The 68,222-nt window shown below is 47.6% G+C and overlaps 3 protein-coding genes across 3 annotated transcripts in view; 1 reads left to right on the top strand and 2 right to left on the bottom strand.

The window, feature by feature from the left end:
- Positions 1-16,939: 16,939 nt before the first annotated feature.
- Positions 16,940-39,649, top strand: LOC127035449 (keratin, type II cytoskeletal cochleal-like). Its single transcript, XM_050925344.1, has 9 exons — positions 16,940-17,448; positions 18,249-18,457; positions 24,753-24,813; positions 25,022-25,117; positions 29,087-29,251; positions 29,385-29,510; positions 31,985-32,205; positions 33,516-33,550; positions 36,812-39,649. Exons 1-9 carry the CDS (start codon positions 17,035-17,037, stop codon positions 36,997-36,999), a joined length of 1,515 nt encoding a protein of 504 aa, XP_050781301.1. The 5' UTR covers positions 16,940-17,034; the 3' UTR covers positions 37,000-39,649.
- Positions 39,650-44,434: 4,785 nt separating this feature from the next.
- On the bottom strand, positions 44,435-56,630 carry LOC127035451 (keratin, type II cytoskeletal cochleal-like). The gene is made up of 9 exons (XM_050925346.1): positions 56,169-56,630; positions 55,128-55,336; positions 53,192-53,252; positions 52,115-52,210; positions 49,388-49,552; positions 48,214-48,339; positions 45,851-46,071; positions 44,806-44,840; positions 44,435-44,703 (listed from the first exon to the last, which is right to left on the bottom strand). Exons 1-9 carry the CDS (start codon positions 56,628-56,630, stop codon positions 44,435-44,437), a joined length of 1,644 nt encoding a protein of 547 aa, XP_050781303.1.
- A 2,817-nt stretch (positions 56,631-59,447) lies between these two features.
- The window catches only part of LOC127035446 (keratin, type II cytoskeletal 5-like), a 13,322-nt gene continuing 4,547 nt past the window's right edge, over positions 59,448-68,222 (bottom strand). The window contains exons 4-9 of the mRNA XM_050925339.1: positions 66,059-66,154; positions 65,445-65,609; positions 64,264-64,389; positions 63,449-63,669; positions 62,351-62,385; positions 59,448-60,712 (exon numbers count right to left, since the gene is read on the bottom strand). Coding sequence (XP_050781296.1) covers positions 60,486-60,712; positions 62,351-62,385; positions 63,449-63,669; positions 64,264-64,389; positions 65,445-65,609; positions 66,059-66,154 — 870 coding nt within the window. The 3' untranslated portion in view covers positions 59,448-60,485. The remainder of the gene's footprint in view (positions 60,713-62,350; positions 62,386-63,448; positions 63,670-64,263; positions 64,390-65,444; positions 65,610-66,058; positions 66,155-68,222) is intronic.

Below are 68,222 nucleotides of genomic sequence, written 5' to 3'. Positions count from 1 at the left end.
GCCTCATTCCTGATTTTCAGCCACGTAAATACCAGGGGAGCCAGTTCCTTTCCCTTTCCTCTAATTGGGTCTCTGTCCATTCCTGCTCTTTCGATGCTTTTACACTGTTACTTAGCTGGCGTCTCTGGGCACCTCACAATCTTTAAGCCTCACAAGTGCTATTACCCTCCTTTTACAGGTGAGGAACTGAGGCAGAAAGAGACTAAGGCCCAGATCCTCAGGGATAGTTAGGCTGCTAGCTCCCAGTGAAATTAATTGGATGCTAGAAGGCTAAATACCTCCCAGGATCAAGGCCTAAGTGACTAGCCCAAGGTCACATTGAAAATCTGTGGCAGAGCAGGGAATAGATGCTGGGTTTCCCAGCTCCCAGGCTCATTAATCTTTCCTCTGCTGGGCTGTCTAAGTTCTCGCTCTCCTTTCCCTTCTGTCATTCTGTTCAGCTTATCTCTCTAGTACAGCGTTTCTCAAACCGGGGTCCACTGGTCAACTCCCCCTCCCTCCCAGTGCTTCCTGCATGCTGGGGAACAGCTGTTCAGCGGTGTGCAGGAGGTGCTGGGAGGGAGAGTGAGGGACGGGGATGGGGCGTGCTTGGGAGAGGGGGTGGAAAGAGGTGGGGGAAAGACGGGGCAGGATTGGAGCATGGATGGGAAGAGGTGGGGCCTTGGGGAAGGGGTGATGTGGGTGCGGTGCCTGGGGCTGAGCGGGGGGTGGAGTTTGGGGGTCACAATGGGGGTCCTCGGCAGGACCGGCTCCAGGGGTTTTGCCGCCCCAGGCAGCCAAAAAAAAAGAAACAAAAAACCGCGATCGCAATCTGCAGCAATTCAGCTGGAGGTCCTTAGTTCCGAGCGAGAGTGAAGGACCCTCCGCCGAATTGCCACCGGATACCTGGACCTGCCACCCCTCTCCAGAGCGGCTGCCCCAAGCACCTGCTTGCTAAGCTGGTGCCTGGAGCCAGCCCTGGTCCTCGGGTTGCTAAAGTTTGAGAACCGCTGCGTCTAGTCCAAGGATTCTCAACCTGGAAGCTCACCAATGAGTTGCATGTTGCTTTCCATATTGTTAAATGGGAGGGGGTCTGACCTCAGAAGCTGGGGCTGGGGAGCATCAGAATAGGCATTTCTCTGTATGAAAAAAAGGGGCCCAGTCCGGGAAAGTTGGGAACCACTGCTCCAATTTTTTTCCCTGGCTCCTTCCCCATCCTAGGTCTCCTCCATCACTATTCTCCTCTGATGTTTATTCTTCTTTTCCCTCTTTTTTCCCATTTATTCCTGGTCCTTCCCCCTTTTTTCCTCACTTAATTCTTCCTTTCTCTCATCCCTTTGTTATCTGCTGCTCCAAATCCATCCCCACCCCACCACTCCTCCTACCACCCCACTGCCCCCTTCCTTCCTTCCCCCTCTCACCTAGATTTCTGGCAGTGGCCGTGAGCTGCCAAAGCTAACAGCGACGTTAAAAAAATAAAAACAAAGACATCACCCAAAGAGAATTTTACAAAGAGGCTTAAAAGGCAGGATGGGACAGGCCGGCATGATACTTCCCATTTCACACTCAAGGATGATTTCAACCCATTCATTGCCCACGTAAGCTCCTGGGAATTTCAGGCATTAAAAAATAAGCAACAATAACACCAATTAAGTGGTGACAGAATCATTTGTCTCTTCCTCTTCTCCTGCCCTCCTTCCTTGGCAGACACCAGGTCTCTTTCCCTTCTGTCCTGGAGGGGAAGACCGAGAGAAACTCCCACGCTCCCCAGCATTTCTGGAACGACCAGCTGGCTCTGGTTGCAAATTTTCCTACTAAACCATTTTTCATCTGAAAATGCCAGTTAATTGAAACCAAAACTTCTCATGGGAACATACCAGCTTCAGCCTACGTTAGCCAGGAGCCGTTTATTGGGTTCAGGATGGAATTTGTGCTCAAATCCAGAAAGCCCCACACCCCAGCGGTTAGGTCACTCCCCTGCAATCAGCACTCTAACAGACTGAAGCGCCTGGTCTGAATTAGGGAGAGCAAGGTGTAGAACTGGTCACCAATCTACAAGGTGAGCACCCTGGCTACCAGCCCATTGACTATCAGGGCTGTGGGGCGCTCTCTTATTTTTTCATGAAGAGCTTTGAGCGGTGTGAGTTACATCCCAATGCAAAACAGGATGGAAAAAACAACAACAAAAAACCATTCCCCACCCAGCTCTACTCCCTACATTGTTGCTCTGGTCTACACTAAAATAATTTCAAAGGAGTCGTTTGACTTTCAATGGGATTTGAGTGCCTAACTACCTTGGTCTCTTTCAAAAATTCCATGTAAAGGCTCAGAATGTGATGGAACACTTTGCATTCATACGCACACACAGATGCTCCAATAGTCGGCTAGGTAGCATAGCAGTAAACTGGTTCAAAGTTAAACTGGCTCGGTCCAAACTTGTTTAGTACCAGTGTGGATGCTGATAAGCGAAAACAGATCAACTTGTCATATTCGCGGCTGCACTGGTGGTCTTGCAAAAATCTCCCAAAATGCAGTGCTTCTGAGAGCCGCGCTGAGAATTGTGGGAAGGGTATCTATTTAGTGGTGCTTTCAACCTGGGCTATCTGGTATGTTCATGTTCTTATCTAACTTCTGTTTGCATGCCATGAACACAGCAATAACAAAAACCACGTAGCCAAATTAGAACATAACATAAGAACATAGGAATGGCCATACTGGGTCAGACCAAAGGTCCATTTAGCCCAATATCCTGTCTTCCAACAATGGCCAATGTCAGGTGCCCCAGAGGGAATGAACAGAACAGGGAATCGTCAAGTGATCCATCCCCTGGCACCCATTCCCAGCTTCTGGTAAACAGAGGCTAGGGACACCATCCCTGCCCATCCTGACTAATAGCCATTGATGGATCTATCCTCCATGAATGTATCCAGTTCTTTTCTGAACCCTGTTACAATATTGGCCTTCACAATATCCTCCAGCAAAGAGTTCCATAGGTTGACTGTGCATTTTATGAACAAATACTTCCTTCTTTTTGTTTTAAATCTGCTGCCTATCGTGATCTTTCAGTTACCTTTATGCACAGGAAGGCCATGTGGTTCTGTAGTTAACATGCTACCATGGGACCCCCAAAATCTTGGTTTTGTTTTCAGCCCTGTGGGTTGTATACAGCTCCTCAGTTCCCTAGCTGTACATTTTGGATAATACTTCTCTCCCTGGTAGGGGTGTTGTGAGGCTAAAAATATTAAAGATAGTTAAGCGGTTTGAGCTCTCCTGATGCAAAGTGCTATATAAGAGCTAGGTATTACTCTTATTCCCTGTTCAGTGCCTCAGTTTCCCCATTGGACATAAGTGATACATACTTGCCTTTGCAAAGTGCTCCAACATTTGCTGCTAAATATAATCCAATCCACAGTAAGGCAATTCAGTGCATTTACAGTACACCGCATTACACCGCTGTAAATGAGATTAGGATCTGTCTTGCTTTATTGCATCATCTTCTTTAACGATGCCCTGTGGTTTTATATCATGTCTCATTAACTCATTGTTTATGGCATCCGTCATGGCATATTCTGTTACAGTGGGAGCTGCAAACATTTCAAAGCTTGTGGTTTATGAGGCAACGTGAGTATTTATAAGATTGTGTACCTGCTTGCAAGAGATGGATCGTGAGGTTAGAATACACTGCAACCTTTGTTTGAAAAAAACCAAAACAACCACCTCCTCATTTGCTGGTAAGGCACAGTTTTGTTCCAGGCTGGTACCAGGACACAATTGTGGTGATATGCTGAGCCCGAGCGGGGCTAAGAAGGGAGCCTTATGAGTCATCAGAGAAAGGTGAAGGAGTCATGAGGAGGGAGGAAGACACCAGACAGAATGGCTAGCTAGAACCATTACCTGAAAATGATGAAAAATAAAGGTTTGTTGAGTGTGAAATTTCTTACCGGAAAAGTTTTCCAATTAAAATTTTCAGTGGGATGCTTTGAAACTGAATGTTCAGTTTAGTTTTGCTTCAAATTGAAATTGTTTCCCCCCCTTTTTTGCCACAGAAGGTAACCAAACGAATGACACCCCATTTTGTTTCGTTTCCATCCCCGCACCTTTTCCTTTTTCCATGCATGAGGAAAAATGAAATTCTGTCACTCTCCACTCGGTAACGTTTTCCAAATTGATGAAGTTTACAAAAGGTACGGAGTGGGAAAAGAGGAAAAGTGCATGAGGAAAAAGGACCCCAGAAATTATTCATTTCCTGGCACTCAGTGGCGAAAAGGAAGAGAAAAACGTGTGTGTGTGGGGGGGGGAATAAAAACTGAAATTTTTGAACATTACTAAAGTCACAAATGAGAAAATACAAAATTTTCAAATATCTGAAATTTCAAACATTTAAAAATTTGATTTTTAAGAAGCTATTTTATAAGGCAAAGGGTCTGATTTCCTGCCACTTACGCTGAGGTATTTTCATTGGACCTGATTCTCTGCCACGGTGTTCCATTGTTAGCAGCTGCTCATAATCAGGGTGACCAGCTGTCCTGTTTTTAAAGGGACAATCCCTTTTGGGGGACTTTTTCTTATATAGGCACGTATTACCCCCCACCCCCTGTACCGTTTTTTTCACAGTTGCTATCTGGTCACCCTACTCATAATGAGTGCAAAGCAGGGCTTATATGCTACCCATTGCTTCCCAAAGCTCCCCCTCAGGGGTGTATGGCTGTGCCCTGTGAACCACCTTGTAAATGATGCATCCCGGCCAGCTGCCTAGCAGGTTGGGTTATGCAATTCGTGCACTACCTGTTGGTCAGTGTTTAATGGGTACTTGTCAGTGGTTGGGCAACTAACTCCTAGCATCGCCCGTTTTGGAACAGTGCCACCCGCTGTCCTAGCTTGGCTGTATGGGAAACTGGTAGCAAATCGCATGCCCTGTAGTGCATTGCACAACAAGTTACCCCATGCAGGATCTTTTGTTCTGAGTCAGTGCACTGCCTCTTGAGCGAGAGCGCGGAATTATCTTCTTGCTTGCCTAGTCTGTGTGTGTGAGAGAGAGAGAAAGAGAGAAAATTCCAAAAAAAAAGCTCTCAGGAGAGTATTTAATCCACTTTGAGTGTGATACATAATCGGATACATCCTCGTTTTAATTCCCGGGATCAAATTCCATGCTGATGTTTCACACCCTAGGCAGCGCCGGTGAATCTGGTTCTTCCAGTGTGGTTTAGATGGTGTTAACACCTCCATGCAGACACACGTCTCGTGCCATCGCTTACCCCTGTGGAAAGCACAAGCACTTTCCCAGGTCTGAATGACTAACACCAGGTGCAGTGGACAATTGGGCCCGCAGCCTTAAGGCCCTGATTGTGATCTTACACTGTTTTCACTCTCACGTGACTCCCATAGACATGGTTGGAGTAACTGAATTCCTCATTACACTAGTGTAAGAGAAAGATTGTCATTATTAACCCTGTCAGAGATCAAATCCACCCTATGCTGCTACCAGCATCAGCAATCACATTTGGTGCAGGCTGGCAATGGAGCAGCGTGAGGGAATTTTGCCTCTTTTCTTCCTGTTTTGAAATAATCTCCTTTCTTAGATAATATCCTAGAATCATAGAAACGCAGGGCTGGAAGGGCCCTCGAGAGGTCATCTAGTCCAGTCCCCTGCACTGAGGCAGGACCAAGTCTACCTCAATCACCCCTGACAGGGGTTTGCCCAGCCTGTTCTTAAAAACCTCCAAAGACTGGGATTCTATAACCTCCCTTGGAAACCGATTCTAGCACTTAACTACTGGTTTAGTTAGGAAGTTTTCCCTAATATCTAACTTACATTTCCCTCGCTGCAGATTAAGCCTATTACTTCTTTATTGTAGTTGTAGCTCCACCTCCACTCTGAGGCCCCGCCCCCAGTCCGCCCCTCCCCCAAGGCCTCACCTTTGCTCTGCCTCTTCCCACCCCAGCTCCACTTCCTCCATCAAGCACCTCCAGCCCACCATCAAACAGCTGATGGGCAGTTGGCTGATAGGTGTTGAGCACTCACTATTTTTTTCCCTCCATGGGTGCTTCTGCCCTGGGGCACCCATGGAATCGGCGCCTATGGATCAATTGATCACTGTCCTCTGTTTAACAACCCTTGAAATATTTGAAGGCTGTTATCAGGTCCATCTCAGAGTTCTCTTCTCAAGACTAAACTTGCCCAGTTTCTTAAACTTTCCTCACAGGTCAGGTTTTCTAAACCTTTCATCCTTTTTGCGGCGTCGTTCCTAAAGAGCAGTGCCCAGAATTGGACTCAGGACTCTAGCCGAGGCATCCTCAGTGCTGAATTACCAGGGCAAGCACAACAAATTGTCTCTCCCTTCCCCTTGCTACTTGCCCATGAACATCCCTTCAGACTTTTAAGCAACAACTTTGCTTTGACAGTTTTGAGCTGCAAAAGATCTCAGCGCTCACAGTTGGGCCGAGATTTTCAGGAGAGCTCAGCTCCCATTTAGGCAGCAGAATTATTAGGGTTATTTTTCCTATTGCTGTAGGGCTTCCTAAGGGGCCAAATCCTGGACCAGGATGCTGATGTGCTAGGCACTGTACAAACACAACCAAACACTGGTGTAAATGATGGATTCTCTGTAACTTGAAGTCTTTAAATCATGATTTGAGGACTTGAGTAACTCAGCCAGAGGTGAGGGGGCTATTCCAGGAGTGAGTGGGTGAGGTTCTGGGGCCTGCAATGCCCAGGAAGTCAGACTAGATCAGGGTCTCAAAGACGCGGCCCGTGGCGTTATTTGCTTTAAACATGCTGGGTCAATTTGTGTAAACTGGTACAGTGTCACTGAGTTCAGTGGAGCTACGTCTGTTTACACCAGATGAAGAGAAGGCAGATTGGCTCTGGTTACCTATCGTGTCAGCTTCATTTTTATCCTGGTGTAGCTCCATTCATTTCAACTGGGCCTGGAGTAACACTAGAGTAACACAGTGTATCATGCCATTAAAGTACCATAGAAATGCAGTTAGCCTCAGCTTGTGTAAAGCAATGTTGCTTTCTTGACTTCAGTGGCCAATTTAGACCAGCTTTGGATCTGGCACATTATGCAATTTGATTAATTAATTAAAACATATATGCATTGGGCCAGACTCTCAGCCAGTATAAATCAACATGGATCCACTGAAGTCAGTGGGTGAGATCCCCAACTGGTATAATTTGCCATAAAGATCTTTAATTATTGATGTCAGTGGATCTATTTTCAGAAAGACTAGTAATTTTGGGGTGCCTCGACTGTACAGCTCTCAACTCGAGACTCCTGATTTTCAGTAAGCTCCGAACCAAATGTGCCCAGCTTTCAAGACCGTATCACAAGTCTTGAGCTTTCGAGCATTTTTCTTAAAGCCTCAGCTGCTGGAATCATGATAGCGTGTGAAAAATCTCACCTTTCGTTTGAAAAATAAAACCTCGTGATTTTTAAGCCCATCTCATGTTTTCTGGGGACTGGTCTCATGATTTTTGAATGCTTGGGGTTGGCAACGCCAGTGGCCCCTATCCTCCAAAATAGGAAGGCAGCTCGTGTTGGGCATCCAAAAACAGAGGAACCTCAAATCGCTAGGGAAACATATGGCAAAGTTTTCCAGGAGACTGTCTGCACTGAAATGAACTCAAAATGGTTGCCTGTCTCTGCACTGGTCATAGAGATTTAAAGGTGTAGGACACATGGTGGCCAGTCAGCAAATGTAAAAAATCGGGACGGAGGTGGTGGTAATCGGAGCCTATATAAGAAAAAGACCCCAAAATAAGGACTGTCCTTATAAAATTGTGACATCTGGTCACCCTAAGGACACAGAAGAAACTATATACTGCGTTACACCCAAGGAAGTCACGGCACAAAGAGGAAGGAAAACCCAGGAAAGATTGGCCACAGCTTGAAAATAAATACATCAGTTACAAACAGAGATGTTTAACCATCTGGCGACATGCAGCACCTTGCTGTATCCCAAGGTGGACTCCCTAATGAGTCACTTCAGCGAGCACCATTCATCTGCGCCATTTACTGGACAAACAAACAGAGTTACCAAGGCAACAGCCACAACACAAGGTATAAACTCTGCCTGTGCGATACTAGGGCTAGAGCTTCCATGGGGAGTCAATGGAGTTGTGTTGAATCACACCAGATGAGGATCTGGCCCAGAGACTATATTCACGGGTAGCAATTTAGGGTGAAAGTTTCAAAGGCACAAGGAGCATTTAGGTGCCTAACTCCCACTGGCGTTGAGTCTGTGAGAATCTCCTTGTTTATTTGGAGGCTTAGCTGTGGCATTGTTCAGTGTAATATCCAGGATCCCCGGAAACATTAATGAACGAAACTTCCTCAGTGTCCCAGTTTCATGATGCCCATTCTACAGAAGGGGAACACTGAGGCACGAAGGTGCTTGCCTGAGGTCACACAGTATCGAAATCTGCTGGCTCGTCATGTGCCCTAATTAGATGATTCTCCTGCCTCACTCGTGCGCCACTGTATACATGCAATCATACTACACTGTTTATATAAACATTTTATGCTCTACGCGCCCTGGCATCCACCCACCTGTGCAGGTGTATTCTACAGGACGTATCTGGACTTGCACAGTTGCACATTACTTCAGATCCAGGCTGGAGGCCTTTCTGGAAGAGATGCTTGAGCCAAACACAAGTTACTGGGCTTAACACAGGGGTGAAATTTAGTGACTTGTGATTCGCAAGAGGTCGAACTAAATCAGTGGTCACCAATCGGTCGATCACGATTGACTGTTCGATCATAGGGGGTCTCTGGCTGATCGCGATCTCCAGTGGTGCAGTGAGGCTGCTACTAAGGCAGGCTGCCTGCCTGCCATAGCCCCAAGCCGCTCCCGGAAGTGGCCCTGGGGCGGGGGTCAGGGATTTTCCTCCATGCACTGCTCCTGCCTGCAAGCACCGCCCCTGTAGCTCCCATTGGCCGGGAATGGGGCATTGTGGACAATGGGAGTTGCAGAGGTGATGCTTGCAGAGAGGGGCAGTGCGCAGAGCCACATAGCCCCTGCTTCCCCCAGAGGCTGCAGGGGCGCGTTGGCCCCGTCCGGGAGTGGCATGGGGCCAGGGTAGACAGGGAGCCTGCCTTAGTGGCAGCCACGCTGCAAGACTGACTGTGAGCCGCCAGAGGTAAGTGCTGCCTGGTGGGAGGCCGCACCCCAACCCCCCACCGCACCCCAACCCCCCACCTGCACCCCTTGCACTCCAAGCACGAGCCCTGAGCCCCCTCCCAAACCAGCACCCTGTAACCCGTCCTGCACCCCAACCCCTGCCCCACCCCTGACCCACCCTCCCAGAGCCAGCACCCTGTATCTCCTCCTCTAACCCAACACTCTGCCCCAGCCCGGAGCCCCCTCCTGCACCCAAACGCCCTTCCAGAGCTTGCATCCCTCACCTCCTCTTGCACCCCAACCCCCCGCCCCAGCCCTGACCCCTGTCCTGGATCCAGCACCCCATACCCCCACCTGCACCCCAAACCTCCCCCCTGCACTCCAAGCACCAGCCCTGAGCCCCTCTCCCAGAGCCAGCACCCTGTACCCCCTCCTGTACCCCAACACTCTGCCCCAGCCCTGACCCCCATCCCAGAGCCATCACCTGATACCCCCTCCTGCACCCCAAATGCCCTCCTGCACCCCAGCCCCCTACCCCAGCCCTGAGCCCCCCCTCCCAGAGCCAGCACCCTGTATCCCCTCCTGTACCCCAACACTCTGCCCCAGCCCGGAGCCCCCTCCTGCACCCAACACCCTTCCAGAGCTTGCACCCCTCACCCCCTCCTGCACCCCAGCCCCCTGCCCCAGGCTCAGCCCAGAGCTCCCTCCCACACTGCGAACTCCTCGGCCCCAAACCAGAGCCTGCATCCCTTCCTAAACCTCAATGCCCTACCCCAGCCCGGTGAAAGTGAGTGAGGGTTGGGGAGAGCAAGCGATGGAGAAGGGGGGAGTTGGAGTGAGTGGGGCGGGACTTTGGGGAAGTGGGGGGCTCGGGGAAGGGGCACAGTAGATCCTGGGTTGCCCTGAAATTCAAAAGGTGATCTTGGGCATAAAAAGGTTGGAGACCACTGGACTAAATGATCCAGTGGTCACTTCTGGCTTTCAAATCTATGTCCAGCATGCTGTGGGCATACACCTCTCAGAGAGTCTGCACCCACTTGCTTGGATCCGTCCCCATCACTGCATGCCCCTGTTCAAACTGTAGTGCAACCTATTGCAGATATGGAAAATCCTCGACTGTTCCCCAGAACCCATCTGTAGCATCCTCCTAGGGTGAGAAGGCCATCGGCCCCTGAAGGTATGTCTACACTTCAGTGCAAGCCCTGGATTAGTAGAACTCAGGTTAGCAGGCCCTGAGTTTGTTACCCTAGGATTTGAGCATCTACATTCATATGTAAACCCGAAGGTAGGAATTCATAGAATCATAGAATATCAGGGTTAGAAGGGACCTCAGAAGGTCATCTAGTCCAACCTCCTGCTCAAAGCAGGACCAACCCCAACTAAATCATCCCAGCCAGGGCTTTGTCAAGCCAGGCCTTAAAAACCTCTAAGGAATTGTTGCACTCTGAGTCCCAACCTAGGGCTGCAGCATCTACACTGCATTACGTGGGGCTAAATCCAACCACCCCAATCCCAGCCTTCCTGTCACACTCCCAAAACGTGGCCACTCTAGCCTTTTGTTCATGATGCAGCTTGACTCAGGCTCAGACTCTGGACCCCAGATCCGAGCCCTGGATTAGCATGATTTGTGTGTAGATGGTAGGGGAGATTAGGCTTGAGTTCAAATCCTGGGTTTGCACTGCAGTGCAGACATACCCTGAGTCATTTGCTGTTGGGTTGTTTATTGTACACAGGGGTTGTGGGTACTGCTGGGAGGGGAGTTGCTTGTGTTAGCCATGTCATTATTAGCACCTATTCTCAGACGCCTTTGGAAAGGGTGTGATTAATTATGTGTTTTGTCTTTCGTTAAGGAACCCAGAAGCCTTTAGGGCCTGGGTGTTGGTATATTAAAACTCTTCCTGTATTATCACTGCCCCCCTTCTCGTCCCACACACACCGCCTGATTTTCCATTGTAGGGTGGTATCGTTGGCACCTGTGATCAGGTGGCACATCACCTTTTCCTTTACACAGCTGTAAATAGCATCACCAAGTGCAGAGCGGTGGATAATCAGACCCATGCGGCCAAATCCTTGCTTAAGAAAGGAATTCACCTAACCTGAATTAAAGCCATTTTAATTCAGAGTAAGACTGTCCACAAAGGAGTTTAATGTGCTCTACATATTCCACTTTAAATTCACACCATTAGTTAATTTGGATTAACTTTCCTGAACTTCCCCATGTAGACAAGCCCTAAGAGTCTGCTGGAGACAGGTGTCATTTTGTGCACAGCTCTGCTGCAGCCTGTTGCAGAGGCAAACACACTGCGCTCTCTCCCACAGACTATACTTTAATCTCTTCTCTATTGTTTTTCTTGCTCTAGAATAGACGCCATCTGTATTGAAAGTGTAAGGTTTGCTCAAAACATAAGAATCCTGGCCATATGGCTGGGATCTAAAAGATGGCAAATGAGAAAGAACAAACAACGTTTCCAGGAGAGAGCATGGTGTGTGTGTGTCTCGTGTATCAGTCTGCATCAGAACTGAATGCAGCTGCAAACCCAGAGGCAATCTGCCAACCAAACACAAGAGAAGAAAGCTGCCTTTAAAGTGTTCTTTGAATGAATGGAGCCAGAAGAACTCAATGGTGTGCTCTCTTGGTGTTTGTAGTAGCTGAAGTCATGGTGCAATGAGGTTGTTACATGTGCACACGCTGCAGAGTCTGGATTTGCTCAAACTGTAGCAAGCCAATTTTTTTTTCAAATCTCTGGTGGTCCCTGGTTCAACCCCCTGTGTGTTCTGATCTGATCCAACTCCCACTGAATTCAGAGGGACTCAGTCCTTTGCCTGGATCAGGCCGTAAATGGCAAGGTGGTTATGCAATGCTGTTCTCTCCTTTAAATTATGCTGTCTTGATGTATACAACTGCGAAGCTGTTAGATGCAAGAGGCAGAGGAGGGAGAGGTGCCTATTTAAAGGTTAATGAAGAGAGGATAGAACTGACCCAAACAAGTTTCTCAGTTGTTGAGGGGAGAATTTGTTGATCAAAACAGCCTCCAGCCTCCACCCCAGGCAGGCTTAACCTGCACAACCAGCGCTTCTGCAGGAGATTCTCAGTCATGCGAATGTTGGCAGGGGTCAAGCTACTGCAGAACTTGCTGCTTTACAATCAGATCTGCAGTGCAGATCTTCTCTTTGCTTCTGGCTCCCTCATCAGACACAGTTACGACTGCTCCTCCTCAGCTCCGTATTCACCAACACAGCCTATTAACGGGTGCACTGGGGAACCTCCATAGGTGGGCAAACCCTGACCCACGCCTGTGTTTAATCACTTGCTGGGTGCAGATCAGATGCACCAATTGGGGAAGGGATCATCATCCTACCTGGGCCATTCTGGGTATGTCTACACTGCAAGGGGCTGCAGGTAAATGTTGATTTCACCGCAACACACCGAAACTGATCAAAAGACATTTCCACTGGTAATCATTAAAACTCACAGACAGGCAAAATAAGAGAATTCTGCTTGAGAACATATTAAAGTATGATTGAAGGCTATTTACTTTGTATATTTTGACACGGGACCTCAGCACTCGGCGTTTCAATAGCGATAAAGCTTTCGCTTTTCGAATCTCAGTGTCGACGGTTATGAAATAATTATCGACTGACCCCTCCTACTGTCCGAGCAGCCCATCATTTCCCCAAATGGTGAAAATTTAAATCCATTAAAAAAATGCTTAAACCCCAAAATCATGTGCAACTGTGAAAAATGCTTAAAAATAAGAATCGATATTATCCACTGAAATGATGAAAAAATAGAAATTTATTTCAGCCAAGCCTAAATGTAAATTATTGAGCTCGATGGAGGGGTAGCTGGCTAAACTTCTATGGCCTATGCTATACAAGAGGCCAGTCTAGATGACCTAACGGTCCCGTCTGGCTGTCAAATGGGCTTACATTGCAGCAAGGGCGGTTTAGGTTGGACATTAGGAAAAACTTCCTAACTGTCAGAGTGGTGAAGCACTGGAATAAATTGCCTAGGGAGGTGGTGGAACCTCTATCACTGTGGATTTTTAAGAGCAGGTTAGACAAACACCTGTCAGGGATAGTCTAGATAGGGACTGAGTGGCTAGACAGCAGTTCTGCAGAGAAGGACCGAGGGGTTACAGTGGATGAGAAGCTGGATAGGAGTCAACAATGTGCCCTTGTTGCCAAGAAGACTAATGGCATTTTGGGTTGTATAAGTAGGGGCATTGCCAGCAGATTGAAGGACATGATCATTCCCCTCTATTTGACATCGGTGAGGCCGCATCTGGAGCACTGTGTCCAGTTTTGGGCCCCACACTACAAGAAGGATGTGGAAAAATTGGAAAGAATCCAGCGGAGGGCAACAAAAATGATTAGGGGGCTGGAGCACATGACTTATGAGGAGAGGCTGAGGGAATGGGGATTGTTTAGTCTGCAGAAGAGAAGAATGAGGGGGAATTTGATAGCTGCTTTCAATTATCTGAAAAGTGGTTCCAAAGAGGGTGGATCTAGACTGTTCTCCATGGGGGCAGATGACAGAACAAGGAGTAAGGGTCTCAAGTTGCAGTGAGAGAGCTTTACGTTGGATATTAGGAGACAGTATTTCACTAGGAGGGTGGTGAAGCACTGGAATGGGTTCCCTAGGGAGGTGGTGGAATCTCCTTCCTTAGAGGTTTTTTAAGGTCAAGCTTGACAAAGCCCTGGCTGGGGTGATTTAGTTGGGGATTGGTCCTGCTTTGAGCAGGGGGTTGGGCTAGATACCTCCTGAGGTCCCTTCCAACCCTGATATTCTATGATTCTATGAATACTTAGTCCTGCCATGAGTGCAGGGGACAGGACTAGATGACCTGTCGAGGTCCCTTCCAGTTCTATGATTCCTTGAAAATCTATGAATCTGTGGTATATAAGCCTCTTGTTTTCATTATGAGAAACATCCTTAGCTCCACGTCCGTTTCCTGCCAACACGGCCTCTCTTTCCTACCCACCACGCTTGACATTAACAGCTCAGGTTCACACGGGGCTAGACGCACTGTTGCTTAATGCAGAGGGCTGTATTTAGACACCAGTGTGTAACGACCAGCTCTTGCTTGGAAAGGACCTGCAGAAATGAGGCCTTGTGCATGCCCATGTGTTTATATAAGGACTTCGTATTGACTTTGTATTTTCTCTGTTATGACTCATTCCATTTTCTTCCTCTGTGTGCACACAGAAAAGGGACTGTTCCCAGGTGTGCATCGGATGGGGGGTGTGACTCCATGAAGTGAAAATTACACTTGGAAGCAAGCAACCTGAACCGGGGCTGTTCAAATAACCGATTTTTTTGATTCAGTGGCTGAACCATAAAATCAGGAAAAATAGTTTTGGGTAGACCCAAAACAAACATTTTAAAAAATTTTCAGCAAACTGAAAAAGTTGTTCTTTGTTTCGGGTCAAGGAAGGGGTTTACACACACACACGTGCGCGCGCACACACACACACCCCCTTTTCAAATGTTTTAAAAACAAAATTTCAATCAAAGTCAAAACAAAAATTCAGTTTGACTCAAAAAGTCAACACTTTTTGTTTTGAAAAAAGGTGAAATGACACTTTTTGACTTGTGGCCCCAGGTCTAGCCAGAACTCCAATGCTTTTGCTTCCCGAAGGAAAGATGTTTAACAGGTTCATACTGTGTCTTGTTGCAATCACTAAGGGTCATTCACATGGATTTGTAAGCATTCCTTAGACCAGCCAGGTGCAAAACTATGCAGAGTTACCTTGGCGTCCACAACAACAAAAAGAAACTTTGCTTCCAATCTGTTGGGACTGCCAGAGAACCGTGCGGAGCAAACCCTGCCCTCACTTTCCCTGGTGTAAATCCGGAGTTAACTCGGTTGACATCAGTGAAGTTACTTAGGTGTAAATGAGAGTAGAAACTGGTTTTTAACGGACCTGATTCTTCTCGCTTGCTGATATAAATCAGGACTAAGTCTAGTGCAATAAATATAGTTATCCTGGGTTAGAACTGGTAAAAGTAACATCTCAATCAGGGCAGGCCATTGGCTTCATGAGAGCAAGTCTGGATTTATACCAATTTAACTGAGATCAAGGGTTACCTTTCAATGGGTCTGATTCCCTCCCGCCTTGCACCTTACGTTGTCCTTTTCTCTCTGTGCAAACTGAACGTGAAACACACCCAGATATGCTTGGCTGCATTTTCTCCCCATTTTGCACTGGTATAAATGACAATACAATGGAGCCAACGCTCAAGCTCAATCAGCTAAAAACCAAGGGCCAGGTGTTAATTTGGTTCTACATTTGGCAAAAAGGTTGTGCCAGGGCTGGGCTTTGCTAGCACACGTTACTGAATCCAACCTAAGCACTGGTGCAAGGAAAGGAAGCAGCAGACCCAGTGTGTGTGTCTGTCAGTCACTAAAGCTCATGGCAATTTCTCCTACATGGTTAACAAGAGGATTCTGCTTGGAACAGCTGCGATCCCGTGGGCAAATATTTTGAAAGTGATTTAGCCAGAACATTGTACCATCATTCCCTGCCCCGACCCCATTCTGCCCTGCAGAAGAGCACACGGGATTAAATATCCACGCATGATTTTCAAATACCAGGGTACGGCTTAAAGAGCCTAGCAGGGACATACCCCTTCTCGTTGCAGACATTCAGAAGTGAGAAAAGCTTTCAAAAATATTTGTCCTTTGTGCCTCCTTCAGTGCGGGAGTCAGATGGATTACCCCAGGCGCTGACCCTGCTCGTTTTGACTCCGGAGCGATACAGCGGCACATTTCCTTGCCCAGAGTGTAAAACATGCACCTTCGGTCTCAACTGGCTTTTATTTTAGATCAAGAAGGGAAACAAGGCAGAAGAAACGGAAAGATGCCAGGCCACAACACTGCATCTCTCCTCTGTACCATAGGTTGCAGCTACTCTCAAAGGAGCACTGTCTGAGTGCCTTTCCTTATTCCTCCTGCGCTGTGAGGCTGAATTGGGATCCGCCCTATACAGCAGAACCTCAGAGTTATGAACGGACCAGTCCACCGCTGGGAACCAGATGCACGCAGTCAGGCAGCAGCAGAGAAAAACAAACAAAAACAAGAGCAAACACAGGGCAGTGCCGTGTTGAATGTAAGCTAGTAAAAACCAAGGGAACGCGGCGTTTTTTTTCTGCAGAGTAAAGTCTCAACGCTGCATTCAGCCAATGTTCAGTTGTAAACTTTTGAAAGAACAACCCAAAAGTTTTACTCAGAGTTCTGAAGATTTCAGAGTTCTGAACAACCTCCATTATCAAGGTGTTCATGACTTTGAGGTTTTGTTTAGGGGGTGGGTGGGTAAGGCAGTTGCTGTAGGTTTTATATCAGTTTGTCTGGGTCTGATTCGCCAAAGGCTCCCTTTTGCCCCCAGTCTGGCTGTGTAATGGGGAGCCACCCTGGCAACGTCACCTGCCTTTGTTCCTTTTTAAGGCTCCTGTACAGAGCCAGAACAATGAAAAGGGGCTTAGTGTAAATGAAAATCAGGCCCCCCTGTGTTTGAAATTACTGCTAAGAGATGGCTGCCTTTTATTTCTGCTTGTGTGAACCTAGAGGAAATATATAAATGAATCCCAGTGTCTGGAGGCTATAAAAGTTCTCTCTAGGAGGCAAGGAAACAAAGAAAGGTTTGGGAGTAAAAGAACCCACTGCTAACATCTGTGAGAGAAGTGATACTATTTCATGAGAGCATTCCCCCAATGCTCCGCCTTCAGCAGGTTGAATGAGCCAGGCCAGCTGCCAGACACACCCAGCCCACCGTAAAATGATCCTTTCTCTGCCCTCTAACCAAGCCCCGCTCTCCTAACGGATAAAAGGAGAGGAAAGCTCAGAGGGACGCATTTGCTCTCTCCTGATCTACACTGTAGCCTGCCTGAGCTTTCTTGGGAAGAGAAGGACACAACCCAGCCCAGTAACCATGTCGAGGTCTGTACGTTTCAGCTCTTCCTCTGCAGCCCCCACAGGGGGCTTTAGACAGGCCCGAATCAGCACTGTCTCCTCGACCCGTGGCTTGGGCGGGGGTGCCGGCTTGGGAAGGGCAGGTGGCTTTGGCAGCTCCAGTCTTTATAACCTAGGCTCTGCCAACAAGAGGATTTCGCTGGGTGGTGGAGGCAGCTCCTACAGCGTCCACTCTGGATATGGCTTTGGCTCTGGGTACGGTGCAGGAGTCGGTGGTGGGTTTGCACCTGCCGGCATCCAAGAGGTGACCATCAACCCGAGCCTCCTGGTGCCCCTCAACGTGCAGATTGACCCCACCCTCCAGACGGTCCGTAAAGAGGAGAAGGAGCAGATCAAGACCCTCAACAACAAGTTCGCCTCCTTCATCGACAAGGTAAGATAGAAGAACAGGTGGCAACTCATGAGATGATCCAAACCCCAGTGAAACCAGCAGGGGACTTTCCCTGGACTTCAGTGGAATTTGGATCAGGCACCACAGTTCTAAAGATGGACAGTAAATTATCCTTTTATTAATTTCTTACTCATGTTGACTTCCACAACAATTTTTGCTTCAGTTAAGGCCTCGGCGCTTGCTCCCTATTTATTAAGCTGGTGCCATTCAGGGAACCTAGGCTACGCTGCAAAGATCCCAGGGATTTCCGAAGCCCCAGAAGGTCAGATCTGGGTGCTAATCCACCACCACCAAACTCAAGGCGGTGCTTGGATCTGGGGCTTTGAGCTGACCTGTTCTCAAGGCTTGCGGTAAATCGCTGTGGCTCTGTTGAAGTTGATTGACACCCATTTAGCTCTGCTGTTTGGGCAACTGACCCATTTGCAAAATTTGGATCGGAAGCCAGGCTGGGTTTTTTTTAAATCCCCTCAAAGAGTGACGGGTGTTAAGCTCTACAATCCAGTTGCCCTCGAAGTCATTAGGCAGATTTCCAGGGGAAGCAAAATCTGCCCTTTTCTAACAATAAAAAGCTGCATTTGCATAGTGAACCAGTTGCAGGAAAACTGGGGTGTTATCTCGTTTCAGAATCTCAAAACCTCTCCCTGCATAGTTCCAATCCCTTTCCCCTCCCGCACACCTCACACACCATGTAAGTCCTTGAAGCCATAGGCTGTTCTCCCAGCTTTGTGCCATTATAACTGGCTCAGTAACGAGGTCTGGTTCCCCCCCACCCCGGCTTGCAGGTCCGCTTCCTGGAGCAGCAAAACAAAGTGCTGGAGACCAAATGGAGCCTTCTGCAGGACCAGAAGACCACCCGCAGCAACATCGCTCCCATGTTCGAGGCCTACATCAACAACCTGCGAAAGCAGCTAGACGGGTGGCTGAATGACAAAGGCCGCCTGGAGGGCGAGCTGAAGAACATGCAGGATCTTGTGGAGGATTTCAGGAACAAGTAATGTATCATCTAGTTGGCTAACGGTATGCGTAGCCCTGGAGAGCTGTCTGGCATCCTTGCAAAGGTGGCTCAGGCTCTTCAATGGGGGGATTCTTTCTGAGGGAGGGGACTATGACCCATTGCAGAAAATAGCTTACATGCTGGCACAGTAATTGCTTTCTGTTGCTTGTGTATTCCCCACCTCTGTGTAGTGTTCTGTTCCATCTAGTGGCACTGGGGTAGAGAGAGAGAGAGAAACAGATAGAGAGAGAGTGTGTGCGTATGCGTGTGCGCACGCGTACACACATGCTACAGCCTTAGCTAAGGGCCAAATGGCTTTTGGCTCATGCACCGAGGTCCCAGGTTCGATCCCGCCCACCAACGACCAGGGTCTGTCGGTGTTACATTTGTACACACGTGCTTCCAACAACAGAGTTTTGTGGAATCTATCTAATCTTCGAATGGACATGATTTGCATGTGCCAAGGCAGTTTTGATGGCTCATTCAGAAGAGATTTCCAGCCCTGTAGCCAGTGGCTGACCTTTGGCTGAGTTACAGTTGCAGTATTGGAAGAGGGACTGGAATCTCTCTCCAGAAGGAAAGACAGATTGATTGTAGCCAGGGAGAATGCTTTGTTTGCAAACAGACTTTGTACTAAAGCTGGTCAGGAAACAGAATTTCCACTCGCGGGAGGAAATGCCAACATTTCAGAATGTGTTTTTGTTCCAAATTGTAACACAACAAGTGGAATTTTTAATTTTTTTTGTGTGGAGTGGCACTAGTTCTTCCTGGAAACATCACAATGTTCTGTTTTGGTAATGTCACAACATCATTATATAAAAGGCTAAATTACATATATTACAGCCATTAAAGATAATAATACCTAGCTCTTATAAAGCACTTTTCATCGGTAGATCTGAATATACTTTACAAAGGAGGTCAGTATCATTACTCCCCTTTTACAGATGGGGAAACTGAGGCATAGGGCAGTGAAATTACTTGCTTATGGTCACTCTGCAGTCCAGTGGCAGAGACAGGTCTCCCAAGGCTGTGTCTGCACTGCCACTTTCAGTGCTAAAACTTTTGTTGTTCAGGGGTGTGAAACCCCCACCCCTGAGCAACAAAAGTTTTAGTGCTGAAAAGTGCCAGTATAAACAATATAGATAAAGCTACTACCACTCGTTCTGGGTGGGTTTTTTTAATCGCTGGGAGAGCTGTCCCCCCGGCAATAAAACGTGTACACTACCCACATCACAGCGCTGCTGCGGCTGCGCTGTAATTGTGGGTAGTGTAGACATATCCCAAATCCCAGTTCAGAGCACTATCCAGGACGCAACACTACCTCTAGTGTAGGTCCCTCTGATTCATAACATTACATACCTGTCGTTGACATAATCCCAGGGAAACAATGGGGGGAAAATGACGCGATCTAACAAGGGGGGTCTCAATCTTAACCAAATCCCTTGGGAAAGTCCAACTCAAACCGCTCCTCGTTCCTTTCACCACAGGCCACGCCCATCTGAGGAGGGGATGTTAAAAAAAAAGAAAAGAAAAGTTGGCAAACTGGAGCCAACAGGAACTGTAAATAGTGCAGCTAAACCCCAGGGAGTGTCAGGAGAAAAGTCAATAACTAGTAATCCCTGCACAGGTGCAGCTGAGAGGCATGTAGATGAAACAAAACAAAGACTGTAGGGGGATGCATTATCTCCTGGCTATGGGATGTTCCCCATGGCTGGATTTTTTAATGTCTCATCTATGGAGCAACAAAGACATCTGTGGCACCTTACAGACTAACAGACGTATTGGAGCATGAGCTTTCGTGGGTGAAGACCCACTTTGTCAGACGCATGCTTGTGCTCCAATACGTCTGTTAGTCTATAAGGTGCCATGAGATTGTCGCTTTTTACAGATCCAGACTAACGCAGCTACCCCGCTGATACTCGTCAACTGTGGAGCAGTGCTTTCCATCTGTGCAAAGAGGGTTTAAAGAGCTTCTCTTTCCTCAGCTGACATAAATGTAGCTTCAAATCCCTGCCCACAGGGTCGGCGCAACCCATTAGGCGACCTACACGGTCGCCTAGGGCGCTGACATTTAGGGGGGCAGCGACTGTGGCAGCTGGATGTTCGGCCGCTGCGGTCGTCGGCGGTATTTTGGGGGCGGGACCTTCCACCGCCTCTGTCGGGGGCACCATTTTGGGGGTGGGACCTTCCGTCGCCTAGGGCACCAAAAAGACTGCCGGCGCTCCTGCCTGCCCAAGTGCAGAGGCAGTGGAGAATCAAGCCCAGGGCCTTCAGTGCTCTGGCAGCACGAAGGGGCCTTACATTGAGTGTGTCTGTAATTAACACACACTGCAAGGCCCCTTTACAAAGGCAGAGCAGTGTAAAAAAGAGTCAAAGTGTAAATAAGAATCAGGCCCTAAGAATTTTGAAGCATGACCCTAATCAAGGTGGTTGTGATTCTTCTCTCAGGCCTTGGCTACACTCACACTTTACAGCGCTGCAACTGGGGTGTGAAAAAACACCCCCCTGAGCGCTGCAAGATACAGCGCTGTAAAGCATCAGTGTAATCAGGGCAGCAGCGCTGGGAGCGCGGCTCCCAGCGCTGCAAGCTACACCCGTAGAGGATGTGGTTTACATGCAGCGCTGGGAGAGCTCTCTCCCAGCGCTGCCGCTCTGACTATACTCACACTTCAAAGCGCTGCCGCGGCAGCGCTCCCGCAGCGCTGCCGGGGCAGCGCTTTGAAATTCCAAATGTAGCCATACCCTCACTCACACCAGGTTTACACCAGTAACATCAGTGGAGTTGCTCCTGATTTACACCACTATACGTCCAATCAGGCTCCAGTCATACTGGATTCGGTACCAGGATTGATACCGATAATGAGCATGCCTACTCTGCAGTGTAAACCCAGGTCTTAGAATTATAGAATAGAATGGAAGGGACCTCAGGAGGTCATCTAGTCCAACCCCCTGCTCAAAGCAGGACCAATTCCCAACTAAATCATCCCAGCCAGGGCTTTGTCAAGCCGGGCCTTAAAAACATCTAAGGATGGAGATTCCACCACCTCCCTAGGTAACCCATTCCAATGCTTCACCATCCTCCTAGTGAAAACCTTTTCCTAATATCTAACCTAGCCATCCTCCACTGCAACGAGAGACCACTGCTCCTTGTTCTGTCATCTGGTACCACTGAGAACAGTGGGACCCGGGCTTGTGGACGTGGTGTTTCCACGCCTGTGCTTGACCAGCCACACTACATTGTAAACCTGGGCTTACAATTGCTGGACCCGGGTCACCCAGCTGTGCTAAGGCATTCATAGCGTCCGACGCAGTCCTTCTGACTCGGGTCTGGGTCTTGAGCTGCATCCACACTGCAAAATGACAGGGCTTGGACCCATCCGCTGAGCCTCTGACCCACTGGCCAAGCAGGGTTCTGGGACTGGGATGCTTGCTGACCCAAGTCAGAATGATTTGTATGTGGACGAAAGGGGCTTAGGCTCAAACCTATGTGACCCGAAGACATACCCTTATTAGGGGTGAGGCAGGTAACTCCTTTGACATCTGTTCACTTATTTCATCCCCCTTCTCACCATACTACAGGTTCCGTCTGCACAGCATGCCAGTGAAAACGTCAAGTTATGCAATACACTCAAGAATGCTGGATTCACAGCTCATATCAATTGGTGCAGCTCCATTGATTTCAATGGAGTCGCATTGAGTTTTACGAGCTGTAGATGCAATGCAGCGTTCTGCTGCAGGCAACAGAAAGCAGAACTCCAGCTTCCAGGGTGCCTGTTAAACTCAAGGGTCCTCAAAGCACGTTGGAAAGCAACAGGTTACGTAGCAGCAGAGTCAGCAAACAGAGCTGCTATTATGATCCCAACAATAGTATCTCACAGACAGCTCCTTGGCTCTGCTCAGCTAGAATAAAAACCACGGAGTTGCTCTGCTGGGGATTTCAGGGGCTGTTGTGCTGGGTTTCAGGTATCCCAGGTTGCACTTTCCACTCTGCTGTGGATTCACTTGTGCAGGTGACTCACATGCAGACCTGCATTTCAGAGGTGCAGCTTGGCTCCAGTAGGGCCTGTTAATTTCAGCTGGAATTATGAATTTTCAGCATTCTTAAAAATCAGGCTTGCTATGCAGGGGATCCAACCCATTGTGTCTAAAGATAGGTCTTTTTGCTCTGGAATTGTACAGTGCCTCGTATAATGGGGTCCTGGGCCGTCACCAGGCCATCCCTACTGTAGTACAGTCAGCTAGTCAGAAAAATGGATAACCAGAAATGGATGTAGCCCAAATTAGAAAGCACTGGAAAATTTGAGCCATAGCCTCTCTTTGACTCAGTTTCCCCATTTGTGAAAGGGGACTAATTACACTTGCTGACCTTCTATTGGGGTATTGAGGCTTAATCAATGCCGGCAAAATGCTTTGAAATCCTGGTATAAAGATGTGCCTAACAAGGAGGAAAAAATACTGCCAGGAATTTGCTGTAATGGTTGACACTCCTTTTGCACCAATATTTGCTTTTGGCGACTCTCCTAGGGAGGCACTTGTGACTATTTGCACCAGAACAGTGATTTCAAGAGCTACTGCTCATCCAAAGGCGCAACCGAAACAACAGCATGTGACTTGTGTGTCCGATCAAAGACAAATAACACAGCATGAATTTCAAGTATTAGTCACTTGCAATGAGCTGTTTGGGCAGACCAAGGGTCAGACCCTCAGCTGGTGTAAATAGGAGTAGTACCATCACTGGTTTACACCAGCTGAGGAGCTAAGGCTAAGGATTATTTGCTTAAATTTGGAGGGTGTGAGTGTAGGGCAGGGGCGGGCAAACTTTTTGGCCTGAGGGCTGCCTCAGGTTTCATAAATTGTATGGCTGGTTAGGGGAGGGGGGTCGTGGCCCAGGCCCCGCCTCCTATCTGCCCCCCACCGGGACTCCTGCCCCATCCAACCTCCCCTGTTCTCTGATGGCCTCTCTGGGACCCTTGCCCCATCCACCTCCCCCACTCCGTGTTCCCTGACCGCCCCCGGACTCCCGTCACCCCATTCAACCCCCACTCTCATTCCTGACTGCCCCCTTAACCCCTGCCCCTGCCTGCCCCCCGCCACTCCATCCAATCCACTCTCCTTCCTGACTGCCCCCTTTGGGACCTCAGCCCCCATTCAGCCCCCTGTTTCCCCCGCCCCGACCACCCTGATCCCTATCCATACCCCCACCCTGTGACCACCACCCAGAACTCCCCTGCCCTCTATCCAACCCCCCTGCTCCTTTACTGTGCTGCCTGGAGCACTGGTGGCTGGCAGTGTTACAGCCGTGCCACTCGGCTGGAGCTGGGCCATGCCACCACCACCACGCAGCACAGAGCACCGGGTCAGGCCAGGCTCTGCAGCTGTGTTGCCCCAGGAGATCACAGCCCAGAGCATTACACCAGCAGTGGAGCGAGTGAGCTGAGGCTGCGGGGGTGGGGGAACAGGAGGGGAGGGGCCGGGGGTAGCCTCCCAGGGCAGGAGCTCGGGGGCCTGGCAGGACGGTCCCACGGGCTGGATGTGGCCCACGGCTGCAGTTTGTCCACCTCTGGTGCAGGGGCTACTCATGGGCTGGTGGGGTCTGGCTGCTGGGGGGAGCCCTAAGAAGGGAAGAGGAAGGTCAGATGAGGGAGGGGACAAATCTATGCACCCCACCCACACACACACTTTAAAAGGCACTCCGCAGAACCTGCAGCAAACAATTTCAAATGACTAACACATGGTGGGAAATCATACATTGATTGGAGCTGATACTCAAATGGAGCAAGAGGCTAAATGGATCAGCTAAGTTATTCACCCTGAATTTTTGGCTGGGCGCTAACTAAAGGTGTGTGGCAAACTGTTTTCCCTTTCCATGAGAGTTTGAGATTTGACTTTTTTCCCCATCCCACATCAGAACAAAAAGTCAAAATCCCCGACACGTATGTATAATGATCATCTGGAAAAAAAATCAGATTGGGCCCAACTGAAATGTTGTGTTTCAATTTCAATGTTTTAACATTTTTAAGGCTATTTTTAAGGTATGTAAAACGAAGTAAAATTTCAGAACAAAAACATCATTTGGAAGTGAACACTGAAGCTTTGTTTCTAAAACGTTAAACGGGTCTGTTTCTACAATTTCAAAATTAAAAAAGAAAAACCATTTCTCAAATCGGGAGATTTATCCAAACCAACACTTTCAGTTTCTGCAAATGGGCATTTTACAACAAGAAGGCTTTTTGTCTAAAAATTCCTGACCAGCTTTAGCTCTAACCAGCGTCACTTCTTTTCCTCCCAACAGGTACGAAGATGAAATCAACAAGCGCACGGCAGCAGAGAATGAGTTTGTCATTCTGAAAAAGGTGAGTGGCATGATCCTTGAATGAAATTGCAGAAGCTGATTTTCACCGGGGTGAAGCAGTTTCTAGCACAGACTAGCCCTGGCTGTAGGCAACACCAGAATTCTTATCTGGGAACCTGAATAAACATCCTGATTTTCAGAGACAATGAGCACCCCTGACTCCCACTGAAGCCAAACTTGGTCTCACTGTATCTCTGATTATTCTTCAGGATGTCGATGCCTCCTACATGAACAAGGTGGAACTGGAAGCCAAGGTAGATGCCTTCACCGATGAGATCAACTTCCTGAGGGCTCTCCACGAAGCAGTAAGTGACTTTCCCCTCTATCATAAATTAGGGTGACCAGACAGCAAGTATGAAAAATCGGGACAAGGAATGAGGGGGCAATAGGAGCCTATATAGGAAGAAGACCCCAAAATTGTGACTGTCCCTATAAAATTGGGACATCTGGTCACCCTAATCATAAATAGACAGACTGATGCTGTGTAATTCCATCAGTGACTGCTTTTTCCAAGGAGATGCTTGGTGATTAGTCCTATGGTATATAAATATTATGGATGGATAGATCCTGATTTTTCTGTCACTTAAGTACATAAAAGGCTGTTACAAGGAGGAGTGAGAAAAATTGTTCTTCATAACCTCTGATGATAGGACAAAAACCAAAGGGCTTAAATTGCAGCAAGGGCAATTTAGGTTGGACATTAGGAAAAACTTTCTGTTAGAGTGGTTAAGCACTGGAGTAAATTGCCTAGGGAGGTTGTGGAATCGCCATCATTGGGGATTTTTAAGAGCAGGTTGGACAAACACCTGTCAGGGATGGTCTAGATAATACTTAGTCCTGTCCTGAGTGCAGGGGACTGGACTAGATGACCGCTTGAGGTCCCTTCCAGTTCTATGATTCTAAGTGAGAATCAGGAATAGCTTCAATAGAGTTATACTGTTGTAAGGAGGAGAATCAGGTCCTATGCATATGGGCAGTTTACTGCAGAAGATGCAAGTGGCACAACCTAAAAAAAATTAATATTGATTTTCTTGTGGCAAAAGAGTTAACTGAGTACTGGTCATGATGCCCAAAGACTCCACCTTGGGCCTCCCTCCAGTTCCCACTGGAAAGCCTCCAGTACCCTTTCCGTCAGGGTCTGAGGCCCCACCGTAGTCTGCTGCCCTTCTGTGGTCGTTCCTATGTTCACCTGGGCCCTGTCTGTCCCAATTGTTCTCTCTCTTGTAACCCCTTTTTTCCTGCCTCGCTGGGACCCATACCTTCCCCTTTGCTACCATGCCCTATCTTAAGTGGGCAATGCCTTTTCATATGGCCAACCTCATGGCACCGGAAGCAAACCCTTTTCTTTGCCTTTTCTTTGCCTTCCTTTTGGCCTTCTATCACCCAGCCCCCTCCCCTGGGCTAGCCTTCACTTCACAGCTCATATATGGGCATCTCCTCCAGAGGTACCCCCGCTGACCACAGGCAAAACATGCCCCTCCTTTTCCTGTTCTCCCCACAAGACACATTCTTTGGTGCTCTCTTCTCTCCTCCACCCTACTAGGGGCACTCCCTTTTCTGGTGTCCTCCTCGCTCACAGGCTTAACACTCCTGTGCCCAGGCCTCTGGCCTCCTGGCCCCATACCTTCCTTCCTATCTCACTCCCTGCGGCCTCTACTAATTTCTTCCTGCAGGCGCTTATAACCGCACCAAATAATTCTGCACATACCAATGTGTCTCCCACTGTCTCTGCTGCTTCTCCAGCAGGGCCTGGAACCATCCCTGCTGTTTGTCACACCCCCCCTACACCCCCCACTTTTGCAGGGGCAGGGATTCTGGGGGATTCTGGAGTCCAGCCTGGGAGGGCCTAAATGCCCTCTGCAAACAAAGCTTCCGTACACTGCAGCTCCATTGCTGTTTGCCTCAGGTGTCTCTACACTAGTCTGTCCTGCTCGCCTTGCATCAGGGTAACCACCTTGTACAGTCTTTCACCGTCCACCACAGTCTCTCAACCTCCCCTTGTATCAGAAGCAACCATGTGCCTGCGTTCGCCACCAAATAGCCACGGTCTGCACCACTCCCCTCTGGTCTGGCGCCTCCTCCTGGTCACTCTGGGGATTAGCCCTTGAGATTGACTCCCCCTTCTGTGGTTTCTATGCCATTGCTCCACTTCTCGCTCTGGTCTGCAGCCACACTCTCACTGCAGGAACCGCAGCATCCTCTTCTTTCTGGCTGGATCACTCAGCATTTCCCCCCTTCCAGTCTTTCCTCTCCAGCAGTTGCAGGCAGTCTTCCCATTCACTCCCTCACTGGCTGGCAGGGGAACCCAGGCCTGCCCTCAACTCCAGGTTCCAATACAGGGACCCTCAGCTCCGCAGTTCTGGGCTTTCCTCTCTCAGTCCTCACTGCTTCTTCCCTAGACTCTTTCCTACCACACCTAGTTCCCCTTCCCCTCTGGGTGTACCAGATCTAAACCTTCTCCCATTTCCCAGGGAGCAACTGCTGCCTGCCTTTCCCAGCAGCCCCCAACTGTTGTCAGTTACCTGGCTTTATACAGGCCCCGCCTGTTCCTGCACAGTTGAACCTGCTTCCAATTAGTTACCAGCTCCTGGCTCTTCATCCAGATGCAGCCTCTGGAGTTAATTGGCCTGCCTGGCCACCTGAAACCCTTTCAATCCTGTGTGAGGTGATCACCCCATTGCAGGAGCTGTGCCTGCCTTTGCTAGAGAGAGCCCTCTCTAATGTATCCCTCCCTGCCCTCTTACTTTAAACTTGACTTGCTCAGGTGGCAGCCGGTAGAGATAGTCACTTTACAGGGTGGGCTAATTTGAGAGGAGGGATAGCTCAGTGGTTTAGCACTAGCCTGCTAAACCCAGAGTTGTAAACTCAAGCCTTGAGGGGGCCACTTAGGAATCTGGGGGGAAAAAATCTGTTCAGCAATGGGTCCTCCTTTGAACAAGGGCTTGGACTAGATGATCTCCAGAAGTCCCATCCCACCCTGATATTCTATGGTAGACTCTAGCCCTAACTTTGTGGTAAAGTTGGGCCTGATCCAAACTTTGAATAGATTGGGATCTGACCCTTCACATCACAGCTGGGATCCTTTCTCTACAGAGACCCCCTTAAACTTTGGGAGAGTTTGGATACAGGTGTCAGCTCCATCTCTGCTTTTTTTCTTTTTTTTACTTTGCAGTATCTGTTTTGGCAGCTACTGTGTTGTGACACTTAGTTGGATTTCTTCCTGGTTAATGATTTATTTGACAACTTTCCTCTTATCTCCCTTCCTTTTCTTCTCTTTTCTGGTCTTAACTGGTTTCTAAAAGTAATGCCTTAGAACAGGAGGGAGAGATCAGGCAGCTCAGCTAGGGTTGTCAGGGAACCCAGGGACCCTGGTGGCTCCAGTCAGCACCGCTGACCATTCCATTAAAAGTCCGGTCGATGCCACAGGCAGGCTCCCTACCCGGCTCCATGCAATTCCTGGGAAGCTGCCGGTATCTCCCTCTGGCTCCTAGGCAGAGGGACAGCCACGGATGCTCTGTGCGCTGCCCCTGCCCCCAGCACGAGCTCCGCTGCTTCTATTGGACAGGAATCATGGACAATGAGAGCTGAGGGGGGCGGTGCCTGCAGGTGCAGGCAGTGCGGAGAGCCATATGGTTGGGCCTCCGCTTAGGAGCCGGAGAGAGATGCTGGCAGCTTCCCAGGAGCCGCTTGAGGTAAGCTCCACTCAGAGCCCGCACCCCCTCCTGCACCCCAGCCCTCTACCCCAGCCCAGAGCCCCCTATTGCACCTCAAACCCCAGCCCCAGCCCAGAGCCTGCACCCCCAGCTGGAACTCTTACCCTTGAGCACACACCCTAACCCTCGTCCCAGCCCAGATCTCTCTCCTGAACCCCTCATTTATGGCCCCACCCCAGAGCCTGCATCCCCAGCCTAGATCCCATATCCCATCCCATCCCCCAACCCCCTGCCTCATCTTAGAGCCCTCTCCTGCACCCCAAACCCCTCATCTCCAGCTCCACCCCAGAGCCTATACCCGTAGCCCTCACCACCACTCCTTCCTGCACCCTAACCCCCTACCCTAGCCCGATGAAAAAGAGTGAGTGGGGGTGGGAGGAGAGCACACAAGGGAGGGAGGGAGATGGCATGAGCAGGGGGCGTGGCCTGGGGAAAGGGGCAAGGTAGGGGGCGGGGCAAGGGTATTCCATTTTCTGCAAATAGAAAGTTGGCAACCCCTAAACTCAGCTGAGCTAGAAAATTAGCCAATTGAGATTATAATTTTTTTAATGTAATTTGCAGGAACTTCGTGAGCTGCAGGCACAGGTCTCTGACACCTCTGTGGTCCTCACCATGGACAACAACCGAAACCTGGACATGGACAGCATCATCGCTGAGGTCAAAGCGCAGTACGAGGAAATGGCCAAGAAGAGCCGAATGGAAGCTGAGTCCTGGTACCAAACCAAGGTGAGCGATGATGGAAATAGGGGAACTAGGAGTTTCTGCTATTTAATATGCGTCTGGAGAGGCTAGTCTGTGAGGGGCCATTGAGAGCCATCGTGATGACTGAACTTTATGGAGCTATTGTTGTGTGTTGTAGTTCGAGACACTGCAGGCCACCGTGGGGAAACACGGGGATGAACTGCGCAACACCAAGACCGAGATCACGGAGATTAACCGCATGATCCATAGACTGCAGGCTGAAATTGACAACGTGAAAAGCCAGGTGAGGAGTTGGGCCTGGTTTTCCTGCTGCTTCTTCCAGAGAGTGTCATGAGTTTAATAGAAATAAGGTTCCTAAATACGGTACGAGGCCTTAAGGTCAGTGTCTATTAAAAGCACTTGGGGAAAGCTGCAGTTATAATGTCAGAAGATGAAGCTCTTGCTAGGGAAGGCAACAGCAATCTCCAGAAATTGGTGTCCCTTGTTATAGTGGTCCCAGTACTGCCACCATGACTTCCACTAGCCAGTGCTTCACTCTGGGAGTACTTCCATTGCAGTCATGGTCGAGTGCATAGAGCACTATTGTAGGAGTCCGGAGATGTGGTTTCTGTTCCTGGCTCTGTGTCATGATGGCTCAGCCACAGCAAGGCACTGCAGTGCATCATGGAGGATGGAGTCTGACTGGAGAGCCAGGCCCATAAAAAAGAATGAAGCCACGAGAAACATGGGACTACAACTCCCATGAAGCACTGCAGCAGCTGCGGTTGGCATCCAGGTTAATAGGGAGACCATGGGGGACGCTGGAAGACACTTAATAGAGAGACACCGGACCAACTTCTGTTGATGAAAGAAACTACACAGAGCTCTTCTTCAAGTCTAGGGAAAGGACTTCAAGCATCGCAGTTAAATTCAAGGTGGAACACGTTTAGCATAGGTAGTTAGTACATGCTCTAAGGGACCATTCAAGGTGGATCCCGCGACGGGAGAGGATCCCAGAGCCCAGGCTCCAATCCAAATGGGACACCATGTGGGGCTAGCCTGAGACCTTTCCCCCTCTCCCAATGCATGGTGTTGGCCCAAGCTGCTGGGCCAAGCCACCCCTGCCCCCGCACAGGGCTGTCCTGAGCCTCTTGCCCGAGCCCCCCCACGCAGGGCTGGCATTGCTGTTCTCCTGAGGTCTGCCTGCCCCCCACATGAGGCTGGGGCTGGCACAGCTGTTTGCTTAAGCCCTGTCTGCCCCCAGCCTGAGCCCTGCCTCCCCCTCTGCACAGGGCTGGCATCCCCGCTCGCCCCCCGCGTGGTACTCCACACCCCACTCTTTTGAGAAATGCTCACCTTTGCCAGCCAAAATGGGATGTATGGTCACTCTACCCCAAAGCCTACAATGCAGTTTTACAGCCCCACAGCCTGAGACCCACGAGCCCAAGTGAGCTGTCACAGGCCAGCCTGGGTGTTTAATTTCAATGAAATAGGAAGAAATCCTGCATGGGTTGCAGAGAGGGACATGACACTCCAATTCTTTGCTATCTCTGACTTCTGTGATCCATCCACCTAACTTCTCCACTCCCTTTCTGTATCAGGGAAGAGCCAGGTGTGCACAGGATCCGCTCATTCAGCCGGGCTGGGGTTTTTCTTCACTTCATCCTGCCACTTTAATCAGTTCATCAAAAGGATGCTGAAAAGGCCTGCAAAGCTGATTGTTCATTGCCTGCAAGGCATGGATATTTGCAGTGAATAACCAGAGTGCACACAAAGCAGGGAGAGAAGCTATTGTGAATCACTCAGCGGGTGTTTATTTGGTTTCAGGGCAGGGTGGCTGGAATACGCATTCACAAGCAAATAGTGTGATCCAGTAAAGCTGCTTTTGAATAATGAATAGGAGCTTAAGAGCAAGTCTTTCCAACCTAACATTTGTACTATTCTACAGATGTATGTAATGTTGATCCTATATTAAAGGGGGCACTAGAAATACAATCCATCCGTAGATAGGCAGGTTGCACTGGGAGTTTTTTGTTGTCCTCTGGAATGCCAGGTATTGCTCATTGCCCAACTACCATAAACGGACCCAAGGTCTGATCTAGAATGGCAGCTCCAGATGGAATGACTTCTAAGAACTCATGGTGCATTTGGAATGCCTAGATTAGATACACAGATAAATAGCTAGCTAGGCTATCTCTCTCTGCGTATATCTGTCTCTGATACAAAGATGTCATGGACAGATAGATGGATGGTTAGATAAATAGATAGGTCTATCTATTTGTGTGTCTGTCCATCCAGTACAAAGATGGATGGCTGAATACCATAGATGGCATAGATGGATGGATGGATACCATAGATGTCATGGATGGATGGATGGATGGATGGATACCATATATGTCATGCATGGATGAATACCATAGATGGCATAGAGGGATGGATGGATACCATGGATGTCATGGATGGATGGATACCATATATGTCATGCAAGGGTGGATACCATAGATGGCATAGAGGGATGGATGGATACCATGGATGTCATGGATGGATGGATACCATATATGTCATGCAAGGGTGGATACCATAGATGGCATAGAGGGATGGATGGATACCAAGGATGTCATGGATGGATTGATACCATATATGTCATGCAAGGGTGGATACCATAGATGGCATAGAGGGATGGATGGATACTTTAGATGGCATAGATAGATAATAGAACAGAAATACCACACCAAGGGGCTGAAACACACACCGAAGTCCCTTGTTGTGCACTTGTAGCGCGCCAAGCTGGAGGCAGCCATTGCTGAGGCTGAGGAACGTGGCGAGAGGGCCATCAAAGACGCCATGGCTAAACAGGAGGAGCTGGAGGCTGCCCTGAATAAAGCCAAGCAGGACATGGCGCGTCAGCTGCGGGAGTACCAGGAGCTGATGAACGTCAAGCTGGCCCTGGATATCGAGATCGCCACCTACAGGAAGCTGCTGGAGGGAGAAGAGAGCAGGTGGGTGCAATATGCAGGCCTAAAATCATTGGAATAGTTCATCAGAACTGGGCCAATTTACCCCGGAGGGTCTGACCCATGGTGTGTACAGCATGCAAAATCGTTTCTAGAAAGAAGGACCCATTTCTCCATTGTCCTCCACTTTGAACTATTATTTACACATGTGCAAAGATGATGCATGATGCTCCCACATCAGAATGGTGGCATTTCACTCCTGCTTTGCACGTGAGGGTGAATGGTGACAAGAACCAGGCAGTGAGGAGTCAGATCCAATGTTGTTCAGAGTTTCCCATGAGACATCATTTGCTGTATCTAGGGCTCAGTTCTAGTCAACGAGAGTTTTACCCCTATCTTAAATGGAACAGGATTCAGGGCTTTAAAACTGCTCCACAAAGGTAAAAGACTTACAGGCCTGATCCTGAGAGATGTGGGTTCAATGACCGTCATCGTCAGTGGGAGAGGCAAGTTCTCAGCTCCTCTCTGGACTGGGGCATTACTGCAAAGGTACATCTGTTGAATGGGAATATTCATGGAGGTGGGAGAAAAGTTAACCCCAGAGGCAGGGAAAAGCGAATGCACCACATTAGTCCCATGTGAGCCGAGAACATATTTCAGTGTCCTGCTGCATTTCCATTGACGTCCAAAGCAAAAATCTCATTTACAGCTGTTTTTTTTCCTTGTGAAAAATTTCAATGAATATTTTTTTTTAGTTTTGACAGCATTTTTCTTCAAAACATTTCATTTTTTAAAATGAAACATAGAATCATAGAATAATAGAATATCAGGATTGGAAGGGACCTCGGGAGGTCATCTAGTCCAACCTCCTGCTCAAAGCATGTTCTGTTTTATCTTGCTGGCAAAAAAAAAATCATTGTAAACAGATTATTGGTCGTGGGGAAATTTTTCATTTTTTTAACTAAAATTCAAAAATTGTTTTGACCAGTGTCATTTTCCAAGGAAATATTCATTTTGTCAAAAAATAAAACCCCAACGAAACAGTTTTCTATTAAAAATAACACACATTGATGGAAAATTTTCCACCAGATCTACTCCCATCAGCTCCTGTCGGAGTAGAATGTGCCACTAATGTGCCATTAACAACACATGTCCTGAAGGGCTAGAGCATGTTTGTTGTTAGCAATGGAGAAAGTACCTGATGAAACAGCTGTCTCATATTCATTATTTATAATTGCAATCATGATACATTCCCATTGTGCTGATCTTCAAAACTAAACGCCTCTGGGTACCATCTCTGATGAGAAGTCTAACCAATATTCTTCTTTCTTGCCTTTGTTTTCCTCTATCAACAGGTTGGCTGGGGACCACGCTGGGAATGTCAGCGTCTGTGAGTTGGCTTTACAATTAATTCCTTCCCTAGAGAGGTTTGAGAAAATGCTATTCAAAGTTCACAGGCCATTTATTTTATCGTATTGTGTCTCTAGAGAAAATGAATGAGGATGACCTCAATAGTATCCTATAGACCAGGGATGGGGAACCTTTTTTCTATCAGGGGTCACTGACGCACAGAAAGAATCAGTCGCAGGCTACACACAGCCCTGCCTGGAGGTGGGGAGGCTTGGGGCTTCCCCTAGGTCCAGGGTGGGGCCAGAAATTAGGGGTTCAGAGTGCAGGAAGGGGCTCCATTCTGGGGCAGGGGGTTGGGGTGCAGGAGGTGGTGAGGGCTCCGGCTGGGGATGCAGACTCTGGTGTGGGACTGGGGATGAAGGGTTTGGGATGCAGGAGGGGGCTCCAGGCTGGGGCCAAGTGGCCTTGAGACTGGGAGTGGGCTCAGGGCTGGGGCAGGGGTTTGGGGTGCAAGAGGAGGGTTGGGGTGTGGGCTCTGGGAGGAAGTTTGGGTGTAGGAGCTGGCTCAGGGCTGGGGCAAAGGGTTGGGGTGTGTGTGGGGTCTGGAAGGGAGTTCGGGTGTGGGAGGGGTTTCTGACCTGGGGCAGGGGTGCAGGTAGGGGTGTGGGGTCTGGGAGGAAGTCTGGGTGCAGGGAGGGGTTTCCGACCTGGGGCAGGGGGTTGGGGTACAGGTGCGGGTGTGGGGTCTGGGAGGGAGCTCGGGTGTGGGAGAGGTTTCCAACCTGGGGCAGGGGGGTGGGGTGCAGGTGGGGGTTGGGGTGTGGGGTCTGGGAGGGAGTTAAGGTACAGGAGGGGGTTCCAACCTGGGATGGGGGTTTGGGGTGTGGGCTCTGGCAGGTGGCACTTACCTCAGGTGGCTCCCAGTCAGCAGCACATGGGGCTAAGGCAGGCTCCCTGCCTGCCCTGGCTCTGCACTGCTCCCAGAAGCAGCTGCCATGTCCGGCCCCTAGGCAGAGGGGCCAGGAGGCTCTGCGCTGTGCATGCTGCCCGAGCCCGCAGGCGCTGCTCCTGCAGTTCCCATTGGCTGCGGTTCCCACCCAGTGGGAGCTGCGCAGCCGGCGCAGCGGGTGGGGTCAGCGCACGGAGCGTCCCTGATTGCCCTTGCTCCTAGGGGCTGCAGGGACATGCTGGTCGCTGCGCGGAGCCGACCGGACTTCTGACGAGCTGGCACTCACAGCTCCAGCCCCGCGGGCTGGGCAGCGCTGAGGCTCGGGGCTTCCGGCCCACAGTGCAGAGACTTGCCACGGGTGGTGCGAAATGAAGCAACGGGCTGGATGCGGCCTGCGAGCCATAGGAGCCTCACCCCACTATGGACCTTTCACGCACCCTCCAAACATACAGCGCCTGATTCTCACTGACGCCGCTATGAGCTAGGGGTGTGATTCCCAGCTTCAGTAGCTGTACTCAGGCCAGCTCTCATCCGAGTTAGTGCTCCAGAATTAGTAACACAGCCATGGGCAGGGCCGCCCAGAGGGGGGAGAAAGTGGGGCAATTTTCCCCAGCCCCCGGGCCCCGCAGGGGCCCCGCAGGCCCTGGCCCGGTGGTGGTCTGGGTCTTTGGCAGCGGGGGGCCCTTCAGTGCTGCCGAAGATGCGGAACGACTGAAGGCCCCCCCGCCTCCGAAATGCCCTGTGAGCCCTGGCCCGGCGGCAGTCCTGGTCTTCGACAGCATTTCGGCAGTGGGGGGCCCTTCAGTGCTGCTGAAGACACGGAGCAACTGAAGGGCCCTCCGCCACTGAAATGCCGCTGAAGACCCGGACCGCCGCCGGGTGAGTACAAGCGCCGCAGCTCCCCCGATTTGCCCCAGGCCCCCTGAATCCTCTGGGCGGCCCTGGCCATGGGAGCACAGGCAACAGCAGCAGTTGCACTGGTGAACTGCCGCATGTGGAAACCTTCCTGACCCCACCACCTGAGCTGCCGCGGCTCCACTCCTGTGTGTAGCGTGCCAGCTCAGATGAGAACTAGCAGGAGCAGGGCCGGTGCAACCATTTAGGCGACCTAGGCGGTCGCCTAGGGCACTGGGATTTGAGGGGTGCCATTTTCTTCTGCAGCGACTACAGCGGCCGGATCTTTGTCTGCCCCAGTTGCCGCTGGTGGAGGGAGCTGGGGCAGGGGAGCGCGGGGAGGGCCGCCTGCAGCAAGTAAGGGTGGGGGACGGCATGCAGGGAACTTCCCGCCCCAGCTCACCCCTGCCTCGCCTCCTCCCTGAGCACGCCGTGATTGCTTCAACTTCTCCCACCTCCCAGGCTTATGGAGCCTAAGTTCATTGGCACCACAAGCCTGGGAGGAGGGAGAAGTGAAGCAGCCATGGTGCGCTCGGGGAGGAAGCAGGGCAGGGGTGAGCTGCCACAAGGGGGGCACCTCAGGGCAGAGGGGGGAAGCTGCCGTGGGGGGCTGGGGGCGCCTCAGGGCGGGGGCGCCGGGGCGCTCAAGGTGGAAGTTTTGCCTAGGGCACGAAACATCCTTGCACCGGCCCTGAGCAGGAGTGTGATGCCAGGAGCTGGGAATCACGGCCCCGTAGGTGCCGATTCCCTGGGTGCTCCAGGCTTTTCGTTTAATTTCTTTTATTTGATAATGTGCCATTTAATTATTTTTTTCAAAAGCCCAAACGGAAAAGAAACATTTTGATCAATCCGAAACAGTTGTTTTTAAAAAATTATTTCAACAAAAATTTCAAATGTGTTTGTTTTCATTCTAGTCTGGAATGGAATTTTTTTTGGACGCATGGAATTTCCTGTGGAAAGGAAAAATCCAGTTGCCACACAGCTCTAATTAGCCCCCAAAATGCACCATTTGCCATGCGCTGGCCACCCTTGGGCCCTGATCCTGCCATGAGATACACTAGTGCAGACTCCTGCTTCCCTGTGGGAGTCCCATTGCGAATGGGAATCTGCATGAACACAGGGACGGGCAGAAGTGCCTCTTCATGCAGGACCGGGGCCTTGTGGCCAGGTCATGCTCCTGTTCCCATGGCACGCTCTGGGCCTGATTCTCCATTGTTCTGCACCCTGCGTTGTGATTCACACCAGTGCCAAATGAGTGCAAAGCACACACAAAAATGGCTCCTTTGTACACTTGGCAGTCTCTTTGAACTGGTGTGAAGCACAACACAGGGTGCAGGGCAATGGAGAATCAGGCCCTCTTTGCACCAGCTGGGCACAACTGCAATTGCATTGTGATTTCCTGACCGGAGTGGATCTGCAAACCCGGGCATTTACGATGGTTTTGTTTTTGCTCCATAGCTGTGGTCAATTCTAGCGCTGGAGGCGGATACAGCAGCGCGGGTGGGTATGGCTTTGGAGGAGGAATCGGCCTGGGAAGTGGAATGGGCAGCGGGGGACTCTCCTTCTCCTCTGGCGGGAGCCCTGGTGGTGTGAAAGCGTACTCTCTGAGAACAACCTCCTCCAGCAGAAGAAGTGACAGGAACTAAGCTCCGAAAACCAAGCCCCTCACTGCCAGAATTTGAGTAGAAAATAAATAAATGGCATAGAAAGAAAAAGGTTTTATTGTCTTCTGACAGCCAAACTGGTTGCAAAATGCTGCAGTGATGAACGAAATGCCAGTAAGATACATCATAGTGCATGACCCCACCGCAGATAGCCCAGGGCTTGACTCTGCCCCATTAAGCTTTGCCACCAAGAGCAGGATCTAGGGTGAAATTCACCCCTGTGCAGAGGACAGGATAATGCCTACACGTGACTTAAGTCCTGCTATAGCCCTCGGGCTGGTTCTCTGCATGAAGGTGAATTTCACCCACCCAAAGGCAAAACCATTTGAACATCAAGTTTTTCTAAATTTCTGCTGGGATTTTTCAAATGAGCCCAAGCGAATAAGGTGCTAAACTCCCACCGAATAGGATTTGGGCACCTAAACCCCCGAGGCTGTTTTGAAAACCCCAGCTCTTAGTTAAGAATCCATAAATGGTCCTATTTTTGTTAAAAAAAGAAATTGGCTAAAATTTCAAGGATTCTGTTTCTTTCTTTCTTTCTACAGAAAAAAAATGCAGACAGATTTAAATTTGGCTCTTTAGAATACAGAAATTCACGCACACACAGTGGAGTTTGAAGGGCATAAAATTGCCCAAAATTAAATGTCCCAAAAATTACTTTAAATTTTGCAATACATTCCCCGGCCTTGGGCCTCTCTTCAGGCCACTCTTTTTTCAATCTGGTACGCTGGATCAAAAATAAATAGCTTCCATTTCTTTCCACCATTCTAAGAGAAAACATGGTGCCATGGCCCATAAGTACAAACTGCAGTGACAATCTTTGTTTAAAAGCATGCAAATGGTGGGAATTAATTAGTTTCACCACAAAATATAAGCAATACAGTTACTACATTCTCTTCTCACTTACACCGGTGCAAATCAGGAGTAACTCTATTAAAACCACTGGAATTGTATAGACAATAAACATGAGGCAAGTGAGAGGAGAACCAAGCCCAAAGAGCTTGTCTATGGTAGAAATATTTAGGGACGCTTTAATCTTGTATTGTCATTTATATGTGTGCAAAGTGCTGTCAAATCAGACCAGTGGCGTTTGAAACTCTGCAATTCCTTTGCTTAAGTGTAAATGATGATGCTTAATGGGATCTTACTCTGCACGCCTTTATTATCACATGCAGCAGACAATGGACCAGACACTCTTCTGGTGTAAATCAGCATAGCACTGGCCTCAATGGAGTTATACACATTTATACCAGCTGAAATTCTGGCCTGAGGAAGGCCTCAAATTCCTCTCACATGCAAAGTGCTGGTCTGTTGACTTCAGCAGGGGGACGCTCGATTTCCCTAGGTCTAACTGAATTCATTTTCATCCAAGCACCCACTTCATCAGCTGGTGTAAATGGATGTCGCTTGATTCACTTCAGAGGAGCTGCCACTAAAAGTCTAGCTGCTGTCGCTCTCCGATGCAGATTTTTCCCACGCTCTTCCTTGTTTGTTCCTGATGCTGCTCTGTAGTTTGTACAACGAATGCCTTGTCTTCCAGGTTCTTTTGTGGTTTTGCTACAACATGTGTGATGTCCTTTGGCCCAGAGGGCTTTGTAGCTGTAGCGTAAGAAAGAATGAATAAAATATTGGCTGGGAATTGCAATGGAGAACAGAGACCTGTGCTTGACTCTCCCTGGTAGCTGGTTGCCATAAAAGAAGCCAGAGTGTGGCTAGAAATTGCTTAGATATCTTTAGGTTACTGTGAGTGCTATACTTATTCTATCTTTGGGTTCAGATGCTTAAGACAGTAATAGGACTGGTATTGATCTCAACAACACCTCCACCAAAGCGTTAGAAAGTATTAAAGAACCGACCCCGGCGAGCGAGAATTGTTTCCTTGGTTCTGAGGTCTCTGCCAGGGCTACAGAAGAGCATGCTCTATCCCTGTTTAAGGGGGGGATATGATAGACTATAAAACCATGAATGGTGTGGGAAAAGTGAATACAGAGGTGTTATTTGCCCTTTCCCACAATACAAAAACTCAGTCACCCAGGGAAATTAATAGGCAGAAGGTTTAACGCAAACAAATACTTTTTCATGCAACACACAATTAACCTGTGGAACATGTTACCAGGAGATGGCCAAAAGTGTAACTGGGTTCAACAAAGAGCTAAAGAAGTTAATGGAGGATAGGTCCATCAATGGCTTTTAGCCAAGATGGTCAGGGATGTAATTCCATGCTTGGGGCAATCCTAAACCTCCAACTGCCAGCAGCTGGGAGGGGAAGAAGAAAGAGGTGGATCTATCCACATCTGTTCTGTACACTCCCCCTGAAGCGCTGGTACTGGTCACTGTTGCAGGCAGGATACTAGGTTAGGTGTGTCCTTATTTCATTACAATAACTGGTTATGCCTGTCAAAGGTTTAAATGGCTCATGGAAATAGCTAATTACCCCCATTCACATTTTTTTGTTGTGACTGTATTAGAGACAGAAGCTCCCAAACATCCCTGAACACAAGAATGTTGTGTTGCATTATCAACCGTACCTTCTCTGCAATGGAGCTGCAGTTGAAGTTTCCTGAGTTTGTGGTGTGGGCACGTGCATCATGCCTTTAATAAAGTTAACCCATTGTTTTCATTTGCAATCACCGATGGTTTTTTTTTCTTGCCTGTGGAATTCTGCTCGCTGAACGTGGGGGCAGGAAAGCCTGGGAGCTTGTAAAAATGTCATGTCTTATTATCTATTTGTGCTCCCTTTATAATGCCCTTGTCCCTAGTCACTGATTAGGGGAGGCAGTGTGGTGTAGCGGATAGAGCACTGGACTGGGACTCAGAAGACATAGGTGCTATTATTGGCTGGAAAGTCTCTTCATCTGTAAAATATGGATCTTGATATGCAACTCTTTTGCAAAGCACTCTGAGATCTAGGGATAAAAGTGGCTATATAAGAACTAGGTACTGTTATTCTCAAACTAAACTATAGCCCTGAGAGTGATCTAAAGGATGCTAATGATATTTTTTAAAAAAGCTTGAAATCTAAATGAAACATTTTGATTCCAGCTGACTGAAACCTACCCCACACAGGTTTTTTCACGACTTTTTGATTCACCAAATGTTTCGGAAAAAATTGTTATTCGGTCAATCCAAAATGCTTCTTCCCTCGCCCCAGGTTTTTCAGAATTGCCACTGAATTGAAAAAATCTGTTATTCCCCCAGCTCTAGTAGAGAGTGGCCTTCTTGTGTGCAAGTTAACTTCTCAGGATGGGCTTGATCCAGAGAGATGATGAGTTTTCGTTTTAGCTTGCCTGGCTGAAAGTTGGAGGGGTTCAGTTGCTGAAAACACACCAATCAACCCACCAGAAACCAAAACAAAAATTGAGTATTGGGTGTTTTTCGTTTTTTTGACAAAATCCTGAAAGAAGTTTTGTAGAAAACTTCAGGCAAAAATGGAGAAAAAAATTGCTTTTCTCGAAACTTTTTGCAAGAGATTGGAAAAAAAAGTTTGTTGTTCACAACTTCCTGTGTCTGGGTGCCCTGTGCATTCCTGCTTCCTCCAATGGCAAGCAAGATGCTGGAAAGGGGCCAAAAAGGAGGTGGGACCAGGCCCATCCCACACAGCTGGACAACCATGAAGAGGAATCTACTTATCCTTAAAGAATGTTCACTCCCCATGAGGGGAGGCAGCTCCAGGAGAGACATTGCCTGCCTGAAAAACACTCCACTACCCAATGTTTCTTCTGGGGCAGTGTGACCCTAGGCAGGGGTATGGCATAAGAGATCCAATGTTGCCCAGAAAATGAGAACCTGCTCCTTTTGCAGTCAGTGGGAGCAGGGCAAGGCTGATACATTACTGACACTGGCAAGGACCTATTCTCAGGTGGCTGATTATGGTTCAGAGAGAGATGTAGGATGAACGTCACCCCGTGCACACAGGCCTAGCTATAGACCTCCCAGAGTCCTGTTTCTGCAGCTGCCACGTGGGAATAATCTAGAGACTCGTCTACCAGTCAGCATGGCCCCAAGACTGTGTGTGGCCTTACTGTTCTGTAGCCTCATAATTGCTGGATACGGTGGGGTGTATTTAATCTGCTTGGCATAGCAATGTTATCACTATGCTGTGATAGTGGCACTCGGCCTGCTTTGGCACTCGGCCTGCTTTGTTTGTACCCCTACCAACAAAGCATGAAAAGTGCACAGTTAAATGAGGCTGAGAATTCATAGGAAAGATTCCTCCCAGACGGGTTTTACAGTAAGGCTTGATTGTGCGAAATCAGCCTCCTGGTTGTGGTCGACCACAGCATGCTGGCCAAATGGCAGGTATCATTTAACAATAGAAGAGTTAAGAATAGATGAACCATTGCCTCGGGGTGGCTGCTATCTGAATTAAAGAAGTGCCGTTATTGCAGAAAACATCCATTCTGTTCCTGGTTGGAAAAAAAATGGTATCACAGGCAAAACAACGGGCAATTTGCAAAACATTTCTGGTGTGGCTGAGACTGCATTTTTCACTGGAAAAAAAGTTTTGGTTGAAAAATTTCCCTGAGCTCTACTTAAGAATATAAGAACGGCCAGACTGCGTCAGACCAAAGTCCCATCTAGCCCAGTATCCTGTCTTCCGACAGTGAACAATGCTAGGTGTCCCAGAGGAAATGAACAGAACAGGTGATCATCATCCTGTCGCTCATTCCCAGCTTCTGGCAAACAGAGGCTAGGGACATCATCCCTACCCATCCTGGCTAATAACCATTGATGGACCGATCCTCCACAATCTTATCTAGTTCTTTTTTCAACTCTGTTATAGTCTTGGCCTTCATAACATCCTCTGGCAAAGAGTTCCACAGGTTGACTGCGCATCGTGTGAATACTTCCTTTTGTTACTTATCGTCAGGTGCAAGCTTATTATTTGTATTATGCAGTGCTGCCAACCCAACATGACCAAGGTGTCTGGCTCCCCCAAAACCATTTGAATAGCTTAAAAATCATGAGTTTAAAAACAATAATAGAAGTGGGGCTCTTTTTGCTTGCCTGCCAGGTTGTTTGCAATTGTAGGGTGCACTCTGGTCACATTGTCAAGCTATCCAAGCAACCACATGGGCTAGAAATTTGATTTTTGTTTTGTTTTTGTTTAAGAAAAGCTGAGATTCTCATATACAGACACACACACACACCCTGACTAGCCACTTTGTTGCCAGGTATAACATAGACCAGAACAGCAGCTGGGAACTTGAGTGTGGTTATGTGAGGAATAGGCCTCATTCAGGGCACCTGTTGTGCAAATATGAATGGCACTGGAATTACAAGCATCCAGGTGGGCTGCTGCAGGCAGCCAACACGGAGACCAGGCCTCTTGCCTTACCTTCTTGCTGCTCCCTTTGCTGGCTTGAAGGATCAACAGAGTTACAGGGAACGAGGTGAGGAGAAGGTGACTCTTCCTTCCCTAGATTTCCACAGGCTTCTCAGAATCCACCCCATATGCCCAGCAGCCCCAGCCCCTCCTGGGACTGCCCAGACTCCTGCTCATACAACCTCGTGAAGGGGCCTTGAACATTCCCGAGGGGACACGGCCAACCGCCTACCCAGGGAAATCAGCATGCCCTCAGATACCCTCCCTTCCTAGGGGACACAACACCCTCTCAACCAGGGCACAAAACACCCCCTCAGGTACCCTCCTGCCCCCGGGGACACAACCTGCTCTCCTCAGGGGACACAACACCCCCTTAGACATCTCATACCCCTGGCACACCCTATACCCGCCCCAAGGACATAATACCCTGTCAGACACAGACAACACCCTCCCAGAGGACTCCACCCCCTCAACCTTCCCCCAGAAGCCTCCCAACCAACACCCAGGAGACCCAATACCCCGTTGAACACAGCCAGCTACTATTCTCTAAAGGAATCAATACCCTCTCTAGTGTACCTCACTATCCCTGGGGGACTCAGAGCTCCCCATAGGCACAGCCCACACGCTGCCCTACCCCAGGACACCCAATTTTCCTCAGGCACACCCAACCCTCCTCAGTCCCCCACCCCACATGTTCAGTCATGTCCAACACCGCCAAGGGCAACAAATGTCCCTGGAGAAGCATCTCAAAGCTTGGTAGCTACGTTTAGGCTCCAACACCTCAGATAATGTACGTATCAGCTGGAAATAATGTAAAACTATTTAATTTGATTAGCTTTTACTAAGGAACCTGCCAATCCTGTCTTCAGTCCTGCTACCCTACATTCCCTATGTTCATTTCAGCATGCCCTGTAGCCATTCATTATAACCACTAGAGGTCAGACATGAAACAGACCACCACCAGGCTCTTGAATGAACTCACACAGGGAAATGTTGAAAGACAGGAACACCCTGTCACTTATGGGCAAACACTTTCACAAACTGATCGCTCCATAGCCAACCTTTCAGTCCTTGTCCTCAAAGGAAACCTGCACAACATCCTCAAAAGATGAACTTGGGAGCTTAAATTCATAATTTTGCTAGACCCAAAAAATCACGATCTTAATACAGATGTTGGATTTATGGCTTATTACAACTATCTATCTATCTATCTATCCCCAGACACCCCATCTAGCCAGTTAGCTAGCTAGCTAGGGATCTCTCTATTTATCAGGCACTTATCCGGGTGCTATTAATGTGCTTCTCAGCACCTGATGGGTTTCCCATCTTTTCTTACCGCTATTAGATTACCCTTACATTTTCCAAAGGCCAATGAGTTCTATGAGTGACTAACTCATTAGAACTGAATTTTTTTTCAAGTGTCTCGATAAGGAGACGTGCCTAGTTGCCTAATTTAGACTTCAAAACTGGAAATCACGACTGCAAGCGTTGATCTGCTATGTCAGTTTATTGGAAAAACAGAATAAAACCAAGGAAAATGGAACAAAACAGGCCTGATGGCAGGAAATTACGAACAAGATACAATCTGCACATCAGTGGTTTGTCCTTTGCAAACAGTCATGTAGTGGTGAACTGGTGCAGTTAGCTAATAATACAGAATACACTGTAGGAGCTGAAAAATGATAGATCCTTATATTCAAAGTTGGTTCATACTCATTTGAGGAAAGGCACTGAACAGTGAGACTCTGAGAACTTCCCAGTATCACTGAGACCTTCTTTGGAGCCACATATCTTCACAAATGATTTGATCCCTTACTACATACAGCATCCTAACAATATACCCCAATCAAATGGGCTTACAATGACAGATAAGCTAGACCTCAGTAACCCAGGAGGAGAAGGAAAATGTCAGGAGAGCAGTTTTGTAAAACTAAAGCTCAGGCAGCTGCCTCAGAACAGAAATTAAAAATGCTTCATGCAGCAAGCAATGGAGCATGAGCTGTAATCTTTAAAATCCCCTAACGACGTTAGTGCTGGTAGCAGGTATTGCTGCCACTAGGCAGTGAAGTGAGGACTTTCTAGAGCTCTCTTTTAATATTTTGTTCTGTAGGAGCTGGTAGTTGACACACATTTGACCTTGGAGCTCCTTCCGCTGCGAGTGCTGTATCCACCGGTAGGAACACACGGTGCACATACATCTCCCAAATTTGCGACGATGCTTCTTCCAATCCTAGCGTCGCACATGCCTCCACTGCTAAGAACACCTCCTGTTTTGAGTAGTGTTCTGCTGCTGGACGAATAGCTGCCTCCAAAGCAGGGGTCGCCGTCACACACAACCCCCCCTTGGGATCTGCACACAGCTGCAAATAAAAAAGCAAGAGGTTGTAGCTCAGTTTATGACTTTTCCTGCAAAAGATGAATCCCATAGGATTTCTAAGAAGGAAAATACTCCTGGTACTTACAAATATTGACGGGGCAAACACCTTCTCCACACAACCTATTAGAAGAGGAAAATGAAGAAAGGTTTAAAATGTAAGAAACAGGGGTTGCCAGAAGCTGGGAATTGGGCAACGGGGGATGGATCACGTGATGATTCCCTGTTCTGTTCATTCCCTCTGAAGCACCTAGCACTGGCCACTGTCAGAAGACAGGATACTGGGCTAGATAGACCTTTTGTCTGACTCAGTATGGCCGTTCTTATGTTTTAGCTACCTGCTTATTATCATTACTTATGTCATTAATTAGCTGCAAGCCTTGAGATCAGTTGATGTCTGCAGCAGACTCGGACTGTGGTTTGGAAATATTTGATTTGACTGTCCAATACACACAAACATTGTTAATTTTTTTCCTGATAGGCCCCAACCCTGCCCATGGGCAGCACTTACTCATGCCAGTAGACCTATTGGGTAAATTTATCAAAAGTGCATAAATGCATTAGGATCCGAAGTGCTATTAAGGTGACCAGAGAGCAAGTGTGAAAAATCAGGGCAGGGGATCGGGGTAATAGGCGCCTGTAGAAGAAAAACCCACAAATATCAGGAATGTGCCTATAAAAGTGAGACATCTGGTCACCTTATGTGCTATTGACTTCAAAAGGGATCTAACGTTGTAAGTAGAGCTGTGCAAATAACTGATTTCCTGAGTTAATGACCGAACTGAGGAAACAAAAATAGTGAAAAGTCATTTCAGATGGGAAAAAAAATCAAACCCTTTCGTTTCAAAGGTGTCAAAATGAAACTTTTTACTTTTGGTCTCTTGGAGTTTTTTAAATGTAATAATTCGGTGAATTCATAAAATGCTTCAATGGATTTGAATCTGCATTTTTTTCATTGGAAAAAAGTTTCAGCTGAATTCCCCCCACTGTTCGCAATGATATGACTTGCAAGTACATGGACTATAACTTGAAGAAAGGGTTGCAGTATTGGACCCTTTGTTTTTGACAAGCATTTTAAATGAATTGTTATTCTTCCCTGATCAGTGATTTGCAGGATTGTGCTATGAACCCACCTGCTCTCCTCTCCTTCCAGCAGCTTCCTGTAGGTGGCGATCTCGATATCCAGGGCCAGCTTGACATTCATCAGCTCCTGGTACTCCCGCAGTTGGCAGGCCAGGTCCTGCTTGGCTTTCGTTAGCGCAGCCTCCAGGTCGGCCAGTTTACACTTGGCATCTTTGAGAGCCCTCTCTCCCCGTTCCTCAGCTTCTGCTATGGCTCCTTCCATTTTGCATCGCTGCAGAGGCGGGAGATAAATGCATTTCGTGTGACTCATTTGAAGAGACTCTTTTTGATGGCCTCTCATTTGTTACAAATTGAAGGCTCAAATTTTGGATTCGGGCTGCAAAACTGATCAGGCTGAGGGATGCTTTAATAAAGCAATATCCATGTCTACGCTTTTGAACTAGACTGTGAACTTCTTCTGGCAAGTCTGCATGAATCTGGCTGCCCTTCCGGTAGACTATGAGGAGCGGAGACACCTTCTCAGAAATGTCTTCTGACTTCCTCTTAATAGCGTTCACCGTTATTACAGTACAGCCTAAGCACTGGACAGACACATCACAAAGAAGACAGCCTGGGCCCCGGAGAGCTCACTTTCCAGGTGTCAGACAGGGATGCCTCAAGCAGACAAAACAGACAAAGGCAGCAGAGGATGAAACTAGTTTAGAAGAGATGTGGAAGGCTTGGCTCATGGCTGGTCTAGCAATGCTTGACAAGCAAGACTGGTAGGCACTATGGCAGAGGAAACATGATGCCGCTTGACTTCTACTCTCTCAGAAACCACGCTCACAGGGTAAAAGTCCTGTTCTAGACAGGATTTTACACTGTCCTCCTCACCAGGTGATCCTAGGAGCCCCTCAACGCCGAGTGGCAGAGGGCCACTATACTGTAACCAGGGCCGGCTCTGGTTTTTTTTGCCGCCCCAAGCAAAAAAAAAAAAAGTGGGGCGGCCGGAGCCAGGGTGCAAGGGGACTCCCTGTGCTGCAGATGTGCCCCGGCTAGCAGTGGGGGAGGAGAGAGAGAGAGAAGGGGAGTGGCCAGGGCTTCAGCGGGGCGCTCGCCACGCGGTTCCGACTGCTGCCTCGCCTGCCAGGAGGGCTCCGCGCCACTCTGGTTGGCGGGGAGGGAAGGACGCAGGCTGCCCTGCCGAGCTTGCTACAGACCTGGCACCGGCTGGGACAGACGGAGCGCGCAGCCCGCTCCCAGCAGGGTGCTCCCCTTCTCCACACTGCTGCCCCCTACAGGGCGGCCGGATCGGCAACAAAACAAAACAAAACAAAAAAGCGGCCGTGCCGCCCTAGGACTGGGTGGAATGCTGCCCCGTAGAATCTGCCACCCCAAGCATGACCTTTCTCGGCTGGTGCCTGGAGCTGGCCCTGATTGTAACTCTCATCAGGCCTGACACACTTAACACACTGTTGTCAGAATATTTAGCTCAACAGTGCCTTGTAAGGTATCATAAAAACTGGAGTAATACTGCTCCTTGGAGTAAATTCACAACCACTTGGCAGCTGAGGGATGGAGGATTTCTCTCTCGTCAGCCTTTCCCTTGAGATACCTAGCACACAGCCTGGGGCACTGAGTCTCTAGATTTAGATCTTACAGGCTAGCTACCATGACATGGGCTCTGGTGGCAGACCCACTATTCTAGTTATATTGTTTTGCTTTATAAATGGCTTACCAGAGATAGGGCCATTGGTTGAGAGTTTCAAAGCTGACTAGAAGATTTAGGAGCACAACTTCCATTAATTTGAATGGGCTTTGAAAAACCCAGCCATTGATTCTGCTAGGGTCATTTATGTATTTATTTTTTCATTCATTTAAAGTTGGTTATGCGTCCAAAACGGTTAACTGGAGGTGGCCTCTTTTTGCTTAACTTTAGACTTCTGCTGAATGTGTCAGCTTCACAATACAGGTCTCTACCAGCTGAGTTAAGGAGTAACCCTGTTAGCTGGTAGCAGTAGTAAACTATTATCCTTTCATGGCTTAATCACTAGTCTAGTCACCAGCAGTTCTTCAGAACTGTCAAGTGGTGCAACCTAATTTGTAATTAAGATTTTTTTTTTTAACTGTTGGGCTGTTATAATGGGGCCGGTTTTGGTTACAGTGGGGAGGGATCGTTCAGTGGTTTGAGCATTAGCTTGCAAACCCCAGGATTGTGAGTTCAATCCTTGAGGGGGCCATTTAGGGAACTGGGGTAAAAATCTGTCTGGGGATTGGTCCTACTTTGAGCAAGGGGTTGGACTAGATGATCTCTTGAGGCCCCTTCCAGCCCTAATATTCTATTCAATTGAAATTGCAGCACAGGATTCTTTACATAACATTTGTGAGTTGTTATTGACACATTATACACACTAAGCCAGTGCATCACACTCACCTGTGCTTTAACATTTTCAAGTTCTCCATGCAGTCTCTGAATCACCCGGTTCAGCTCCATAATCTCATTCCTTGTGCTGTGCAGGTTGTCGCAGTGTTTGCTAGCGGTTACCTTCAGCTCCTCGTACTTAGGTGAGAGAGAAGATGCAATTATAATAAACAGGCCCGTTACAAAGCACCAAAAGCTGCAGTGTAACTATGATGAGCTACTCATGGGTCTCTGGCAGCGTTTGAATGCTATTTCTTGAGCACTAAAGCACAGACTTCTACTACTTGAGCTGAAAGAGGAGCTCCTTTAGAGGTTGGCTGTAGTAGACTATTGTCCTCTATGTGGGTAAAAGCTGAAGGTGCAACACAGATTGCGAAAACATGTTTCATAGCATTCTTGTCTGGCTAAGACTGGCCTATGGAGCAGGCACTGGGCTGGGCCTCAGGAAAACAGGCTTCCATTTTTGGCTCGCCACTGCTTTGCTGGATGACCTTGGGCAAGTCCCTTCCTTCTGTGTGTCTTTATTTTCCCATCTGTCAAATGGGGTAATGCTACTGACCCTCCTTTGTAAAACACTTTGAGATATATCAAAGAAAATGATAGGCATTAGAAGAAATTGGTATTATTATGATTACTGTTTATTATTAATTAAGTATTATTTTATTACTAAGAGAAGGAACCCAAGTTTTAAAAAGTGCCTTAAATCTGAATGAGAAGTTATAATATTTCCATAAAACCAGATCCTCTGCAGATATAAACTGGGCAGGTTTACACTACAGCCGGAATCGATGCTTTGAGATCGATCCACAGGCAGTCGATTTAGCGAGTCTAGTGAAGACTCACCAAATTGACAACAGATCGCTCTCCAGTCCAACCCTGTACTCTACTCCCGACGAGAAGAGTAAGGTAAGTTGACTGGAGAAACTCCTGCGGTGTAGACCCCTCAGTAACTCGACCTAAGGTACATCGACTCCAACTACGTTATTCACATAGCTGGAGTTGCGTAGCATAGGTTGACCTAAGGCGGTAGTGTAGACATAGCCTGTCCGGCATTTCATGCATCTCTTGAATTACGAAAAGCCAGTTTCCTGTCTGTATGCACTCGCATTCATGTGACTCGAACTATTTCTTTGATGAGATCAGTGTCAGAGCCATCCATAATCCCTTTCTCTCTGTGGTGACCCACCTTGCACTGGTACCAGGACTCTGCCTCAGTTCGGCTCCTGTTGGCGATGTCCTCGTACTGAGCTTTGACATCAGCAATGATGTCATCCATGTTCAGGCCTCGGCTGTTGTCCATTTGCACAATAACGGAGGTGTCCAAAATGGATGCTTGGAGGTAAGCAATTTCCTGCAGGAGACATTAAATTCATTAGTTGTTTGTGTGGTAAGATGTTGCTAGATGTTTGGCTGTGTGTGTGTGTGTTCCCTCTCTGTGCCGCCCCAGCCCTGCACAGACAGCTGGCACAGCAGACCTCGAGCGAACCGCACAATGACAACAGGATCCGTTAAGGAACGAAGGCATACAACCAGGTCTATTGTCGACGAAGCATGGTATTAGCATCCCGGAGACTTTACTGGACCACTAATACATGTATGCCGATAACAATGGACATGCTCAGTGAACGGCAGGATTTTCTGTTCCTCCCTGGGCCAGACAAAGATACTCCCTCTGAGATACATCTTTATATCCCGATACAAACAAGTTAGGGACTACTCCCTCACATAATTAGATACTGCCCCCTGAGGTGGCTAGTTATCACTCATCTCCTTGTACATGTTGGTTCTATCAAAATTATGTACTGTCATCCTGACCTTATCTTTTGGGAGAGGTCAGTGTGTTCCTGTTATCCTCAGGGAATGTTTTCGTACCATCCTTGATATTGGGGTGATCTGGTACCACACTGATATCGGGATGTGTTTGCATGAGTGCTCGGTGATCAGCCCTACTTAGGAATGTGTATTTCTGCAATATCAGCCCTGTTCTTGCCAGATTCTGTGCACTTGCACGCTGGCAGAGCCAGACCTTTGCTCACAGCCTGCCAGTTGCTAACTTTGCTTTATATCAGCAAAGCTTGCCCATTGCTTCAGCTCACGCCTCGTACCAGACCAGGGCTTATATTTTAGGCTCTCTTTCGACTATAGTTTGCTTCTAAGGTACTTTCCTGGCTTTGTTCCTCTGTTCACAGATAACAAGATACTTTCTACATATTTTGCAATTTCAGGTTTAATCCAAAATGGAGGAGAGGGATTTTTTTATTTGAATGCACCTGGTTTTCAGTTAAATGTGTCCATTAACCTCTTTTTCCAGGAAGGCTGGCTGAGGCCATGGCTACATTGTGGGCGCTACAGCACTGAAGCTATGTCCCAATAATGTAAGCCCAACAGAAGGTGTCTGTCTGTCACTGTAGGAACTCCTCCGCCCGGTGCGATGGGAGCTACGTTGGTGGAAGTTTTCTTCCATTGACCTTTGCATCTACACCAGGCTGTGGTCGCAGGGGTGTGGATTTTCACATCCCTGAATGCTGTAGCTATGTCAACCAAAAGTGTAGACCAGGCCTGAGGTAGATGCCTTCTTCTTTCACTTGTGTAAACAAGGAAGGACGCCTCTGAAATCAGTGGAGCTAAGCTGGTGTCAGTGTAGAGCAAGGCAAAGAAGAAACTGGCCCTAAGGGCTTAGCAGTGGAAAGAGGCTTTAAAACGAGTGCAAATGCTGTCCAGGGCCAGCTTTAGGCCGATTCCCCAGAATCGGGCCCCACGCCTAAGAGGGCCCCTTAGGCGCCTTTTTAATTTTTAATTTTTTTTACTCACCCAGTGGGGATCCGGGTCTTTGGTGGCACTTTGGCGGCAGAGAGCGTCCTTCACTCGCTCCAGGTCTTCGGCGGCATTTCGGCAGCGGGAGGTCTGTGGAAGACCCAGAGCGAGGGAAGGACCCCCCGCCTCCGAAGTGCCACCGAAGACCTGGACTGCTGCTGGGTATTCAAATCGGGCCCTCAGTTCCTAAAGCTGGCCCTGATGCCACCCCACTGTAAATGACTGTCGGTCTCCTTTACACTACCAGAGCAGTGTAAGAAAGCCCAGAGTGTAAATGAAAATCAGGTCCTAAGGCCCTGATCTTCAAAGGTAGCCAGGCACCTAAATCCCACTGATTTCAAAGAGAGTTAGGCACTGAAATACCTTTGAGGATCTGGGCCTGTGGGTCTTACCAAAGATCACGCCTTCAGATATAGATTCAGCTGACTGACAGGGCCAGATCCTCAGCTGAGGTAAATGGTCACATTCAAATGTGCCCATTCACACCAACAGGACCCTTCGTCCTTTTCCTTCCTCTACCAGATCACCTGCCACCAGGCGTTATTATTCCCTTCAGGTGGGGTTTTCAAAGGGATTTCCAAATTTCAATTCCCTGCCATTGCAGGGGTGTCAGGCACTCATGCATCTTGGTCCCTCCTGTCCCCTGCTTGTGATCGACAGTAGTTTAGTCTTCTCGGGGCTGTAATACTTTAACCTTATCCAGGTTATTGGGCCCTGTGTTGGGGAAGCCGGGTAGAGTTTAAAGTGACCAGACAGCAAGTGTGAAAAATTGGGATGGGAGTGCTGGGAGGGGTAATAGCAGCCTATATAAGAAAAAGACCCCAAAATTGGGACTGTCCCTATAAAATCAGGGCATCTGCTCACCCTAGTAGAGTTGAGTGGCCTGTGTTGCGCAGGAGGCCTGACTAGATGACCTGGTGGTCCCTTCTGGCTGTAAACGCTCTGATCCTTAGACTAAGGGAGTCTGGCACCAAACTTCCCATTAATTTCTCCAGCAGGAGTTGCGGGGGTTAACTCCCATAAAGCCCTTTGGAAAATACCAGCATTCATTGTTTTCTTCTCCTCATAAAAACCTGATTAGGGTAAGAAATGTCATTACCTCGTCATACACGCGTCTCAGGAAGGTGATCTCGTCTATGAGGGATTCCACTTTGACTTCTAGTTCTGCCTTGTTCATGTAAGCACAGTCCACATCCTGCAGAGAATCGGAAATACGGTGAGAGAATTTCCAATTGATTATAAGACATTTCTGTTAATTCTAGAACAAAATCGGGTTAATAACTCCATCACCTGGATTGTCACTTCTAAGCAGTTTAATGTTTCCATACGATTTCATTCTTTCCAGCTTTATATTTTTAAATGCAAAATAATCAATATACAGGAGAAGATAAACAGGTCATCTCTATAGACCAGCCTAATGGTCTGTTGTATCGACAGCTAGAATGACCAAACCAGGATAAAGCTAGGTTTTAAAAGGCTCAAAGAGCATCTAACTCCCACCGGAGTTTTCAGAATTGCCAATGAATCAATAATCTCGTTATTCATACTGCTCTAGTGCTGAGCACTTTTGAAAATCTGGCCCTAAATGTCTCTGATAAGGAAACATGCATCCTCAAAAGCTCTAATGGGCAAAGACCATAGGATAATATTTTCAAAACACTTGAGTGATTTAGAAGCACATGCATCATTTTCATAAGTAACTCAGGCAACTAGGAATCTAAATCCTATGACTTTCAGTGAGACTAAGGGCTAGATTTTCAAATGTATTTAGATACCTGGAGATGCAGACAGATACCTAGCAGGATTTTCAAAAGAATCTAAGTGAGTTTGATGAGAGCAACACCCATGGGAGTTAAGTGCCTAAGTATCTTTAAAAATATTAGTCTCCAGTGTCACATATGCATTTTTGAATTTTTTCACCTCTAACCATCATTTCACAAAGTATTATTTCAGGGAGTTAAAAATGGCAAAATAAAGTGATTTTTTTTTGTTACATTTTTCAGGAACAAATGTTTGGAATTTCAAAAAATTTCAACCTGCTCCAATTTTTGTAAGTATGAATTTAGCATTGTTTTTCCTTCAGATGAGTTAAAAATCACTATATGCCATCAGTGTTCTATTAAAACCTGGGCAGCAGGTGTTTGATAAGGTTGTAGCTTATCTGCGCATTGCTCACCTTCTTAAGTACTACAAACTCATTCTCAGCACAGGTTCGAAGATTGCATTCCTCTTCATACCTAAGGGGGAAAGAGGATTATTTTTTGTTTAGCTAAGAAAAAAAAATATCTTGCTGGATTGTAGAATTCCAGAACAACTGCAGATGACTCTGTGCACTCAGTCACAGTTGATGTACCGTGTGTTGTACGTCCCTTATGGTGTATGTATGCAGAATTTGATATTTTTTGTCATTTCAACAAATGATGTTGATATTTATTTTAAAATTTATATTGATTTAAATATTCACAATTGTGAAAAATTATAGGCTTTAAGCATTTTTTTATTGTTAAAATTTCACAGTTGCAGGAAATTATAGGGGACTCAGAGAATGGGGGATCAGACAGAAATTATTTAATGACAGTAGCTGTTAAGGTTCAAAAACCAAAAAGATTTAGCATCACTAAAAACAAATTGTCACCACTGCATGTCAAAATGTACAAAGTAAATATAATTAAATCAACCTCTAACGAGGTCTGAAGCAGCATTTCTCTTACTTTGCCGACATGGGAATATTTTTTCATCTGTTTGTGTGTGTGTGTGGTGAAATTGACATTTACTGACATTTACTGATAAAAATCTAATCCTTCCAAGCCTAGTTGTATGTACTCACATTTGCAGTATCTGCCAAGATCTCTACTTAACTGAAATGTTGTAAAGTTCTCTGCAAGCAGATTGTTTAATGAATAGTGTAAACTCATAATTGGTGTAATGTGTAGCTCTCCCTAAGTGATAATGTCCTAGTATATTATTATTTATTACTTGTATCCCAGTAGAACCTAGGAAGCCCATGGAGAAATATTACATTGTGCCAGGTGCTGTAGTAGGGTTGCCAGCCCTCCAATTGAAGATTATGTCATGTGATGAAACTTCCAGGAATACATCCAACCAAAATTGGCAACCCTGTGCTGTAGCTATAATATACTTGTTGAATAAATAACACATTTACAAATTTACTGCCTAGAGGTAGCACCGAAGGCCAAGATTTTCAGTAGTGACGAGGGATAGATAACAAAACAGAGAATATCAAAATGCCACTATATAAATCCATGGTATTCCCACACCTTGAATATTGTGTGCGGTTCTGGTCATCTCGCCTCAAAAAAGATATATTAAAATTGGAAAAAGTATGGAGAATGGCAACAAAAATGATTCGGGGTATGGAAGAGCTTCCATGTGAGGAGAGACTAAACAGACTAGGACTTTTCAGCTTACTAAGTGGGGATTTGATAGAGGTGTATAAAATCATGAATGGTGTGGAAAAAGTGAATAAGTAAGAGGTATTTGCTCCTTCCCATAACACAAGAACCTACGGTCACCCAGTGAAATTAATAGGCAAACAAAAATAAACAATAAGAAGTACTTCCTCACACAGTCAACTTGTGGAACTTGTTGCCAGGGGATGCTGTGAAGGCCAAAAGTATAACAGAGTTCAAAAAAGAATTAGCTAAGTTGACAGAGGATAGGTCCATCAACGACTAGTAACCAAGATGGTCAGGGACACAACGCCATGCTCTGAGTGTCCCTAAACCTTTGAATGCCAGAAGCTGGGACTGAAGGACAGCAAATGGATCACTCAATAATTACACTGGTCTGTTATTTTCCTCTGAAGCATCTGGTACCAGCCACTGTTGGAAGACAGGATACTGGGCTAGATGGACCATTGGTCTGACCCAGTATGGCCGTTCTTATGTTCTTATGATTTCTGAGCACTCAGGAGCTTTGAAAAGCTGGGCAGTTACTTAGTTAGTCAAGATATATCTGAAACTGCCTACCTACAGGCAGAAGCTTCTCCACCCTCTCGAATAGTGGTGAGTCAACAATGCATGCAGCTATGTACATGTTTGGAGACATTTAGTTTAACAATCTATTATTAAACTGCATCTTTTCACACTTACTTTCTCTTGTAATCCTCCAAAATGTCCTTCATGTTGTTCAGTTCTGTCTCCAGATTAGCTCGGTCACATCCCAGGTTCTCCAGCTTCTTCTTCAAGTTACCGATATAAGCTTCAAACATGGGCTCCATGTTATTCTGGTAGGGTTTTTGCTCCCGCAAAAAGCTCCATTTGGTCTCCAACACCTTGTTCTGCTGCTCCAGGAATCGGACCTGAATTCCAAGAGGAAGAAAGTTCACTTTTGAAGCTTTCAAAACATATCAATGCGTTAGACTGGTAACAAAAAGGCGCCAACAGTTCAAACAAGGAATTAATTCAAGGAACTTTCAGGGCTTGGATTGTACAGAGGTCAGGCTAGAAGATCACTGTGGTCCCTTCTGGCTTTATAATCGATGAAATCGTTCATATTACTGCCAGAATGGGTTCCCCGGCATCAGCAACATGCGAAACAAAAGACGTGAGTCATGTACATGTTTTCAGAAGAACGGAGATAACAGAAATGTAAAATTCGGAGGTCATCTCTTCATAATGAGGTTATTCAGAAGCATACTGTTAAACATGAGAAATGGATGGAGCAGTTACAGAGAAAGCAAAGCGTACCTCTGGTTTATACTATTTGTGGATGAAACAGCGCAGATCCTAGACTGTCTCTGACACCAGTGTAAATCAGAAGTAACACCACTGAAATCAACACTTAAACTGGTGTAGGAGAAAAATAAGGGGCTTTCTGACTATAACATTAGAAACTTGGAGCCCGATTCTCAGTTACAGTAAAACCACTTTATCCCACTCTGATAGTGTATTTATTTCCCCCATTAAGGCCCTTTTGCACTGCTGGAGTGACATAAAATGGCTACAATGTGAATGAGAATCAGACGCTTACTGTAATTTTAGGGTGAGATTTGGGAGCTCCAAATCCCTTAGACATTTTGGACAGCTAAAAACTGTAGAAAATCTCAGGTTTCATCTCCGAAATGTCTGCGCGAGTTGTGTCTGACATTCCTATGGCAAACTGCCAGCGAAGAGTGTGATCTCCCATCTCACCTTGTCAATGAAAGAAGCGAATTTGTTGTTGAGGCACTTGATCTGCTCCTTCTCCTGATATTTCACCGACTGAACATTGGGGTCGATCTCCAGGTTGAGAGGTTGGAGCAGGAGCGGGTTGACTTGGACGGGTGTGATAGTGGGTGGACAAGGCCCACGGATCCCACCCACTCTGTAGCCAAAGCCAGCACCTCCATAGTCATATGCAAGACCAGCATTCCCATACCCATATCTTGCAGAACGACAGCTACCAACAGCCATTCTGGGTTTGCTGGAGGCTACGCCACTGAGACTTCTGCTACCAAAGTATCCTAGTCCTCTATAGCCCACGCCACCACCTCCCCGAGATGAGACCGTACTGAAGCTGTATTGCTTTATGCTTCTTGGTATGACAGCTGAGCAAGAACTGAAACTCTGGACACCACCACCTCCAGAGCTAATGCGATAGGATCGGCAAGACATTATGGCTGATTAGAGGAGGAATGAAGGCAGATGGCAAAGCTAAGAAATGCTTGAGCAGGGCAGCAGAGTGAAAAGCAGCCAAGCTTGGATCCCTCTGAAATCAGAACCGATGCTTTCACCTTTTTATCTCTTAGGAGAACGGGCCTTGGCTGGATAATGATGAGGTTTATGAGCTTGGGGTGTTAGCCCCACTGCACATTTTGGTGAGCAACAACTCGAACTATACTTAAACACACCTATCATAAGTTATAGGAGACGGTCTAGTTTCATTGCAGGGAATCCCAGCTCTATAAAAACTGTGCTTGCAAAACTCCCTTTTTTATAGTAGGGATTAAAGAGAAGCAAAAGCCATCTTTTGATGGGCTTAGCATACTGCCAATTAAAAAGGGAGTAATTGTCTTGTGGGAAAAAATGCATCTTGTTTATTAAGTTGCCCGCACAGGCCTGGGAACAGTCTGGTGATTTGGTCATACAGTCCGATTCTGATCTCAATTAGACCAGAGTAAATCTGATGTAACTCCACCACTGGGCCCGATTGTCCTCTCCTTTGCAATGATTTTATACCCCTGTTATTCCCTTGGAATCTTTGGAGCTGCTCACCATTTACATGAGTATAAGAGAGAGCAAATTCAGGCCCAGAGGAAGTACACCAGGCTGGGGTGAGTGGGGGGAGAATTGGGTCCATAATTTGCTTTCTCATGGATTTCTTTAAACAAACCTTTGTAAAATTAGAGTTTGAATCATCCTTGTGCATGGGATGGCTTGTCTGCACTGGGATCTGAATTTAGGAGCGTGAGGGAACACCTCACCTGTCACCTGTCACCTGTCAGCATGAGCCTGCCCATCGTGGCCTGATGCTCCACTGGCTCATGAGGAGTAGGGACAGAAATTTGGTCCCACCTCCCGTCTCTCCTTGTCCACCCCTTATGGGGGTGGTAGCAGGGAACAGCCCCTGTACTCAGGTTCAGCAGCTGTGCCTGGCAGCTGTGCGAGGGGTGGTCTGGAAGCCTCCTTGTTCCACACGGAGTACCCGTTCAGCGACAAAGCACAGGCTGACACAGAGTACAGATCTCCGGATTTGAGCCTTAAAGAGGAAAACGTTATATGGATGTTAGCTCTCAACACTAGCTAGAGGATCAGAGCCAGAGTCATGTTTTCCCAAAGTTGGGAGGTTTTCAGACTTTATCTGTTCAGTGGTGAAGTTTGGAAACTAGATTGAACCTCTCCAAAGTGATAGAATATTCCAGATCCTGTGCTCTGGAGACAATGTTGAAATGCCCCATTTTGACATTTACAAAGGGAAATGTTTTGATATTTTAGTTTTTAAATGACTTTCTCGTTTTGAAATTCAAAACTTTTTGCCCTCGATATTATGATATAAAATTAAAATGTGGAAACCTTTTGATCGATCCAGGGTGTTTTTTTCCCATAATTTTGCTTTAGTGGTGAATTTGGAAATGTTCGGGTTTCATTCCTAATTGGAGCAAAGACAAATTATGAAATCTCAAAATTCTCCCTGAAATGGAATTTCCATCCTCTGCTCAGCTCTAATTATTTTCAGATCAGTCCATGTAGGACATAGGAACAAGAGGTCAGGCGTCTTTTGTCTCACTTATACAGTGTTTAAAATGGGTCCCCAATCTTTTCAGCCCCCCTGCTTTTTCTGCAGTCAGGGGCTGTGGGGAGATGGGCTGTGGCTTCTGCATCTGTTTACAGGTGCAGATTTCTCTCGCTTCCTCCCTAGTTCTTTCTTACGTGTTATTTCCCACCATTGCTCCTGCTTTCTTCAATTTTTCTTGTGTTCTCTCATTTCCTCTCTGTCACAAATGAGTGAACCTAAATAGGGATCATCTACACAGACATTTCTATCAAGGCAGGGATCGTGCTGTCACACCATAGTCCCCAGACCGCACTGTAACCTCATTGGGCTTTGCTGTGTTAACCACACAACCCACGTTTTGCATTTGTGTACAAGCAGCAAGTCCTGCTACTGTACTCGCTTACACTAATGTCAATCAGGAGTAACTCCAATGAAGTCATAGCCCATTTACACGTGTGTAAACCAAGAGTGACTCCATGAAAGTCAAAGGAGTGACACTGCTACCTGACACCAGTTTGACTCAGGAATAACTCTATTGAAGTCAATGGTGTTAGACTGGTGTAAAACTGGTGTGAGATCGGAATCAAGTCCTCTATCTTTGCAGCTGGGATTTTAGGGACTCCTGCAGGAGCCCTCGCTCTTCTGCTAGAAGGCAATCTTTTGAAGGCGTCCTTCTGAGTAGTTAACTCTTATGCAGATCAGAACATTCATGAAGCTGAACCCAGCCAGGGAGTGAACATGAGCATCACTAAAAGTGCTTGACATGAATTTAATGGCAGAGTTTTAAAAAAAAGGAAAGAAAAAAGCAAACAGCTGCAGTGGCCTTGAATTGAGAACTATAAAAGGCAGGATAAGCAGAGAGGGAAAATTCCCACTAAATATTTAAATGCTACCTTAGACTTAACTCTGTCTCTCAGACTGCAATAGCTAGGGGGAGAATATGGAAAGTCATGAATAATTCCATCTATGAGGAGGACCAGTCTTATAAAACTTGTTATAAAGTTAGGCTTTTGAGTAAATAGCATAATAGAGCATAAAGCCACATTGCAGACAGATAGGTTGATTGCAATTTATTGAAGCAGTTTCATGAAATCAGAATACTTCAACACAAGCATAAAGTAATAGGAACAGTGGTAATGGGGATCATGATACATAAAAGCTCAGAACCTTCCTCCTCCTTCTGCCCCGCCCCCTCGCCCCGGTGAAAAACACAGGCAATGAGATACAGGCATTGTTTACATGGGATACAGCTTGTAAGGGTCACCAAAGCATAACGTTCACCCTTTAGTGTCTGTGTATTTGTTACTGTGCATATATAAACCATAGATCTTGTGTCATCTCTACTTCACGTTCATGCTCTCCTGGCTGACAGAGAGGAGCTTGATTCAATTGTGAGGTTTGCACAGGATCTAGAAAACCGTGGCTGGCTTGGTGCTAATGCCCCATTGGATATAGGCGTGGGTTACGAGGACTGAGTAGCGAATCCACTGACTATTAAGCAAGCGATGGTCTAGTATAGAAGATGAATCAGTGAAAACGAAGACTATGTTATATGATGCAGGGAGTGTGAGAGAGATACCTGAGAGAGAAAGGGGATACGGAGGAGCAAGATGAACTCAGAAATATTAAGATTGCCTCTGATTGGATGTAACACCCTTGTTCCCCAAACCCACTGGTGAGAGATATTGCACTTCCGAAATGCTAGGGGGAGAGAGAGGCCTCTGTTGGTTGACTAATATGGAGCACAAAGATGGAAATATGACTTACTAGGCAAGCCTGATGTTTATTTAGAGAAAAAACATTTACACGTAGCCAGGCATAGGGCCAGTTTCAGTTCTCAGTTACACTGCTGTAAATCTAGATTTGGTGTTACTCCAGATTTACACTGGTTCAAGAAAGAGCAGGAATAGGATCAAAATATGTTAATTTCAATGAGCCAAGTTCTGCTGCCCTGGAACTCATTAACCAGCAGGGCTGATTATTCATTCAGAATTTGCATGAAGCCATTAAGGCTGGGGTTTGATGCGCTACGCTTGTGAGTTAAGCGGAATGGAGAAAGGGTTCGTCCTCCCTAAGCCAATAATGCCTCACCTAACGGGAATGTGACTTATGCAGCTCTTAAATAGTATTTAATGGGAACTTTTCCTCCCCTGCAAGCCTGTGCCTTGGAGATGGTTTGGGCTGTGCTGCCATGAGGAAGCAGTGTCATATTTCTTCTCTTCAGGCTGGGGTGAATTGGGGGCTTGGCTGGCACTTTAGCTGCGGATGCTCTTTTTGGTGGAGGTGGTTTTCGAAACGATCTTCATGCTGGAGCTGCTTCCCCCTCCAGCGCTGAATCCTCCCACCAGACCTCTCCCGCTGCTGGCGCTGAAGCTGCTGCCTCCAATGCCGTAGCCGAGTCCGGCCGCATTACCCAGCCCGACCCCCAGGCCCAGCCCACCCCCAGTGCCGTAGCTACTTCCACCGGCTGAGGTGACCACAGCTGTGAAGCAAAGGAAAGCAGAGGTTTAGATGGCACAGAGCAGCAGCCCGCAAGTCACAGAAGAAAAGGCAAAAATGTTTGTTTCAAACATCTGAAGCTGGGGGGTTACCACCAGTTCCCTTGGAGATCCTCCTGCTGTCTAGTATATTTCACCACTATGCAGTTGCCTAATACTCTCACAGAGTCTCTGTTCTCCCCCTGCTGGGGGCGGGTTACTAAATCCCGTTGAAATCAGGCCTTCTAATTTTGCCTTCCCTTAAAGTTTCCCCTTTGCTCATTTAATTTAACCCTTCTTTCCTGGTCTACAAATACCTGTCTCTCTGAGATGGACCCATCTGCTTCCCCTGTTTTTTTTGCCTTACCAGTTGTTGGGCCAAACGATGTCGTACGGCCCCAATTCTTCCCATTTATACTGATTTTATGACGTTGCTAACCTTGATGGCGTTACTCCCGCTGTCACTGAGAGCAGAATAGGACCCATTTAGGTCTTTCAGTCTTTACCCTCCAGACCTTGGGTCTAATTCTGGATTCTTGTTGGTTTGTTGATGTCTTTCTAGTCACAATGTCTCAGGGCAAGACCCTTGCATTCCATTCCACTGATAGCAGCCCTTTCTCACATGAGTATTCTCACTGCCTTCTGTAAGCCCAAGGGTGGAAACCACTATTGTTCACACTGTGACAGAGAGACTCTGTGCCACTTTTGTGGGATTTAGGAGGTTCACATGCCTTGCACTTGACCCTTTGCACAAGAGTGATTTGCACCCCAAATACATGATGAGATGTTCTCAGGTTCAAGATCTGACCTAAGAGAAATATTCAGGGTGCTGATCTCTCAACAGTGCCATACAGAGCTGCAAAACCCTGAATGCATTACATATCTGCTACTTTGCATGGTACCAAGTATCAGAGGGGTAGCTGTGTTAGTCTGTATCCACAAAAACAATGAATTCACAAAAACAATTGTTGTTTTTGTGGATACAGACTAACACAGTTACCCCTCTGATATCCGCTACCATTGCAGCCTCATGTAGAATCATAAAAATGTAGGGTGAGAAGGGACCTTGAGAGGTGATCAAGTCCAACCCCCTGTGTTGAGGCAGGACCAAAGAATCATAGAGTATCAGGGTTGGAAGGAACCTCAGGAGGTCATCTAGTCCAACCCCCTGCTTAAAGCAGAACTAATCCACAGACAGATTCTTGCCCCAGATCCGTAAATGGCCCCTCTCAAGGGTTGAACTCACAACCCTGGGTTTAGCAAGCCAATGCTCAAACCACCAAGCTATCGCTCTCCCTGGGGTGAGGAAATTGTAGACCATCCCTGTCAGGGGTTTGTCCAATTTGTTCTTCAGAACATCCAATGACGGGGATTCCACATCCTTCCTTGGAAACCTATTCCAGAGCTTAACCACCCTTATAATCAGAAAGTTTTTCCTAATGTCTAACCTCAATCTCTCTTGCTGCAAATTAAGCCCGTTACATCTTGTCCTACTTTCAGCGGCCATGGAGAACAATTGATCGCCATCCCTTTGTATTTCAGTTGCTCTGCACTATCAGCAAACCCTAGCTCTCCCTAGGAATAACGACTCCTTGAGTTGTCATCTCATTGAGTGTCTAGCATTTGGGAGCCAGAATACTTACAGATGTTCACTGCACCAACACCTTCTCCAGCTAGCCTGTTGGGGGGAAAGAAAGGTGTTATTATGATTATTATAAACAATTTGCCCCCTAGGATTGTGGTACTGAGTCATTTAGAAGGCGAAGACAGTTAGCACTACAGTAAGACCTGTCTTCCTTGGTGAAGTTCAGACACAAATGATACCCATTAGCTTGTGGGAGGATCAATACAGTCTATGTTTGAATTTGAAACACAGCTTTAGGACCAGAACCTCAGCTGATGTACACTAATGTTTACATCAGTGGAAGATCTGTCCCTAAGTGGTGAAATTCATCACTGGGCAGAAGGCCAGTGCAAAAGACCTATGTAACACCTAAGGATATGTCTACACAGCAAAGAAAAACTTGTGGTCAGTCCATGCCCACTGACTTGGGTTCACGGCACTCGGGCTGCAGGGCTATTTCATTGCCTCCCAGTCCTAGAGCCCAGGCTCCAGCCTGAACCCAGATGTCTACATGGCAACAAAACAGCCTCACAGCCCAAGCCCCATGAAGCTGAGTCAACTGGCATGGGCCAGTCACGGGTGTCTAGTTGCTGTGTAGACATACCCTGAGTGGCTTAAGTGGTGCACATGCAATATTTTTGGCCATCTGATCTGGATTCATATTCATCCTCTTAGCATCAAATTGTGTCCCATATTCACAGGCCTTAATTAACTCCTCTTCCTGTTGCAGACTGGAGGGCTGCCTTTTAGAGCTGGTTGTTGAGAAATGGTTTCTTTTTCCCCGCAAAAAAACTCAACAAAAACGAACCCTTTTCCCATTTTATCAAAAAATGGCTTTGAAACTCTTCAGGGTTTTGCTAACTTCATCCCCAGACCAATCTTCCTTCCCTTCCCCCCACCCCGCTGCAGAATTGTTTTGGAGTTTTCAGTGGGAATGTGAAAATATTTCCTTTTCAGCAATTGAAATTTTTGGATGTTGAGTTTTTTTTTAAACTGTTTTAAAAAATTTTTTATGTATTTATTTATTTTTGCAAAAATTGAAATGGAGAAGCCATTTTCTCTCCAAAAATGTTTTAAGGCATTTTTTTCATCCAGCTCTAATGTATATACCACCTACCTGCTCTCCTCTCCTTCCAGCAGCTTCCTGTAGGTGGCGATCTCGATATCCAGGGCCAGCTTGACATTCATCAGCTCCTGGTACTCCCGCAGCTGACGAGCCATGTCTGCCTTGGCCTTCTGCAGGGCTTCCTCCAGCTCAGCTAGTTTTGCCTGGGCATCTTTAAGGGCTAGTTCGCCACGCTGCTCAGCATCGGCAATGGCTGTCTGCAGACTGGCACACTGTGAAGGCAGGAAATGTGCTCGGTGAATGAACCCCATTGGGAGCACATGTGAATTTGCAATCTACCAGCCTGATCAGGGACCGCAAGGATGCTTGCAAGCTTGTGGCCTGTATCATCAAACTGAGTGCATGTATCTCTCGACTCAGTATGAAACTCAGGGTTATAGAGATTGGCCCAGATCTCCATTTGATGCCTTTAAGCCATCTCTGCACTCCCTAGATCTCTAGGCTTGACACCCCCTCCAATGCCTGCCCCCTAGAACAACCTCTGGATTGTGTAACTTATTCTGTTTTGTAACACACCCCTCAGGGCCATCATCATAATAATCCCTACCTCTTATATTGACTTGCCCAAGGTCACCCACAAGGCAGTAGCAGAGTCAGGATTTGAAACCATCTCTCCTGAGTCCCAGGCCAGTGCCCATTGTTGCTGGAGTACACCATGTGCCAGCCATTGCCTCTCACATCCCTGGTAGCATGGAGCTGCTGCTAAGGCAGTCCTGAATTCCTAGGAGGGATTCCAGTCCTGAAATTCTGAGATCCCTCCTTCCCCTCCACCCATGTCCCAGAATGTAATCATCACGTGGACGTGCCTGCTTCTTCACATTGTCAATTTCAGAGTGGAGCCTCTGAATCATGCGGTTCATCTCGGAGATCTCGATCTTGGTGTTCCGCAGGTCGTCCCCATGTCTGCCAGCGGTCAGCTGCAGCTCCTCATACTGTGATAGATGGGGTGGATAGAGGTGGCAGAGTCAGACATGGAGAGGAGGGTGAAATCGGCATCATAGGGTATCACAGTGAGCCACTGGAAACTATTGAAGGGAACCGATTTCTTCCACCTCTTCCTTTGTGTGTAGCTACATTGACGCTTGGAGCTAGGGGTGTGATTCCTAGCTTGCAGAGACATACTTGCACTAGCTCCTATTGAGCTGGTGTGCTAAAAATAGGAGTGTAGTTGGGGTCACATGGGCAATGGCAATGGCAATTGTGGCTCGGGTTAGCTGCCCTGAGTATGCACCCACAGGTTCCAGGTGGGTTAGTCTGTCTACATGAGCTGGGAATCACAACCCAGGTGCAAATGTAGATATATCCTAAAATTCAGCTCTCGCTTAGAAACTGTAACGTATTTCACCATTCCCCTGCCCCAGTAAAAAATTCAAGGTCCATGTGGTAAGGAGGTAAAATGGGTTTCTAAGGGTGTATCTACACTGGGGGTGTAGTTCCCAGCTCAGGTAGACATACCTACTCTAGCTCTGATCAAGTTAGCATATTAAAAATATCAGTATAAGAGTGATGGTGTGAAAGGCAGGATGGGATAGCCTCCATGTGTACAATGCCATGTGAAACCCTGGGCATGTTCTTGAGGCATCTTTTTCCATCCTGCAAACATTTTTGACCTTAAAAACAACCACTACAAAATTGTCCTGAATTGGGGCAAAAAGTCAAAATTTCAAAAATTTTCACCCCTAAATCCCGCCACCATTGTGTTTTGGGTCAATTCAATGTTTCATTTCCATTTTGACCTCCTTTTAAATTATAACGTAAATTTGAAACAAGAAGTCATTTCAAAATCAAAACGTGTTCTGGAAATATTGAAACTTTTCCCTCCGATTCTCTTTTTAAAAGGTTGTCTGGATCGATAACAATTCTGCAGAAATTTTCACTTTGGTTGAAACTACACTTTTCCACAGAAAACTGGTTTGACGAACATCTCTCCACCAAACCTAGGGATGAATATCATAGTCCAAAGTCTCAGAACTCCAGTGCCACTCACCTTGGTTTGGTACCAAGACTCCGCCTCAGCTCGGCTCCTGTTAGCAATATCCTCGTACTGCGCTTTGACCTCTGCGATGATGCCGTCCAGGTCCAGATTTCGGCTGTTGTCCATTGAAAGGACAACAGAAGTGTCAGAAATTTGCGACTGCAAATGAGATAATTCCTGGAAATTAAAGAAAAATGTCATTTGGGGTCTGGATCTCTCCTCCTCTCCTGTTTCGAGTCTTCTTCAGAGAAACGATGCGTGGTAAAACACCAATATATAAGGGAACCATGGCCCTATAAACTCCCCACAGGGCTATAGGGGGAGGGATAGCTCAGTGGTTTGAGCACTGGCCTACTAAACCCAGGGTTGTAAGCTCAATCCTTGAGGGGGCCACTTAGGAAGGTGGGGCAAAAATTGGTCCTGGTAGTGAAGGCAGGGGGCTGGCCTCAATAACCTTTCAAGGTTACTTCCAGTTTTAGGAGATTGGTATATCTCCAATTATTTAAATTTAAATTTCTGAGTGGTTTGATTCTCTCTGATGTGAAGTTGGTGTGTGTGTGTGTGTGTGTGTGAAAAACAGCATTATGTTTGCCCCAGGAGACTTGGGAAAATTAGAAGGTCTTTACTGCTTCATAGAGAGCTCTCAGGAAGTTGATCTCGTCAGTCAGGGCATCCACTTTAGCCTCCAGCTCCACCTTGTTCATGTAGGCAGTGTCCACATCCTGAAAACATAAGAACAGAGATGGGCTAGCCAAACCCTGCACAGCTGCGCTCCCCGATGGGGGCCAGCAGGGCTTTAACACAAGCTGCCAGAGAACAACCCAGCTGTACGGGCTATCTGATCTCTGTGGCTTTTAGATGAAAAAGCTTTTGGTGGACAATATGTTGAGTGGCTCTAAACAGTCTCTTTCCTCACAGCCCCAGCTCCCATAAAAGAGCTTTCCTGTAGGTATTGAATGGAATTTCCAAAGCCACCCGAGGGAGTTAGACACCCAAATCCCATTGGCGCTGGGCACTGAACTCCCTTACGCACCTTTGGCTATTGCCCCCTGGATTGTTCAGGACCTAAGGGACTTACATGGCCGCCGTTACCAAGATTACAGACCACCTGGCAGTCTTTTAATGTAGTTATCCTCACAGCGTCCCTATGAGATGGGGAAGCGCTATCCTCATTTCACAGCTGGAAGATTGAGGCACAGAACCGCTAAGGCCTGAAGGCACAAAAGGAGTTAGCCATTGCAATGCGCAGATGGCTGTGCCCCGGCTGACTCTTTGAAGGTGCGTCCACACTGCATCCTGCTTTTGGCGGCACTTAGAGTACGTACACTCCACATCCTCTCTCCCCCTGCACTCCCCCAGCACAGGTATAAATTGCAGGGTAGATGGTGAGGTACTGCTTAGGTGAGTGTGCACAGGTATGTCCCCTACACAGGTTCTCTAGCTGCCCAAGCAGTGCCTCCCGGGGCACATGAGCTGATTTTCAATGGCATTCACACTTCCCAGGTCCTGGCCACCGATCCGGGGGGCTCTGCCTTTTAATCTAATTTTAAACGAAGCTTCTTAAACATTTTATAAACCTTATTTACTTTACATACAACAATAGTTTAGTTCTATATTATAGACCTATGGAAAGAGACCTTCTAAAAACGTTAAAATGTATTCCTGGCACGTGAAACCTTATATTAGAGTGAATAAATGAAGACTCTGCACACCACTTCTGAGAGGTTGCCGACCCCTGGTGTCGACGTAGCCTAAGAAGGCGTGAGAGAGAGAGAAAGAGAGAGTGAGCCCATGCACAAGCAGGAGGATGACTCTAGCCTGGTGGGTAGAGGACTCATCTGGAAGGTGGGCACCCCAGGAGCTAGTTCCCCTGCTCCCAGGAGCAAGTAAGGGAGCCCTAGGTCAGAATATCCTGTAACTCAGTGGTTAGGGCACTCACCTGAGAGGCAGCAGTTCCCTCTTCAAATCACTTCTTCCCCGTTAGATGAGGCAGGTCCTGAATTGGGGCTCTCCCACCTCCCTTAACCAGTGGGCTAAAAGCTAGGAGGGAGGTCGCCCTGCCCAGCAGTTTTGTGTGAACTAGAGGAGGCCTACCTCATCAGGCCCTGTACGTGACTTAGGGCTGCCAAACACCTCTTGTCCCCTGGTCTGTGCTGTGAATCGCTCTAGGTCTTAGGCCAGTGGGAGTGAGCTGTGCGCTCGCTCAACAGCAGAAACATCGGTTCGGTTTCACCACAAACTTTTTGGTGCCGAGTGAGTTTCGGCACCTGCGGGGCTCGGCGAGAGTCATCTCCAAACTGGTCCTTAGGTACCTAACTCCTTCTGCACATTCAGGCCTAGGTGACTTCCCCAAGAAGCAGAGCAGGGAATTGAAGCTGGGTCTCCCAGATCCTAGGCTAATCTCTAGCCATTGCTGGACAGGGCCTGTGTGTGATGGGGAGCACATGGCTGGCTGGATGGGAGGTAGTAAATGGTCTAAATGTGCATGGAGAGATGGAAGTAGTGTCAATCTGAGAAGTGGCAGAACAGCCAGGGTAGGGGTTAACAGCTGGGGCTGATTCAGTGTCCCCTGGGAGCTAGTCCCCTGGGCTTTGGGTCAGGACCTAGGAAAGGAAGTTCTAGTGCTGCTGGCTGATCCAGAGGCACATCATTATGCAGGCTGGATGGCAGAAGGAGAGGCAGACCAGTCCGCCAGCTTTGCCTAAAAGGACGGTTCCAGCGAGGATGGCGGGGGGGAGCGCTGCACACTTTGATCTCTTGGGGTTGAAAGGGTAAAACAAATACAAATGA

The sequence above is a fragment of the Gopherus flavomarginatus genome, chromosome 16, assembly GCF_025201925.1.
Source record: "Gopherus flavomarginatus isolate rGopFla2 chromosome 16, rGopFla2.mat.asm, whole genome shotgun sequence".
NCBI lineage: Eukaryota > Metazoa > Chordata > Testudines > Testudinidae > Gopherus > Gopherus flavomarginatus.
The sequence above is the reverse complement of the archived record's forward strand: the minus strand, read 5'-3'. Positions and strand labels throughout refer to the sequence as shown.

Bases quoted from the DNA above. Each gene is read 5' to 3' on its own strand.
- LOC127035451 (XM_050925346.1), bottom strand. From the start codon at position 56,630: ATGTCTTGCCGATCCTATCGCATTAGCTCTGGAGGTGGTGGTGTCCAG. The intron at 55,337-56,168 runs GTGAGATGGGAG...CTTGGAATTCAG, and splicing joins TCGCTTCTTTCATTGACAAG to GTCCGATTCCTGGAGCAGCA. The intron at 52,211-53,191 runs GTGAGCAATGCG...GATTCTCTGCAG, and splicing joins AGTTTGTAGTACTTAAGAAG to GATGTGGACTGTGCTTACAT.
- LOC127035449 (XM_050925344.1), top strand. From the start codon at position 17,035: ATGTCGAGGTCTGTACGTTTCAGCTCTTCCTCTGCAGCCCCCACAGGG. The intron at 18,458-24,752 runs GTAATGTATCAT...TCCTCCCAACAG, and splicing joins GTGGAGGATTTCAGGAACAA to GTACGAAGATGAAATCAACA. The intron at 24,814-25,021 runs GTGAGTGGCATG...ATTATTCTTCAG, and splicing joins AGTTTGTCATTCTGAAAAAG to GATGTCGATGCCTCCTACAT.